The sequence below is a fragment of the Bubalus kerabau genome, chromosome 2, assembly GCF_029407905.1.
Source record: "Bubalus kerabau isolate K-KA32 ecotype Philippines breed swamp buffalo chromosome 2, PCC_UOA_SB_1v2, whole genome shotgun sequence".
NCBI classification, from domain to species: Eukaryota; Metazoa; Chordata; class Mammalia; order Artiodactyla; family Bovidae; genus Bubalus; species Bubalus kerabau.
This window is the reverse complement of record NC_073625.1, coordinates 163,673,322-163,745,410: the sequence shown is the minus strand read 5'-3', so window position 1 is coordinate 163,745,410 and position 72,089 is coordinate 163,673,322. Positions and strand designations below refer to the sequence as shown.

Sequence of the window (72,089 nt, the reverse complement as noted above, 5' to 3'; positions counted from 1 at the left end):
GGGAAGGATCATTGAGGGGAGGTGTCTGGGAGAGGGTGGGAGGAAGTGGGGTGAGTGATGTGACGGGAAATGGGCTGGAACGCTAGGTTGGGGGGAAGATGGTAGAGGGCATTGAGAGCTGAGGAATAATTGGTCTGCATTCTATGGATTAATAGCCAAGGAGGGGCTTTGTACAAGTGAGTAGTAGGATCCGATCTGGGTTTTGAGGTGATTTGGCTCTAGCGAGGGTGTGGGGCCTGGAGCAGAGGGGAGGCAGAGGCTCTAACAAAAATATTCTGGTATCCTCATAGCATCTCTTCAGATATCTTTGACCTCAGAGACAAACACACAGTGGTTTATGCAGTTACAACTCATTGTCAGTTTCTGTGGGCATAGTCCCTTTATATTCTGGAGTTTTCTTTTACTTCAGGGTTTAGATTCATGCTAAAATTTACATTCCCTTAGAATTATCCTCCTTAAATAGAAAGTCTCATGTTTACAACATAATTTTTAATCCTTTGGTATCATTTAAGTTTCTTTTTGTATCTATTTTCTGCTCATTGGCTAAGGAGCCTGCCTTGCCCAGAGTGCATGAAATTCATTGTAATTAAAAGTATCTGGAGTTTTAGTGTAATTATTCTTGTGGGTTTTTTTGGCTGCACCATGCAGCTTTGCTAGATCTTAGTTCCCCAATCAGGGATCAAACCCATTCCCTTTGCAGTGGAATGGTGGAGTCCCAACCACTGGACTGCCAGGGAAGTAAGTCCCTCTTGTTTTTTGTTTTTGAGAATCCATCCTTGCCCTTTGTGACCCATTTAAGGACATAATCGTGACTTTAGTCTCTGGGGACATTACTCTGTATCCTATGAATATTGATTTCAGGAATGATACAGCTAGATACTTATGTAGGGAATTAATTTTTCTTACTCTAAGGAAAATCATATGATGGATATTAAACTGACTACTCTCTTGGACTGAACGAGAACTCAGTACAAGTATGCTGCTGCTGCTGCTAAAACACTTCAGTTGTGTCCGACTCTGTGTAACCCCATAGACGGCAGCCCACCAGGCTCCCCCATCCCTGGGATTCTCCAGGCAAGAACACTGGAGTGGGTTGCCATTTCCTTCTCCAGTGCATGAAAGGGAAGTATGAGTAGGACCCAAAAGCCTTGTCCTCCTGAAATCTGAAATCTTGATTAGCCTATACTGAGCTGCCAGATATATTGATGTATAGATTCCCCTCTCCCATAGCGGTCAGGATGGCATAATACACTTGCTTTTCTCAGGAGAATAATGGGCAGTGACTAAAGGCTTCTCAGTGGTCCCTCAGGATGGGGTTGTACCTCTCCATCTCTTACTATCCCAGAAATTTCTGAAGATCATTTGGTTAGAAGACAAAAAACAATGTTACAAGGGAATTCATGCTTTCTGGCCATGATGGAGTAACAGATCTAACTAAACTTCCTGAATAGATAATTAAAAGTAGATGAAATTTGTGAAACAACTACTTTGAGAAACTGGACAACAGGCAGTACAGGACTGATCCCCAAGAGAAAGAACATAGCAATGACATTCAGACTTTATCCTGGGAGTGTATCTTAGTCAGCTCAGGCTGCCCTGACAAAATCCCTCAGACTGGGTGGCTTGAGCAACAGGAATTTAGGTTCTCAAAATTCTGGAGACTATAAAGTAATCAAGGTGCTATCAGGGTTGGTTTCTGGTGAGGCCTCTCTTCCTGGCTTGTAGACAACTGTCTTCTCACTATGTCCTCCCATGACATTTCTTCTGTGCCCGTGTGGAGGGAGACAGAGATCTTTGGTATGTCTTCTTAAAAGGACACCAACCTTATCGGATTAGAGCTGTACAATTATGACCTTATTTAACTTTATCTCCGTAGAGGCCCTGTCTCTGATATATAGTCACATTGAGGGTTAGGGCTTCAACATATGAATTTGGGGGAACACAGTTCATAATGGTCACTTTCTGTGCTAAGATGCAGAGAAGGGGGGAATCCCAGTCAAAGCACAGTCCTAAGTTGAGGTGGGAGTTCACGGAGGGGGCTAGAATTTGTAGGGCAGAAAACTGAGGAAAGAGTTATGCAAAGGAACAGCCACAAAAGTCTCCACAGGTGTTTTCTTGAGTGTACTGCTGAAACTTCTTAAGGCTGGGCAAAGAATGGGGAGTTGGAAGCTGAACAGTTAGCAGAGCGCAGAAGGGCTGGGAAACATTCATGTTCTGAGCTGCCAGAATGGAGAGAGAAATTTAGGGCATTCAGTAGACACCACAGAAGGATCGCATCTTGGCAGAAGAGCTAAACTAGCCCAGAGTAAAGATCACCTTAAACTCCCACCCATAAGCTTAATAACAAGCCTTGAAAGCAGCATGATCCAGAAGTAACCTGTCACATTGAAAAGTCTTACACCCTGAAGGAACTAACAAAATTAAACCCTTCACAATGTAGAGTTTGCAATGTCAACCCATTAAAAAAGTTACTACTCATTGAAGGAATTAGGAAAATATGAATCATAGCAGAAACACTGATAAATAGACAGCAATCAGAAATGACGGACAATAGGATTAGCAAAGATTTTTAAATAGTTTTTATCCATCTACTCAAATACTTAAGGAAAAACATGGATATGGTGATGAGAGGATTTGGAGATACAAAAAAAGAACCAAATGGAAATTGTAGCAGTGAAACAATACAATATCTTAGATGAATAGTTCACTGGAGGGGCTTAAAAGATTGGACACTGATTAAAAGATCTATGAACTTAAGGACATTGCAAAAGAAACGAAAGAAAGAAAAATCCAAAGTGGCTACACCATTTTGCATTCTCAACAACATTGCTCCAGTTTGTCAACATCTTCACCAACACCTATTATTTGACTTTTTGATTATAGCCATCCTAGTGGTTTGTGAAGTGGTATTTCATGGTGGTTTTATCTGAAATTTTGATAGCTAATGGTATTGAGCATATTGTCATGTGCTTTTTGCCATTTGTATATCTTCTTTGAAGAAATGTCTATAAGTTATAAGGGTTCTTCATATATCCTGCATATTAAATTTTATCAGATATATGATTTGCAAATGTCTCATTTTGTGGATTATCTTTTTACATTCTTAATTTTTTTCTTTTTTTAGGCAACTTCAAATTTTATTGGCGTATAGTTGATTTACAATGTTGTGTTTCAAGTGTACAGCAAAGTGAATTATTTATATATTACATTGCAGGTGTATAGCAAAGTGAATCATTTATACATTACATATATCCACTCTTTTTTAGATTCTTTTCCCATATAGGTCATTTCAGAGTACTGAGAAGAGTTCCCTGTGCTACACTGTAGATCCTTATTAGTTTTCTGTTTTGTATATAGTAATGTGTATATGTCAATCTCAATCTCCATAGTTATCCATCCCTGCTTCTCCTTTACTAAACATAAATTTATTTTCTATATCTGTGAGTCTGTTTCTGTCTTGTAAATAAGTTTTTTTGTACTAGGTTTTAGATTCCATGTATAAGTGATCTCATGATATTTTATCTCTCTCTAGCTTACTTCAATCAGTATGACAATCTCTAGGCCCATCCATGTTGCTGCAAATGGCATTATTTCATTCTTTTTATATCTTAATATTCCATTGTATATATGTGCCACGTCCTCTTTACCCATTTCTCCGTCAGTGGACATTTAGGTTGCTTCCATGTCCTGACTGTTATAAATAGCACTGCAATGAACATTGGGATGCATATATCATTTCAAATTGCACTTTTTCTGGATATATGCCTAGAAATGGAAGTGCTGTATCATATTGTAACTCTATATTTAGTTTTTTAAGGAACCTCCATACTGTTCTTCGGGAGAAGGCAATGGCACCCCACTCCAGTACTGTTGCCCGGAAAATCCCATGGATGGAGGAGCCTGGTAGGCTGCAGTCCATGGGGTCACTAAGAGTTGGACATGACTGAGTGACTTCACTTTCACTTTCCACTTTCATGCATTGGAGAAGGAAATGGCAACCCACTCCAGTGTTCTTGCCTGGAGAATCCCATGGATGGAAAAGCCTGGTAGGCTGCAGTCCATGGGGTTGTACAGAGTCAGACACGACTGAAGTGACTTAGTAGTAGTAGTAGTATACTGTTCTTCATAGTGGCTGTACCAATTTACATTTCCACTAGCAAGTGAGGAGGGTTCCCTTTTCTCCACACCCTCTCCAGCACTTATTGCTTGTAGACTTTTTGTTGTTGTTGGCTGCACTAGGCAGCTTGTGGGATCTTAATTCCCTGACCAGGGATCAAACCTGAACCCTCAGCATTTAAAGCGTGGAGTCCTAACCACTGGCTGCCAGAGAATTCCTTGTTTGTAGATTTTCTTGATGGTGGCCACTCTGACCACTGTGAGGTGATACCTCATTGTAGTTTTGGTTTGCACTTCTCTAATAATCAGTGATGTTGATAACCTTTTCATGTGCTTTTTGATCAAAAGGAGTACGTCAAGGCTGTATATTGTGACCCTGCTTATTTAACTTATATGCAGAGTACATCATGAGAAACGCTGGGCTGGAAGAAGCACAAGCTGGAATCAAGATTGCCAGGAGAAATATCAATAACCTCAGATATGCAGATGACAGCACCCTTATGGCAGAAAGTGAAGAGGAATTAAAAAGCCTCTTGATGAAAGTGAAAGAGGAGAGTGAAAAAGTTGGCTTAAAGCTCAAAATTCAGAAAATGAAGATCATGGCATCTGGTCCCATCACTTCATGGGAAATAGATGGGGAAACAGTGGAAACAGTGTCAGACTTTATTTTTCTGGGCTCCAAAATCACTGCAGATGGTGACTGCAGCCATGAAATTAAAAGATGCTTCCTTCTTGGAAGGAAAGTTATGACCCCCCAACCTAGATAGCATATTAAAAAGCAGAGACATTACTTTGCCAACAAAGGTCCGTCTAGTCAAGGCTATGGGTTTTCCAGTGGTCAGTATGGATGTGAGAGTTGGACTGTGAAGAAGGCTGAGCACCGAAGAATCGATGCTTTTGAACTGTGGTGTTGGAGAAGACTCTTGAGAGTCCCTTGGACTGCAAGGAGATCCAACCAGTCCATTCTAAAGGAGATTAGTCCTGGGTGTTCTTTGGAAGGAATGATGCTAAAGCTGAAACTCCAGTACTTTGGCCACCTCATGAGAAGAGTTGACTCACTGGAAAAGACTCTGATGCTGGGAGGGATTGAGGGCAGGAGGAGAAGGGGAAGACAGAGGATGAGATGGCTGGATGGCATCACCGACTTGGATGTGAGTCTGAGTGAACTCCGGGAGTTGGTGATGGACAGGCAGGCCTGGCGTGCTGCAATTCATGGGGTCACAAAGAGTCGGAGATGACTGAGCAACTGAAATGAACTGATGTCTTTGGAGAAATGTCTATTCATTTTGAATTGTGTTTTTTTTTTTTTTTTTTTTTTTCATATTGAGCTAAATGAGCTGTTTGTTTATTTTGGAGAATCCCTTGTTGGCCACTTCATTTGCAAAAATTTTCTCCCATTCTTTGGGGTTGTCTTTTTGTTGTGTTTATGGTTTCCTTTGCTGTTCATAATCTTTTAAGTTTAATTAGGTTCCATTTGTTTATTTTTGGTTTTATTTTCATTACTTTAGGGGGTGGATCAAAAATTGTGCTGCAATTTACATCATAGAGTGTTCTGCCGGTGTTTTCCTCCAGGATTTTTATAGTATCTGGCCTTACATTTAGATCTTTAATCCATTTTGAATTTATTTCTGTGTGTAGTGTTAGGAAGTGTTCTTGTAAGTGTTCATGTAAAAGTATTCTTTTACATGTAGCTGTCCAGTTTTCCCAGCACCACTTATTGAAGAGATGGTATTTTCTCCATTTTATATTCTTGCCTCCTTTGACATAGATTAGGTGTCATAGATGGGTGCTTAGATTTATCTCTGGACTTTGTATCCAGTTTCATTCCACTTATTGAAGAGATGGTATTTTCTCCATTTTATATTCTTGCCTCCTTTGACATAGATTAGGGGTCATAGATGGGTGCTTAGATTTATCTCTGGACTTTGTATCCAGTTTCATTCCACTTATTGAAGAGATGGTATTTTCTCCATTTTATATTCTTGCCTCCTTTGACATAGATTAGGGGTCATAGATGGGTGCTTAGATTTATCTCTGGACTTTGTATGCAGTTTCATTGTGTCAGTACCATACTGTTTTGATTACTGAATCTTTGTAGTATAGACTGTAGTCAGGGACCCTGATTCCTCCAGCTTCATTTTTTTCCCTCAAGGTTGCTTTGACTCTTAATGATGTCCTTCAAAGCAGAAATTTTTTTTTTTTTACTATTGGTGAAATCCAATTTTTCTTTTTTGTTGTTGTTACTTTTCCTATTGGTATCATATCTGAAAAGACATTGCCTGATTCCAGGTCATCAAGATTTATGCCTATGTTTTCTTAGAAGAGTTTTATAGTTCTTACAATTGGGTCTTTGATCCATTTTGGATTAATTCTTGTAAATGGCTTAAGGAGGCTTCCAAGTTCATTTTTTGCATGTGAAGTTCAGTTGCCTCAACACTGTTTGTTAAAAAGACTGTTTTTTTCCTCACTAAATTGTGTTGTCACCTTGTCAAAGGTCTACTGACGATAAGTGTAAGGGCTTATATCTGTATTCTCATTTTTGTTTTTTTTGCCATGTCACACGGCTTGTGGTATCTTAGTTCCCTAACCACACTCCAGCAGTGAAAGCGCTGAGTGCTAACCACCAGACAGCTAGGGAATTCCCTGGATTTTCAATTCTATTCTGTTCTAGCCTTATGCCAGCTTGTTCTCATCTTCTATTGCTGATGATCTCTTTGCTTATATTTTCCATTTGTTCGTCTATCAGTTTTAGTATTTTGTGTTTGCCTGGTAATCTGTCCATTTCATTTATCTGTTTTGTTAGCATACAGTTGTTCATAGTATTCCCTTATAATCCTTTTCATTTCTTTAAGTTTTGTAAATGTCTCTTTTGTTTCTTTTTTAGATAATTTGAGTCTCTTTTCTTTTCCTTGGACTGTCTGGCTAAAGACTTGCCAATTTTGTTGATTTTCTCAAGGAAACAACTTCCGGTTTATTGATTTTTTTTTTTTTTTTTTTTCTGTTGTTTTTCTATCTGCTGAAAAAGCAGCCAGAGGAAAACAAGACTTGCTTGCTTTCAACAGAAGACTTGCTTGCTTATAGAGGAAGGACACCTACTAATACAGAACCTAAGGATACTACACTTAAAATGGCTGCATTGAATTTCTTTTAAAAATTTTGTTTTTTAAAAAAAAGCATGTTTCCTTTGAGTCTAAATACTACATTTGACCTTTGCAGGAGACAGTACACTTTCCCTGTCCCCAAATTCTCAGATAATACCATGTCCCAGAGTTCATGGTAGAGGTGATGGTTTTTCCTTCCAGCAAAAAAGGAGAAAACTAAGCAAAGCATAGTGCGCTGTGGTCCCAGTGTAAGCAGGAGTCTGCACTGATTATGACGCTTTTATGGAATTTTTTTCCTCCTTCCTTTTAGCCTTAATCCAGTCATTATCAACCTCAACTGTGCTTTAGAATCAGCTGGGGAGTTTTTAAAAAACCACTGAAGCCCATTTCTAGCCTGCTGCTGTTGCTGTTTAGTCGCCAAGTCATGTCCAACTCTTTGTGGCCCCATGGACCATAGCCCACCAGGCTCCTCTGTCCATGGGATTCTCCAGGCAAGAATACTGGGGTGGGTTGCCATTTCCTTCTCCAGGGGATCTTCCCGACCCAGGGATCAAACCCATGTCTCCTGCTTGTCAGTGTGTTTGTGTATGTGCGTAAATATATATGTATGTGTGTATGTGTATATATATAAATGTAAACTATGTGTATTGTATATGTATGTATGTATGCATGTTGTGTTTTTTTCACTATTATGTGAAAATTTTAAAATATATTCTGAAGTGGTGAGAACAGTGATCTTTAAACTGGGTGTATGAAGACCCCTGGGGGTGGAAGACTTCTCCAGGGAATCAGCTTTAGCTGAATATCCAGGGTAGAGTTGACATTCCAAATATACTTTGTCCAGTTTCCCTATCACATGAGGTGCAAAATTGAGGTGATTCTTGGTCATGAAACAGATACTGTTACACACACACACACACAAATACACACACATATAAACACTGTTGGGAGAAAAAATTTTCCCGTTGCCTTACGTCCTAGTGGTTGGGGCCTGGGTGTTAACTGACAATTGCCAGTTTGAAGATCATGTCAAGGGGTTTGCAGTTCTTTGCTTTCAATAAAATTTTGAAAGGGTAAGTCATAAATGTCCACTAAAATTTTACTTTCAATTATCAAAATTTGTCATTTTAATCAACCATGTGCTACTAGTAATTGTAATGTTAACTCAGTCAAAATGTTATTTTGAACACTTAGAGCCTTAAGATCATAGGAAGTTAAGTTTAAACATTTTTAAAGTAAATATATACTTTGGTAGTCAAGAAATATGAGGAGATGATCAGTAATAGATCTTTAAGCATAAAAATGTATCACAGTCCAATAAACAGCTTTGAAAGAAGTAGGGCTGAAAGTGTAAGTTCAAGGTGGGAGGTGGGAGGGAGGTTCAAGAGGGAGGGGACATAGGTATACCTATGGTCGATTCATGTTGATGTATGGCAGAAAACAATACAATATAAAGCAATTACCCTCTAATCAAACAAATTTTTAAAAAACAGTGTAAGTTCAAAAAGAAAAGAATGTTGTTAAGAGTGAGTTCATATATTTTTTAATGGAAAATGACAGGTCATATCGCTGTGGCCTTTAGGTTCAATTGGATTCATTTCAGAAAGTAATGTTTTACTTCAAAATGTCAAGATTCATAGTATATTGGAAATTAGGTCCTTCTCAACTGCTTAAACTTATGATGAATCATTATAGATGTCAACTGAAAAATGTAGAAGGGAGACCGTGCATTAAAAAAAATTTTTTTAAGGGCTCAAGAAGGGAAAAGTGAAAATCACTGGTCTAGATTCCTGTTTCCTTCTGGAGGGCCAAGGAGCACTCACTACAAGGTATTTTTATTTTAAACTTTGTCTTCATAGTTAATGAAGCAGAAATTGATTCATACTTTACACCTTCACCTGTTTTAGGACTGATAACTAATAAACGCAAAAAAAAAAAAAAAAAAGTATGTTTAGGGAAATTGTGTGGGTGTGTTTTGTATATTCACTTTCTATCCATTCTGTGTCCTTGAAGGAGAAACAAATATGTCTGTGTAGTACAAAGTTACTTTTGCTGTCATTAATACTTATCAATAGTTTATTTCATAGGAATAATGAAATCATTCCATTCTGACGTCAGCCTTCATTTCCTGTCAATTTTTAGTCTAATTTACCTAACCTAACTTTATTACTAATTCTATGAATTCTAAGATGAAAGGTGGGTTCATTCTTTGGTTTGGTCAGAGGGACTGTGGGAATGTGGGGCTCTGCACAAGCTTTGCAAGGTTCCTGTAACAGATGAGGGTTCCCATCACTGAGCACAACCTACTCCAGGATATGCCCTGTATGTTTATCCTCTCTAATGGCCACCACAGCCATGGCAAGTTGATTCTGTCTTTTTCAGTTTACATCTGAGAGAACTGAGGCTGACAGAGGTAAGTAGCCCAAAGGCACACAGCTAGTTGGTGGAGAGCTAGGATGTATCCCTGGGATGGTCTGTCAGTCAACTACCACTTCAGCATATTGCCCTCTGGGCTCTAAGAGCAAAGAAGAGCACTCAGGTGAGGAACAGAGGGAAGAACATTGGATGGAATCTGAAGACCTGGGCTCACTTTCCAGACCTGGGCTCAACTTCCTGGCTAGTTGTGACATCATAAGAAGTCACCATCTTCCTGTCTTAGTGTCATTGGAACTTTGCAGGATTATATGAGATTTAAACTGCAAGCAATACAGGAGTATGTAGAAGCATTATTTCGCACTGTCTCCTAGCTCTTACTTTGTTATAGAATTAATGAGAAACCATCATATCACCTTTTGGTCACACAGTGTTCATAAAACGTCATTCAGTTTTGTGGGATTGGGGACTGGGTTATGTTTTTCTGCCTTTGTTAAATCCTACAGTGATTGTATTGTCAAAGCTTGGAAGTGTGTAGAAGTGTGGAGTATTCCTCCCTGATTTTGGCATTGGGAAAAGAACCCAGGTAGTGGATGGATATTAGGAAAATATTTGCACATCTTTTTAAGATAAATATTACCTGTGTGCATTCTAGATGTTGATCTAAAATAAATAGACTGCCAGATATTTCTCTAACTAAAATGGTTGGGCCATGTGCAGGTTTCCACCCAATAAAAGGTAAAGAGAACTTTTACAGATGGGGAAAGGATCCTGGGAGGGTATAGGAAATAAAAGAGTCCATGGCTTTTCAGTGGGTCTTTGCCAGGAAACAAATCTTCTAGTTGGGCTCCGCTACCTTGTAGGATGTGAGAGCTGCCCCTTCTGGTCTCCTAGTTTTATTCCACTGAGGTTTCTGTTTAACGTTTTGTACAGATGATCCATGAATTGAATGAACTTGGGTAGAGAACATCTGCGTTGTTCATGTTGAGCTCTGAATCTGGTCTCTAGAATTATGTAAGGGTACACTTGCCTGGAAAATCCAGGAGCCTGGTAGGCTGCAGTCCATGGGGTCGCCAAGAGTCGGACACAACTGAGTGACTTCACTTTTGCTTTTCACTTTCATGCACTGGAGAAGGAAATGGCAACCCACTCCAGTGTTCTTGCCTGGAGAATCCCAGGGATGGTGGAGCCTGGTGGGCTGCCATCTATGGGGTTGCACAGAGTTGGACACGACTGAAGCGACTTAGCAGCAGCAGCAGCAGCAGAGTTACAAAGCAAGAATACAATGTGTATTAAAGGAATATCACTTGTTCCTTAAGGAGAAAAGAAATTTCTAGGTTCCAGCCTGGTTCCCCACTCTACTTTCAAGAATTCAGTTAAAGCTTTTGCTGACTCATAGAATTGTTGTTTCTCCCCAATAACTGCTTCAACTGTCTTTTCTATGTTTGTTTGCCTGCTTCTGGCTAGTCTTTTTTTTTTTAAGAACAATTTCAGATATTAAAAACATAAAAATAATTAATGAGGGTCCATAAACTTAGCACCTTGCTTAAGCAATAGTCAAAGGCCCTGCAGTCCTCTCCCCATACATACAGCTCCAGTGGTGAGCACCAGCCTGAAATTTGACATCTGTAATTCCCATGCCTTTCTTTATACTTTACCTGCATGGATATGTCTAACTAAATGATATAAATGGTTGCTTTTGCATGCTTTAAAACTTTATATAAATAGAATAATACTAAACATATCCATCTGCCCTCTTGATCTTTTCATTCAAAGTGAAGAGTTTTTGAGGGTTGTTCATATTAATTTCGGAGAAGGCAATGGCACCCCACTCCAGTACTCTTGCCTGGAAAATCCCATGGATGGAGGAGCCTGGTGAGCTGCAGTCCATGGGGTCGCTGGAGTTGGACACGACTGAAGTGACTTAGCAGCAGTAGCAGCATATTGATTTAGGTGGGTCTAGTTCGTTCATTTCACTGCTGTATGGAATTCCATTATATGGAATATGTCAGTTGAGGTTGCTTAACTAAGTGCCACAGACTGGATAGCTTACAAACACAATTTTATTTCTCACAGCTCTGGAGACTGGAAATGTGAGATCAGGGTTCCTGCATGGTCACACTTTGGTAAGAGCCCTTTTCCAGCTTACAGACTACTCTTCTCTTTGGATTGAAGCCCCTCTACCCTCAATGCCTGGAGTAAAACCTGTGACCCTCCACCCATCTCTGCATGTTTCTGCAAATCATTGTGGCTTCTGTAAGTGCTTGGTCAAGGGTAGGGTTTGCTCAAGTCATCTCTGGCCGTCTCCTGCCAACCTGATGGGGTGGAAAATTCCTCAAAGGCCACTGAGCACATTTCACTTACTCATCATCTGGACACAGTGACTCTATGGGCATCATTTGAATTACCTGTGATTTCTGCAGTCACCCTACTTAAGGATTACTAGTTGCCTTCGGTGGGGGAAATTCTGTGATTATTCTGAGACTGGTCAGCTGACCCGCTCACCTTTGTGCCTCCCTCTTCAACCCTACATGACATTTAGTTCCTGGGCTGGGACAGGTGATCTGTTTTTGGTGCTCCCTATAATTCTACCTCTGCACTTACCTCATTGTTTTGTCCTGGTCTCTTTTCCCCTGAGAATAGAGAAATGTGATTTTTAGCTTTGTATCACTAGTGGATGTCACAAAGTAGGCATGTAATAAATGCTTATTAAACAGGTAAAGAAATGAATGCGTGGTATGACCTCTAGATCTGGAATGAAAATCTGGTTTATTAGCAATTGAATCTGAAGAGAGACAGTGTGTGTGCCAGGTGTTTCTGGTAGAAATTTAATCAGTGGCTATTCACTCTTGAGAAAACCAGATTTTCCACAGACTGGTAGATTGAACTACACTTGGGGCAGAGTCAATTTTAGTGTATTCTCAAACTCCACCATTAAGCACAAATAAAGCAGTGAAGAGACACCCAGAATTTTGCTCCCTGGCCATGTCCATCCCAGGTAGAGACTTTATTCATTCAGCATTCATCAGGTGTAAATATGTTTTCACATAAACAAGAGAGAAAGAGGCTGATTTTTTCCCCTAGTGTGTTGTCACTTTGCTTACTAGTTTCCCCACAAAAAGCCTGTGTTATTTGGAAAATGACTCAATGGGGCATCGTCTCTGAGGGGTCTGGATGGATGTTACATAGTCATTTTCATCTCCCAAGACAAGGATGTAAAAAGTGGACACAGATAGTAGAGTCGTCCCCCGCCCCCCACAGGACTGACTCCTCTATGCATTGGTCAATGCTGGGTCACCACAGGTGTGACAGAGAAATGTACGTGATTCTCTTCCTAGCTGTGGACACAAGTAAGTCTTTTTATCACCTGAGTTTAATTTCCCAGTTTGGCTCAAATCAAGGTTTTCCTAATTCTTGGATTTTACTGTGTCATAGGGGAAAAACTGACACAGACACTCCCTCCAAGGAAGCATATAATTTGAGGAGTTCCCACTAGCTCATTGCCTGGAAAATCCCATGGACGGAGGAGCCTGGTGGGCTACAGTCCATGGAGTCGCGAAGAGTAAGACACGACTGAGCAACCTCACTTTCACTTTTCATTTTCATGTATCGGAGAAGGAAATGGCAACCCACTCCAGTGTTCTTGCCTGGAGAATCCCAGGGACGGCGGAGCCTGGTGGGCTGCCGTCTATGGGGTCGCACAGAGTCGGACACGACTGAAGCGACTTAGCAGCAGCACTAGCTCATTGGCTATCTTTGCATTATAGGTTGTCTTGGGCCAACTTTAACAAAGGCTTGGGCCAGCCTTTAACTTAGGCTTTGTCAAAGAGATGCATTTAAAATAAATTATTATGTATTTATATATTTGGCTGTCCTGTGCCCTTAGTTGCAGCATATGGGATCTAGTTCCCTGATTAGGGATTGAACCTGGGCCCCCTGCATTGGGAGCACAGAGTCTTAGCCACTGGACCACCAAGGAAGTCCCAAAGGGATGCATTTTGGAAATAATTTTACTCCTCATACTATTTTCTTATTACCTGAATTATATTCACCTATTTAAGAATTATTTTTCTATATTGAGTATATTCTGAAAATATTTCTTATATTGTTTCTGGAATAAGGTAGAGTATACACAAAATATACATATAAGATCTTTGTTGTCTTACAGGAAAATGAAACAATAGAATGATCATGATAAATTACTTGGATTAAGCAAAATCTTAATTACCCTTTGGGTATTTTCTAACATAGCTTTAAAAAAGGACTCTGCAGTTTCTATGTTTATAAAAAATTATCATTAAAGTATAATATTTGCTTCTTCAAAATATAACATTGGCATCCAAAATGTTACCAATTTTGTTTAGATACATCTATTGAAACAACTTAGACTCTGAAAGCTTTTGCTTTATTCATTCACTCATTTTTCATAAAGTGGTAGTACATTTACCAGTGAAAATGGAAATACTAAAGTTTCACAAGATATTTGTTTCCAGTTCACTAAGAAATAGTGTGCATTTAATTTTTTGACTTATTTTGTGGCTCTCTATTTAATAGAGTTTAACTTTCTACAGCTTTTCTTGGGAAGCTGAAATCCAGTTTTCTTCCTCTTTCAAAACTCTTATTGGGAATGACTAAATTCCCTTGTTTGAGAGGCTTCTGTTTTCGTTTTCCAAAAACACACCCATACACAAATACAGGAAAAGGACTGGAAAGAAAGCACATTAGAGATGGATATCTCCATCTAGTGTGACTGCTTTCAAAATCTTTATGCTTTAGTGGTGATCACTTTGTAATGTATAGAAACATCCAATCACTATGCTGTGCACCTGGAACTAACATAGTATTGCAGGGCAAATATATGTCAATAAAATACATAAAATCTTTATACGGTTGACCCTTTTACAACAGGTGTTCGAACTACTCAGGTCCACTTGTGTGGGGAATTTTTTCAGTAGTACCACCACAAACTCCTCTGTTCCCAAGTGTGTTGAATCCACAGATGCAGAACTGCCGATCTAGAGGAACTGTGGCTCCTGAGGCACGCTGGATGCAGAGAAACTGAAGGTATGGAGGGGTGACTAAAAATAATACTCTCCCTCTCTCCTTTTTTTTTTTTCTTCAGCATGTGAAGGGTTGGTGCCCCTTACTCCAGCTGTTCAGGGGTCAGCTATATTTTTCTGTAATCTTGCATCATTTCTACAGTGAGTTGATATGACTTTTGGGTTTTTGCCCGCCCCTTGTGGCTTATGGAATCTTAAGTTTTCTGATGTATGGAATCCACACTCTCCACAGTGAAAGTGCAGATTCCCAACCACTGGACTTCTACGAAATTCCCTGGTATGACAAGGAATTGCACTCTGGAATATACTGCTCACTCACCATTAGAGCTGCATGGATGCCAATACACTGGACATGTCTCTTATGTTTCAATCCCCTAGGGCTTTGCTGATGCTGCTGCCAGCTTTACCTGAAGCAAAAGTTTTCATTTCTTCTTTTTTTTAATAATTTTTTTTTTTTTTTTTTGGCTGGGCTGGGTCTTCACTGTTGCAGGTGGGCTTTCTCTAGTTGCTGCGAGCAGGAATTATGGTGCATCCGCTTCTCACTGTGGTGGCTTCTCCTGTTGCAGAGCACAGGTTCTAGCATGCTGGAGCTTCAGTAGTTGTGGGTCTCCGGCTCTAGAGCACAGGCTCAGTAGTTGTGGCACATGGGTTTAGTTACTTCTGGGCATGTGGGATAGAACTCGTGTCCCCTGCACTGGCAGACAGATTCTTATCCACTGCACCACCAGGGAAGTCCAAAAGTTTTCATTTCTTTCCTCATGTGTTACACTGATGTGCATATATGTATCGTCTCAAAGATGATAGTTTTATCTGTTCAAAACTGTACACATAAAATGTAAAATATGCATAAGCAAAATAAAATGATAATCCTGAGATCAGGAATAAAAGAATACAAGGATTTGTAGTACTACCGTAAGCTTTAAGTATATCAATAATTCCTTTGAAATTTACAAATGGGCAGACCTACAGATTTATAGAGCGTTTTCTTCTCCCTCAATTTATGCAGCATTACTATATGACAACTTTATGGCTAGAAGAGTTTAATTTTTTCTTATGTCAAACTGTAATTGATTTGTAATATTTTATTATTTTCAGATACAAAGTGATTTGGTTATATATAATCTATGCGTTTATGTATATTCTTTTTAAAAATTATTTTCCATTATAGGTTATTACAAGATATTGACTATAGTTCTTTGTAAAAGTGAAAGAAAGTGAAAGTGAAGTCACTCAGTCGTGTCCAACTCTTTGCAACCCTATGGACTATAGCCTACCACGCTCCTCTGTCCATGGGATTTTCCAGGTGAGAGTACTGGAGTGGGTTGCCATTTCCTTTTCCAGAGGATCTTCCCAACCCAAGGATCAAACCTGGGTCTCCCACATTGTAGGCAGATGCTTTACCATCTGAGCCACCAAGGAAGTCAATAAATCCTTGTTTAGCTATTTTACATATGGCAATGTGTATCTGTTAATCCTATACTCCTTATTTTCCCCTACTTCCCCTTCTCCTTTGGTAATCATAAATTTGTTTATTTCTGGTTTGAAATTTCTGGTTTGAAAATAAGTTGATTTGTACTATTTTTTTAGATTCCACATATAAGTGATATTGTATGATATGTGTCTTTCTCTGATTTGCTTCACTTAGGGTGATAATCTCTAGGTCCATCCACGTTGCTTGCTGCAAATGGCATTTATTGCATTCCTTTTTGTGGCTGAGTAATATTCCATTGTATATATGTACCATATCTTCTAGGTTGCTTCCTTGTCTTGGTTATTGCAAATAGTGCTGCTGTGAACATTGGGGTGTATGATCTTTGAATTAGAGTTTTCATCTTTTCCGGATATATGCCCAGGAGTGGGACTGCTAGATCATATGGTACCTCTATTTTTAGTTTTGTGTTTATTTTTTTAAAGAATCTCCATGCTGTTCTCCAGCATGAAGTGACTGCACCAATTTACATTCCCACCAACAGTATAAGATGGTTCCCTTTTCTCCACACTCTCTCCAGCATTTATTATTTGTGACTGGAGTGGGGTGACACCTCATTGTAGTCTCAATTTGCATTTCTCTAATAATTTGTGATGTTGAGAATCTTTTCATGTGTTTGTCGGCCATCTGTATATCTTCTTTGGTGAAATGTCTATTTAGGTTTTCTGCCCTTTTTTTTTAAATTGGGTTGTTTGTTTTTTTATATTGAGTTGTATGAGCTGTTTGTATATTTTGGAAATTAAGCTCTTGTTAGTTGCACTGTTAGCAAATATTTTCTCCCAGTTAGTAGGTTGTCATTTTATTTATGGTTTCCTAGAAAAGTTTAATTTTTTTGAAGAGGTTTTTATTGTGAAAAATGAGAAAAAAATAGCCTATGAATTAACAGAGTAGATTATTAAAAAAAACCCACCAAGTTTACTTTAAACAGCCATGTGAAAAAACAGGCATTGATAAATAAAATCTATGGCATATCTCAATATACTTTGGGATGCAGATATCCAAAGTAAAATTTATCACTGTTGTTTTTAACAACTGAAACCCTTAAATAACAACTGCCTTTAAAAAAATTTTTTATAGAAGTTAATTTACAATGTTGTGTTAGTTAATGGGGTATAGTAAAGTGATTTGGTTATACACATGTGTTTTCTTTTTCATATTCTTTTCCATTATGGTTTATTACAGGATATTGAATAGTTCTCTATACTATACAGTGAGACCTTCTTGTTCATCTGTTTTATATATAATACTTTGTATCTGCTAATCCCAAACTCCTAATTCATCCCTCCCCCACCCCGCCTTCACCCTTTGGTAACATAAGTTTGTTAAAAAAAAAAAAAAAGGTGGTGAATGGATTAATACCAAGGCCAACCCTCAGTCTCCCAGTAGCTTACCCACTTCCTGCGGCCCAGCACTCAGCCCTCCCTGGGACACCTCATCCTTCCACTCCTGTGCCCTTCAGCCCTTCCCCATGCTTTTTCAGCAGCCTCTTAGTAGGAAAGCACTATGATTTAGTCCTAACACTAACTGATGAATAACTAGCAGCTAGATTTACTTCCTCTTGCTGCTGCTGCTAAGTTGCTTCAGTCGTGTCCAACTCTCTGCGACCCCAGAGACGGCAGCCCACCAGGCTCCCCCGTCCCTGGGATTCTCCAGGCAAGAACACTGGAGTGGGTTGCCATTTCCTTCTCCAATGCATGAAAGTGAAAAGTGAAAGTGAAGTCGCTCAGTTGTGTCCGACTCTTGGCGACCCCATGGACTGCAGCCTACCAGGCTCCTCCGTCCGTGGGATTTTCTAGGCAAGAGTCCTGGAGTGGGTTGCCATTGCCTTCTCCTCTTGCTACACACACTTAAACACCAAATCTGTTATCACTATAAGGAATGGCCCCCTCCTACGAGATTCCTCCCTCTCCCAAGAAGAGAGAACTGAGAAGTCAGGAAGTTCAGGAGAGGGCAGGCTGGGCATTCCAGTCTTTAGGGCTCTCCACCTAAAGACTCTCACCTCTGCTTTCTGCTCTTAAGTAATTTTATCACTGAGCAGAGGCTGCTGTGCTGTGCTGTGCTATCCCTGTGGATCCAGCAAATCCCTCCTCCCTCCCCTCAGAAGGGGAAAGACACGTGGTCCCATAATCCTTTGCCAGTGGGATCCCACTATGGTTCCCCAGGGAGACGCACCTGCCTGAGGTGTGGGAAGTGGGAGAGGAGCAGCGGCCGTTGCTCACTTCTGGCAGGAGGGTGGCCTTTGCAGGATGGCAGTTGCTTGCCATTCCTGCATTGGAGTGTGAGTAACTCCTGCCACTCTCTCCCTTGGTGCTGTTGGCTTTGTGACTTCCTGCTGCTGCTGCTGCTAAGTCACTTCAGTTGTGTCCGACTCTGTGTGACCCCGTAGACGGCTTCCTGAGATTCCCTCATTTTCCCAAATAGCAGAGCTGTTCCTTGACCTTCACTTTCCCAGCTTTTCAGGAGGTTGTGAAAGCACCTGCTCCCTCCCTGCTTTCTGTTTTCCTGATGGAACTCTGACTGAAAAATAAGGCCTTTGGCTGACTTACTCATTCTCTGTTGTCCACAAAGTCAGTGGTTTAGTTTTCTGACCAAGAGTGCAAACCAGGGATGACTCAGGATGTGCTCCAAATTTGTAATAAAGCCCATTTCTTGGTATTTCCTAGTCATTGTATACACTTTTCTTGAGATCTCCCACACTGCCTCCCAGAAAAACACAGCAGAACAAATGAAAGCACCATCATCATTTGTTAAATGTTTTCATTTATCATAGCTGCTATTGTTGTTATTATGTCTTGCTTCATACCAGAATTGTGACAAAGGGCAATTAGTTTTAGAGAAAGTGAAGAAAGGTAGGAAGGTTGCTTTAATTTTTCCCAAACCTGGCTGGAGGGGAAATTCACACATCCTTCCAGTTTATGAAACAGGCGTCGGATCTTTATTAAACTGGCCAGCAGAAGAAGGTCATCCCCGTTCAGGTATCGGAGTGCTGGAATCTCCTTAGAATTTAGCAGCTTTTCAGCAAAGAGAAAGAGAAAGGAAGCTCAGGGTTCCGTGTGGAAATAGTGACTGCAGAAGCAGGAGGTGGGAGGAGGCAAGAGGCAACACTAGTTAGGGGCTGGAGTCTCCTGTGAGTCTGCTGCTGCTGCTGCTACATCGCTTCAGTCGTGTCCGACTCTGTGTGACCCCATAGGCAACCCACCAGGCTCCCCCGTCCCTGTGATTCTCCAGGCAAGAACACTGGAGTGGGTTGCCATTTCCTTCTCCAATGCATGAAAGTGAAAACTGAGAGTGAAGTTGCTCAGTCATGTCCTACTCTTAGTGACCCCATGGACTGCAGCCCACCAGGCTCCTTCATCCATGGGATTCTCCAGGCAAGAGTACTGGAGTGGGGTGCCATTGTTATCTATAAATAGGGGCAGTGGTATTAATTCTGATCTGAACAGGAATGATCTCTGGAGATTTGAGAGACTAGAGCAGACCAGACCAAACAGAATTTGCATATTTTCTTTCAAATGCTTACTACGCATTCAAGTCATTATAATAGCATATACTATTTCACCAGCATCTATTGAGGGGAGCACAGAAATGCTATAGTTATCCTGTCCCTGGGACACACCCAGTGTGGAGTGAGTGCTGGCTTGGAGGCTGGGAAGGTGGTGGGGAGCACCTGAGCTGGGCTTTCCAGAAGGCCCCAGGATGACCGACACTCCTTTTCTTCTCCCGAATGTGCCCCCACCTCCAGGAGCTGCTGCACATGAACATCCCCAAGACCCTTCCTTGCCTTCTGTGCTGCCCATGTCCTCTCAGCCTTGGGTGACCCAGGCTGATGCTGTCTCCTAGAGCTGCAGGAAGGTCAAGGGTCCCCAGCCTTGCCTGGAATGTTTCCAAGGCTGAGCTTTAGGACCAGCCAGGAGGGGCATGTAGCCTCAGTGGGGTGGGCTAAAGAAGCCAATCTGCTACCTCCTGCAGGCAGAGTGGCCACTTATTCACCTGCCAGAGATGTGAGATCACAGTATTCTGCATTTTCACCCCTCCCCACGTTGGAAGGAAGGGAGGGAGAAAGGAAAAAGGGATGGGGGAAGGAGGTTGAGATAGCTGAGAAATGAAGGGTGAATCACCATTTTTAGTTTTCCTTCAATCCCAAATCCCGTAAAATGGGAAACATTTTCAGAGAGTAAATCAATAGGAAATAGGAAAGATTTTCATCAGCAGGAATAATCTTAAGGAATTCCTGAAAATTGAGAAGCAGCTGGGACCATATCTACTGAGAGATAAATGATCAAATGAATGCACTGGTCCAGAGCACACATATTCTGAGCTCAAAGGCAAGTGAATATTAGGATGGCATTTCAGGCAAAGACCTTAAGACGGAAACATATTGATGATGTTAAATTTTTTTGTCAAAATAGAAACAAAAACCCTCAGTGATACTCTGAGTCACACAATGGACGCAAAGCTGAAGGGCCAATAGGTGAGCTGGCCCAGGGGTGAACGGTGTAACTCACCATGAAAACAACACCTTGAATTTCCTAACCACAGAACTTCAAGACAGACAAAGTGAAACCTGATAGAAATTACAGAAAAAATGGACAAATTCACAGTTCTACTGGGATATTTTCATGCATCTCTCAGAAATAAACCAACAATATAAGAAGAAAAGGATATAGAGAGAAGTATGAAGAGAACAATTAAACATACATTATACAATTTGTGACAATAAACATTCAACCATTTGGGGAGTCAAATATACATGGAACAGTCATAAATTATGTCATCAAGTACAAAGAAAATATCCCTGCATTTAAATAGCAAGAAAAAATGCAAGCCATATTCCTTGCCCATTTAGAAGTTAATGAGAAAAGGTAGCAAATTTAAAAAACCTTATTTGAAAGTTAAGTAGCTACTGAGTTGAAGAAATCAAAATAGAACTCATAGACTATATAGAAGTGAAAGAAAACAAGAGCACTATATGAGTCCCACGGTAGGGGTGGGGTGGGGTGCTGGGAGTTTACACAGGGTGGTCAGGAAAGGACTCTGAGAGCAGAACCTGAGGGAAGTGCTAAGTGGGGTATGGGGCATTTTAGGTTGAGGGAACAGCAAGTGCAAAAGCCCTGTGGCAGCGATGTGCATGGCATTGTCCACAACAGCAAAAAGGCCATGGTGGCTAGAGCAAAGTGGGTAAGAAAAGAGGACCACAGAGAAATATTAAAAAAGGAAGTCCAGATCATGTATAGTAATGTAGGTGTTTTATAGGATCTTGGCTTTTACTCTGAGTACTGTTAGAAGTCACAGTTAGACCATTTTCATTAGTTGCTAGGTGTTTTTTGATTTCCTCTGATTTCTTCAGTGATCCAATGGTTGTTTAGTAGCAGATTGTTTAGCTTCCATGTGTTTGGGTTCTTTACAGTTTTTTTCTTGTGGTTTATTTCTAATCTTATGGCTTTGTGATTGGAAAAGATGTTTGATATGATTTCGATTTTCTTAAATTTACCGAGGCTGGCTTTGTGGCCCAGCATGTGGTCAATCCTGGAGAATGCTCCATGTGCACTTGTGAAGAATGTGTATTCTGCTGCTTTTGGATGGAATGCCCTATAAATATCAATTGTGCTTTCAAAGTATCACCCTTACTATCATGATAGAATTGACTTTGGGAAGAGTGGAAGCTGAGATACTCGGGCGGAGGCTATTGTAATAATTTAAACAAGATGGATTAAGTAGATACATGAGGCAGACGGGGTGAAATTAATGAAGGATGCAAGGAGTGTTGGAATCTGGTGACATGTTGGTGGTGGCATTTAGAGGACTTGCAGATGAAAGACTTGGGGTTGCAAAACAGAGAAGAGAGGACCAACCCCAAAGTTTTGGGTCTGAGCAACTGAAAGAAAGGTGTTGCCATTTCCTGAGATGGAGAAGACCGAAGGTAAATGCCTTCCCATGTCATTTTGCTCTGTGAAGTTCCTAATACCCTTTAGATGCCAGATGGAGATGCAGGGTTGGAATCAGAGATATGCAAATTTAAAGTTCCTGAGAGATCCACCTGGAGATCAAAGGAGGGGTTATCAGCAAGCAGTTGGTATTTCAGGACAGAAACCTAATGAGATCACCTAGGGAGTTAGTACAGAGAGAGAAGAGGTGAGCCCGATGACAGGCCCTGGAGCCTTTCAGTATTTAAAAGAGGGGAGGTGAAGGAAATATGCAAAGAAAAATGAGGAGTAGCCCTTGAGGTGGAAGTAAAATCAAGGCACAGTAACTCCTGGAAGCAAGAGAGGAAATGCTTCCAGGGGGAGGGGATGAGAAACTATAGGGCATTAGATTTAGCATTCATGGGAAATAGATGGGGAAACAGTGTCAGAATTTATTTTTTGGGGCTCCAAAATCACTGCAGATGGTGACTGCAGCCATGAAATTAAAAGACGCTTACTCCTTGGAAGGAAAGTTACGACCAACCTAGATAGCATATTGAAAAGCAGAGACATTACTTTGCCAACAAAGGTCCGTCTAGTCAGGGCTATGGTTTTTCCAGTGGTCATGTATGGATGTGAGAGTTGGACTGTGAAGAAAGCTGAGCACCGAAGAATTGATGCTTTTGAACTGTGGTGTTGGAGAAGACTCTTGAGAGTCCTCGGACTGCAAGGAGATCCAACCAGTCCATTCTGAAGGAGATCAGCCCTGGGATTTCCTTGGAAGGAAGGATGCTAAAGCTGAAACTCCAGTACTTTGGCCACCTCATGCGAAGAGCTGACTCACTGGAAAAGACTCTGATGCTGGGAGGGATTGGGGGCAGGAGGAGAAGGGGACGACGGAGGATGAGATGGCTGGATGGCATCACTGATTCGATGGAGGTGAGCCTGAGTGAACTCCACAAGTTGGTGATGGACAGGGAGGCCTGGCGTGCTGCAATTCATGGGGTTGCAAAGAGTCGGACACGACTGAGCAACTGAACTGAACTGAACCACAGTAAACGTGTAACACTATGCAACAACCAAAGAGACAAATTTACTTGGATATGTAGACATGAAAGATACTCCATTTAACTTGTGGAAAACAAAAACAAATAGAACAAGTCTAACAGTACAATCAGTGTGCTGCTGCTGTTGCTAGTAAGTCGCTTCAGTCGTGTCCGACTCTGTGTGATCCCATAGACGGCAGCCCACTAGGCTCCTCTGTCCCTGGGATTCTCCAGGCAAGAACACTGGAGTGGGTTGTCATTTCCTTCTCCAATGCATGAAAGTGAAAAGTGAAAGTGAAGTCACTCAGTCGTGTCCGACTCTTAGCAACCCCATGGACTGCAGCCTACCAGGCTCCTCCATCCATGGGATTTTCCAGGCAAGAGTACTGGAGTGGGTTGCCATTGCCTTCTCCGACAGTGTAGTCAGATGCAATTTTTATTTTAAAAAGATGTATATGAATAATTTCTAAACATATAGAAAAGAGAAATACACACCAAATTTTCAATGTGATTACCTTTGAGAAGAAGATTAGAATAGAAGAAAGGATGGAAGGGAGGAATATCGTTTTTACCTCTTTTATGTCTATACTATTTGAATCTTCAAATATAACAGTGTATTCACGTGTCACTTTTGCAATTTTAAAAAACTGAAAGGGTAATTATGAGGATGATGAGAAAAGAAAACGTTTTTAACATCAGATTCTTTCTTTTGCACCAACTCTTTTTCAAAACTCATTTCGAAGAAGAGAGGTGAGGGGAAAGAGAGAGCATTTTTTACATTTTTGGTAAGGATGCATTTATCATGAATGTATTGAACCAAAAAGAGGCTATACTGTAGATTTCTAACCAAGGAAGAAACTTGTTTGGACTTGCCAGCTGACTGCAGTAGCTAGATCGACTGGAAGCCACTTGAATATTGCTTAGCACAGCGTGGACCCTCGCTCTCTGTTGACTGAATCTGAAGTCTCCCTTTTGTTTGGTGTTTATGAAATATCCCTGCCTATGGGGAATCCTGAAGTCATATTTCCACTTACTTAAATGTATAGATGTTTTAGAAACTGAAGATGTCTTTGAAATCTGGGGCCATCTCTTCCTTGAATAACTGATGAAACAAGGTTCTCAGAGTTTAGGATACTTATTCAAAGTCACATATTATGTATGTTCTATATATAGTCACTCGGTCGTGTCTGACTTTGTGACCCCATGGACTGCAGCACGCCAGGCTTCCCTGTCCTTCACCAACTCTTGGGGCTTGCTCAAACTCATGTCCATCGAGTGAGTGATGCCATCCAACCATCTCATCCTCTGTTGTCCCCTTCTTCTCCAGCCTTCAATCCTTCCCAGCATCAGGGTCTTTTCAAATGAGTCAGTTCTTCCCATCAGGTGGCCAAAGTATTGGAGTTTCAGCTTCAACATCAGTCCTTCCAATGAATATTAAGGGTTGACTTCCTTTAGGATTGACTGGTTTGATCTCATTGCACTCCAAGGGGACTCTCAAGAGTCTTCTCCAGCAACCCAGTTTGAAAGCATCAGTTCTTCAGTGCTCACCCTTCTTTATGGTCCAGTTCTCACATCCATACATGACTACTGGAAAAACCACAGCTTTAGCAAGATGGACCTTTGTCAGCAAAGTAATGTCTCTGCTTTTTAACACACTAAGTTGGTCATAGCTTTTCTTCCAAGGAGCAAGTGTCTTTTAATTTCATGACTGCAGTCACCATCTTCAGTGATTTTGGAGCCCCCCAAAATAAAGTCTTTCACTGTTTCCATTGTTTTCCCATCTATTTGTCATGAAGTGATGGGACCGGATGCCATCTTAGTTTTCTGAATGTTGAGTTTTAAGGCAAGTTTTTCACTCTCCTCTTTCACTTTCACCAAGAGGCTCTTTAGTTCTTCTTCACTTTCTGCCATAAGGGTGGTGTCATCTGTGTGTCTGAGGTTATTGATATTTCTCCTGGCAATCTTAATTCCAGCTTGTACTTCATCCAGCCCAGCATTTCACATGATGTACTCTGCATATAATTAAATAAGCAGGGTGACAATATACAGCCTTGAAGTACTTCTTTCCTGATTCGGAACCAGTTTGTTGTTCCATGTCCAGTTCTAACTGTTGCTTCTTGACCGGCATACAGATTTCTCAGGAGGCAGGTAAGGTGGTCTGGTATTCCCATCTCTTTCAGAATTTTCCACAGTTTGTTGTGATCCACAGTCAAAGGCTTTGGCCACAGTCAATAAAGCAGAAGTAAATGTTTTTCTGGAACTCTCTTACTTTTTCGATGATCCAACGGATGTTGGCAATTTGATCTCTGATTCCTCGGCCTTGTCTAAAATCCAGCTTGAATATCTGGAAGTCACGGTTCATGTACTGTTGAAGCCTGACTTAGAGAATTTTGAGCATTACTTTGCTAGCATGTGTTGAATTGTATGGCTCAGATGGTAAAGCGTCTGCCTGCAATGACCTGATTGACCCTGGGTTCAATCCTTGGGTCAGGAAGACCCCCTGGAGAAGGAAATGGCAACCCACTCCAGTACTCTTGCCTGGAAAATCCCATGGATGGAGGAGCCTGGTAGGCTACATCCATGGTGTAGCAGAGTCAGACACGACTGAGCAACTTCACACTTTACTAGTGTGTGAAATGAGTGCAATTGTGCAGTAGTTTGAACATTCTTTGGCATTGCCCTTCTTTGGGATTGGAATGAAAACTGACCTTTTCCAGTTCTGTGGCCACTGCTGAGTTTTCCAAATTTGCTGGCATACTGAGTGCAGGACTTTCACAGTATCATCTTTTAAGATTTGAAATAGCTCAACTGGAATTCCATCACACCTCCACTAGCTTTTTTTGTAATGATGCTTCCTAAGGCCCACTTGACTTTGCATTCCAGGATGTCTGGCTCGAGGTGCGTGATCACACCATCGTGGTTATCTGGGCTCTGAAGATCTTTTTTGTAGAGTTCTGTGCATTCCTGCGACCTCTTCTTAATATCTTCTGCTTCTGTTGCTGCTGCTGCTGCTACTAAGTCACGTCAGTCGTGTCCGACTCTGTGCGACCCCATAGATGGCAGCCCACCAGGCTCCTCCATCCCTGGGATTCTCCAGGCAAGAACACTGGAGTGGGTTGCCATTTTCTTCTCTTTTGCTTCTGTTAGGGTCCTACCATTTCTGTCCTTTATTGAGCCCATCTTTGCATGAAATGTTCCCTTGGTATCTCTAATTTTCTTGAAGAGATCTCTAGTCTTTCCCATTCTATTGTTTTCCTCTATTTCTTTGCAGTGATTACTGAGGAAGGCTTTCTTATCACTCCTTGCTGTTCTTAGAAACTCTGCATTCAAATGGGTATATCTTTCCTTTTTTCCTTTGCCTTTCACTTCTCTTCTTTTCTCAGCTATTTGTAAGGCCTCCTCAGACAACCATTTTGCCTTTTTGCATTTCTTGGGGATGGTCTTGATCACTGTCTCTTGTCCAATGTCACGAACCTCCATCCATAATTCTTCAGGCACTCTGTCTATCAGAGATTTAATCCCTTGTATCTGTGTATATACATGTAATCCCTTTTATATACATGTAATCTATTTATATACATGTAATTTTTATACATCTAATCCCTTGAATCTATACATATACATGCATATATACATATTTCAGCTTTACTGAGATGTAATTGACAAATTCTACATCTCTATTGGGGCTTACTTGGGAAATTCCATGGACAGAGACACTTGGTGGGCTACATCCATAGGATTGCAAAAGAGCTGGACAGGACTTAGCGACTAAACGACAACAACAAACATCTCTATGGAGCTATCATTTAGTAAGTAGTTGGTGCCAAGAAACATGCTAAGCACTTTATATTCTCATTGAATCATCACAGCAATCAATAATATAATGGAGGAATCATCCCCATTTTATAGAGGAGGGCACTGAAGTTCAAGTTCACCAGCTTAGCTAAGTGGCAGAGTTGAGGTTTGAAACTATGTCCTATAACCTGAAGTCTGTGTTCTTAACCATCGTGCAGCATTGCTGGTCACTGAGAGTGTTCTTTGGGCCATGCCCTGGGTGGTGTAGAGAAATCAGTAAGAAAGAGATTCTATCCTGCAGGAGCTCACCATCCAGTAGGAAAGGCAGCCCCGAAGGCAAGTAAGGCGCATAGTTCAGCAAGCACGCACATGGACAGAGACGAGTACATGGACAACCTCGAGAAGGACACGATTGACCTTGTTTGGACAAAGGGCAAGGAGGTCTGGGAAGTGTCTCTAAGGAAACAGGGCTTGTGTTGGGTCTTGAACATGGTCAGAACCCAGGTCTCCTGACAGCCAAAGGCTTTCAGCTAGAACACAGAGAAAAACAATACAAACTACTAAAACTAAAACCTCAAAGCTGCACTACTCATAGAGTAGACACTGAGTAAACGTTATTTGGAATCAAGTTTCAAATAAAAAGGAATTTGAGGAAGAAGAAACAATAAGACTGTCTCAATCCCATATGAATTCAATTCCATATAAAACTTTCACTGTTTTTTCCTTGAATTTCAAAATTCACAGTGGTGCACAGTAGATTACACACGAGTATAATTTTTCAGTAATAACACTAATATTATTTTACTCCTATTATTCTAAATGTTTTAAAATGTTTATAAAAATGGACCTACCTTCACTTTGGTTCCGACATTGATTCTTGCCTGTTGGCCCATTGCTAGAAAAGTGATTGAAATCTTGTCTTGTTCTAAGATGCGGATTCCAACATAATGGTTCAAAGCCAGAAACACAGGTTTAAATGAAACAAAGGGTGAGGAAGTGACGGAACTTGACCAATTCCAAGCCCTTACTCTGTTGCCAGCTTGATCTGAATATTGACCACCCAAGATATTGATGTATACCCTGAGGAGAAAGGAAATTAAAAATCATAAACATGAGCATTATAATTCAACCTTGAAATTAGCTCTGCCACTTGCTAACCAAAGAGAGTAGCAGTTCATACTAGCCAATAGCTTATGACTTTCCTGATGGCTCGAGCGGTAAAGAATCCACCTGCAGTGCAGGGGACACAGGAGACATGAGTTCAATCCCTGGGTCAGGAAGATTCCCTGGAGTAGGAAATGGCAGCCTTCTCACTATTCTTGCCTGGAAAATCCCATGAACAGAGGAGCCTGCTGGGTTACAGTCCATGGGGTCACAAAGAGTTCAACACAACTACACACACACACACACGATGTGCACAATAGCGTATGAATAATGGAAAACCTCATATAATCATAGGAGCCATAATACTGGGACAGAATCCTATACTAATTTGAAGTACTGGGTATAGTTTAAGACCTAGTGATAAATCAAAATGCATCCAAAGGTGGAACCAGGATGATAAAGAGATCTGGAAAATGATGTGCTGGGGAGGATTAAGAGGGAGCAGGGAAGATTTAGTCTGGACATGAGAAAACACAAGAAGGCAGGCTCTGCCTGGAAGATGGGCGAGGACTGGTGCTTAGACGTTTCCTGTGCCAGTATGGATATCAGTGAGTGTAAGTTCTAGGAAAGGCTGTACTGGCCTCAGTACTGAGACTTGTTTTCTAACAGCAACTGGGGGGCTAGGACTTCTAGGATATCAAGGCTGGTGTGGGTAGAAAGGGCTCAGGGAACATCTTTGAGATCACTGTGGTTGAGAAGATCCCAGTAATGGAGTAGAAGGGGGAACTGACACCAGCCAGGTGTCCCAATCTCTTGGAGTTGCTAATGCCACATTTTACTACATTACCAACAGAAGCAGCCCTGTACCGTCTGAGATCTGGTGTCACTGGTGACTGCTATTGTATTCCATGAGCTCCTCTGCACTCTCTGTCACATTCTTCCATCTCGGCTCACCATGTGTTTCTCAGGGAGAGAGGATAGGTATGTGCTAGGAGCCAGCGTGAGGCACTCTGCCTGTGGCAAAGGTCATGAGGAAGGAGGCTCGGCATACGCAAAGGCGGGATCGAGCCTCAGGAGTCCCCCTGGAAATTCTCGAGCATCTACCCCCAAAACCAGAGTCTGCCTACTTTCTGCTTTGTGCTCTCACCTACACCTCTGACTTTATGGGGGGCTGTCTCCCACTACCTCTCTCTGAAAAAAAGAGTTAACTTACAGCTCCAGTTAATAAACTTCCTGGGTGTGATAGTGTTTCAACCTACAAACTCCTTTGGAAGTCCTCTAGCCTGCCTGAATAGGTTTTTCCGGCCACATGTGATTGCTCAGAGCCTCCCAACTGTGAGAGGCATGAGATATTCTAAACTGTCTAAATACAGATTCCTTTGCGCAGTTAAAAGATTGATTAGAAATTGTATTGGTGAAGGGATTTTCACTTGTTGGGCCAATGTTTGCTGCTAAGTTTCCATATCCCTTACCTGCTGTGTCCCTGGCAGTGTATGGATTAATATAATTGGTGTAAGTAGTAGCTTTAATGTTTGTAACCTTGGACCCTTGAGTTAATTCTTTTTCTTGTTATAGCCCACCACACCTTTGCCCTGTAGGAATGCAACTTTATCTAATGCTTCTGGAGGGTGGTGCCTGACTAATCACCTTTAGAGAAAAATAAGTTTTCTTGAAGAAAGGGTCTTTAAATGTTAACAGGCCTCCGGGCCAGAAGATGATGCAAATCACTTAAACTTTTGCATATGATAAGTTTGCAGGAAGAAAGCCTGGCTTACTGCATGACTCTACCCTTTCCCCCATTATCCTCTATGCATAACTTAAGGTATAAAATCTACTTTGGAAAATAAAGTGCGGGCCTTGTTCACCGAAGCTTGGTCTCCCCATGTCGTTCTTTCTCTCACCTTCTGGCTGAATTATTCAGCCTCTTTTCTCCACTGAATTTTCCTGCTGAGCTATCCTTATTCTATTACTCTTTATATCCTTAATTAACGTTTAATTAAGCAATTGTTTCCTGATCCTCACCGTCGCCATCCCCACTTCGAATTCCCTGGATCCACCGGGGCTGGACCGCGGCAGGTAGGGTTCTAGGTACTTAGAAAGTTGGCTTAATTTGATAATAAGTTATTTTTTTAAATCAGATGAACCAGCTATGAGGGCCCCCTAGAGTAAGATAACTCACGTCTTATTTTCCCAATTTTGAGTAGTAGCAGTAATCTAATAGCAAAAATACAAATGAGAAATTGAGGTGGTTATCTTATTGTTTCTGGGAAGGAGATTTAGTTTTATCATGCTATGTAGGCAAAGAAAACATTTGGTTAAAATTATCTATATAAATTGTTTATTAAATAAACTTTGAGTCTGTGCCATTTACATAGCATGTAGTAGCAAAGATTCAGGGTGTGCCTTCAAGGAACTTCAATCCTACAGGAGAGGTGGGCTTGCTACACAAGAGGTTATGAGGGTGTTAGGGAGCCATGTCAGGGGGCCCAGAGTTCATTTGGTGGGTAGGAAGGGTTCATTGGTTCAGAAAAGTCCTAGAAGCCAGTGAATATTTGGTGACAATTAATATTGTGCCTTAGCAAATAAATGTAATACAGAATTACTGCTGTTATTGTTCAGTTGTCAACTCGTGTCTGACTCTTTTGCCACCCCACAGACTAAGGCCTGCCAGGCTCCTCTGTCCATGGAGTTTTCCAGGCAAGAATACTGGAGTGGGTTGCCATTTCCTTCTCCAGGGGATCTTCCCAACCCAGGGATCAAACCCAGGTCTCCTGCATTGGCAGGCAGATTGTTTACCACTCAGACACCAAGGAAGCCCCACAGAATTGCTACTGAACCCTGAAGGACAAGTAGAAATCCTCCAATATAATTGGGGAGAATGGTTTGACTACTCCTTTGAACTATGAGTGCAATATTAATAGGTCCCTGTGTCCTAACTTTCTCAAGTACCAGCAAAGTGTTCAAACTTTCGTCAATTTATTGGCAGAGTTTCTCAAGATGAGATTGTTATACTTGTAAATAGTTTAAAGGCAGAGAATATCTCTTTCTGAAAAACTTAAAAAGTTGAAATTGTATTTGAAGTTAGAACCCAAATTTCACTTTCTCAGGCTAAATGAAATAATACAAGGTCACAGAGCATATAAATAGTAGATCAAAGGCATCAGGACCTTAATCGCTAGAGATTTTGTTTGTATGTTGTTGTTAAGAATTAATTGTTAAAGAATTATATAGTTGCTCATAGGAAAAGTGCTGTTCACTGTGGCTGCGGGGTGCCTTGTTGTTTAGTCGCTAAGTTGTATCTGACTCTTTTTGTGACCCCATGGACTGTAATCCACCAGGCCCCTCTGTTCATGGCATTTCCCAGACAAGAATACTGGAGTGGGTTGCCATTTTCTTCTCCAATGGGATGCCTACTTGTTAGGACTATATCTCAAACAACAACAGAGTATGACAGCTGTCCGTTGCGAATTATTTCCACTGATGAGGCCAGCATTTAGGCTAAAGAGAGACTGCTGGGTTTATATCTCACATCCCTAGAGTGGCCATATAATTTATCTAGAGGGTTTTTTTCCTACTACTAAAATTGTACAGCTATATTTTCTTGTTGCTTATAGAAAAAATATGATGAGCTTTGTTTTATGTAACTGCCTGGGATTTTTCCACTACATATGGGATGACATAAATAAAAAACTTCTCTGAATTGAACATTCCTATCCTACAACCACTAATTTAAATAAATCTTCTTAAATTCATTTTTGTCTTTCTAGTTATAAGATGAATAAAATCTGGCGATCTAATGTATAGCACAGTGATTTTCATTAACACTGCAGTTATGTAGTTGAAAGTTGCTAAGACAGTGGATCTTAAATGTCTTAAAAAGAAATGGTAATTATGTGACATGATGCAGTTGTTAGTTAGCTAATGCTACAGAGGTAATCATTTTGCACCATATAAGTGTATCAAATCAACAACCATTGTACACTTGTAACTTACCTAGTATATGTCAGTTATATTTCAAAAAAGTTGAAAAAATAAAAGGAAAAATAAAATTTCATGAAACTTGAGAAACAAAATGCCTGCAGGAGGAATCTAGAAGCCTACCAGACATTTCCATTGGGATGATAGCAGGAACTTCTACCAGAAGAATCTAGCAATGCCAGGATTGCAGGGTTAGTGGGCATATCTTCTTGGACTATACAAGTGAAGCCATTTATCTTGTTGGGCACTCGGATGATGGCTAGGTTTCCAGATGGGTAACTGAGATCAGTTAAGGTCATTTGAGTTATTCTAATGGTCTTTGACTAGCCTGAGAATAAATTTAATTTATAAGAGAGTCCTTTGAAGCTATAAAGCATTCTGAAACTGAATGGGAAGCACCGTTAATTACTAAAAAATTTTATGCTTTGTGTGTGCATCAAAATATATTTATGAGACACAAAAATTCTCACCAAAAATACCCACAAATGGAATCTAGCAAAATATAAAAAGGATTATATGTACAACGACAAACCAGAGTCCGTCCCAGGAATGCCAGGTTGGATTACCATCTAAAAATAAATTAATGGAAACATACTACATTGATAGAGAAAAGAGCAAAAATAGAGATGATCATTGCAACAGACACAGAAAAAGCATCTGACAAAATCCAATACCTTATGGTGATAAATGACTCAATGAACTAGGAATAGAAAGGAACCTCCTCAACCAAATAAGGCATGTCTAACAAAAACCCACAGTTAACGTCACACTTACTGATGGCAGACTAGGTGTTTCCCCCCTAAGGTCAGGAAGCAAACAAAAATGTCCACTCTCCCCACTTCCATTCAACCTCATGCTGGAGGTTCCAATCAGGAAAATATTATGGAAGAAAAAGAAATGAAGGCATCTATATTGGAAATAGAAGAAGTAAACTATCTCTAAGTGCAGATAACATGCTCTTGTATAAAAGAAAATCCTAAGGAATCTACAAAACAATGTCATAGAACTAACAAAAGAGTTCAGTAGGATTGTAAACTAAAAGGTCAATATATATGAAAAAAATTGTATTTCTAAGCAGTGAACATTTTGAAGATGAAATTAAGAAAATAATTCCATTTACAATAGCATCAAAGAATGAAATATACTGAGGATAATTCACGAACTGTTACTATTCAGTCCTATCTAAATGGATTGGAAGTCCAGCAGTGAAGTAAACACAAAATTGATTCTGAGTCATTTTGAAAATCAGCCTTAGTCTTCAAAGGAGTGAAAAAGAATTAAAGCCAGGGCAGGAAACAATAAGTAATGCTACAAGTTGGAAAGTTATTTTAAAATTTTTTGATATAATGAAAGAAAAACCTACTCTCTTTCTCATAGGGCTTGGGGAACTAAAACTTCCTTACACTTCTTATGCCATAAAGTCATTTTTCTGGGTTCTTGATGGGGTTTGACTAAACACGTAGGCAACTATGGCTAAAAATGACTTTCTCCTACAAAGTGAGGCTCTTAGTTCACCAAAAACTCCTCCTAATTTCATAGCTTTGTTTTACTTTCCCAGAGATATTAAATGGCCTTTGTGTCCAAATAGCAAATGGCCTGGCCATCAGGCAGTTCAAGTGATCAATAACCTAGTGTTCCATAAAATGGATATTGAATTTTTGTATTAAAAAACAACATATTACTCATGGGTGTGTAGACTGGTACACATTTTCTGGGAGACAAAATCTATTAAAGCTTTTTTCTTACCCAGAATTTTTATCTCTAGGTATTTAATTCAAGGAAGTAAGTGATAAGTATGCAGCAGAGTATGCACAAAGCTGTTCATTTAGCCATTGTATAAAACAGCCCCAAACTGTGAAACTATCTTTGATCAGTAATAGCAGATAGATTAAAGGAATTATAGTTCCTCCCTATGATGGAATACCATATTCATATAAAGATGGTGTAGTAGCTCTGTATTTATTGCATATTATATACTCACAATGTTTATGAGTATTTATTGTCTAATATTATTATGTAAAGGGAGCAAGTTATAAAATAATGAAGAACTTGTTAGAATTAATTTTTAAAGAATTATATAATTGCTCCTAGGAAAAAATAAGGAACGATGTATAAACAGATATTAATAGCTTTGCTCTGTGTGATAGGATTTGGTCATATCTATCTTTTTCCTTCATATTTTTTTATCTTTTTTCTTTAGCTTTGTTTTTTGTGAAGAAATAAGCTAATGAAAATAAGTTGTTGAAAGAAAGGATACAATATCTGCGTTGTCCCGTCTGGAAATGAAGTCAGAAACTTGCTCCCATGTTTGTAGTGCTTTTCAAAGAGCTCATTCGTCACGATCTACACACCACAGAAAACAAAAGGATGGTTATGTGATGACAACAGACATCCTGTGCTTGCTAGATAGTGATACAAACCATTTCTTAATTTAAATTTTTAGTCCTGCATCAGCAACAGGGGACAATTCTTAGGAATCATTAAAGGTTGTCCCTAAGCCGTGCAGATAACTTAATAAAATCTTTCTGGCAGGAATCTGACATTACTTATCTGTTTAAAGGGTCTGTGTTTTTTTGTCTCTTTTAATTTATTTAAAAGCTAAAAAAAATTTATTCAGTAGGACAAGATAGAGTGCTTAGGCTTTAGTCAGGATTATATTTTAAGTAACTGTTCTCATCAAAACAGCAAATACTTAAAAAGAGCTTATCACATGGTAGGTATTTTTTTTAATTGAAGTATAGTTGATGTACAATATTATATAAGCTTCAACAGAGTGGTTCACAATTTTAAAGGTTATATTTCGTTTATACTTATTATAAAATATGGGCTGTATTCTCTGTGCTGTATGGTATTATCCTTGTAGTTTATTTATTTTATACATAGTTGTTTGTACCTCTTAACCTCCTATCCCTATCTTGCTCTTCCCCACTTCCCTCTCCCCACTGAAAAATACTGGTTTGTTCTCTATGTCTGTGAGTCTGTTTTTCATTATATCCACTAGTTTATTTTCCTTTAGACTCTACATATTAGTGATACAATGCAGTATTTGTCTTTGACTTATTTCACTTAGTCAAATACCCTCCATCCGTGTTGCAACAAATGGCAAAGCTTCATTCTTTTTTTATGGCTGAGTACTATTCATATCTATGTGTGTTAGTCATTCAGTTGTGTCCAACTCTTTGCAACCCTGTGGACTGTAGCCTACCAGGCTCCTCTGTCCTTGGAATTCTCCAGGCAAGAATACAGGAGTGGGTTGCCATTCTCTTCCCCAGAGGATCTTCCCAATGCAGGGACTGAACCTCTGTCTCCTGTCTTTCAAGCAGATTCTTTACCATTGGAGCCACCAGGGCAGGCCATTCATATGTATATGTGTGTGTGTATGTGTGTATACGCCGCATCTTCTTTATCCATTCATCTGTTGATGGACACTTAGGTTGTTTCTATGTCTTGGCTATTGCACAATAAATAATGCTGCTATGAACACTGTGGTGCATGTCTCTTTGCGAATTAGCATTTTTATTTTTTCATGTATACGCTCAAGAGTGGAAGTGCTGAATCATATGGTAATTCTATTTTTAGGTTTTTGGGGAAACACCATACTGTTTTCTGTAGTGATTGCACCAATGTACATTCCCTCTAAAAGTGTATAAAGATTCCTGTTTCTCCACGTCCTTGCCAATACTTGTTATTTGTGTTCTTTTGGATGACGCCATTCTTGACAGCTGTGAGCTGATATCTTATTGTGGTTTTAATTTGCATTTCCTTGATGATTAGTGACGTTGAGCATCTTTTAATGTGCCTGTTGGCCACCTTTATGTCTTCTTTCAAAAAAATGTCTATTCTGGTCTTATGCCAGTTTTGCAACCAAGTTTATTTTTTATTTATCTACTTTTACTTTATACACATATTGCTATGAAAACAGAAGATTAAAAAAAAAAGCCCAGCTCTAGTACAATGGAGATATCCTATATCCTGATTGTAGAGGTGATTATATAACTATCAAAATTAATGGAGCTGTACATATAAAAAAGGTGAGTTTCATTATAAATTATACTTCAATAAAATGACTTTACACTCTAGTATAAGCTGTAGCATCTGGTGTCTCTTCAAGGTTGCTCTTGAAATTCATTTGAGCAAAATGCTAGTGAAATATGGGAAGATGAAGAAAGAAATACTGAGAGATATTCTGTATTATAGCTCTAAGCCTAACTATTTTATTATCTAGGTAATACTCAATAGGAAAATGAATTTGTACCCAACAATGTTTTATAATGAACTAAAAATTCAGTTTAATTCTATTTCTTCTTAATCTTGAATTATAATAAAATGGATATAAGAATTCCTAGGGCTAAACAATGAAATAATCTAAATTTTCATGTAAATGTTGCCATTTATTTTGAAAGATAATATGTTTCTCATTTTTATGAAATATAAAATACATTCAGAGAAGCACTAAAATATGCTATTTTGTTAATGGATAGTTATAACATGAACATCCATGTTATTACCATCTGGGACAAGAAATAGAACAGTGCTAAAACTCTAGAAGTCCCCTGTGTGCCAACCCAAAGTCAGTGTTCTACAATCTCTAAACAATATAGTTTCTTTCCCATTTTGAATTTTATGTAAATTGAATCATATAATGGGAATTTTTTATATTTTGTTTCGTTTAATCAACATTACATTTGTAAGATTCATATGTGCCCCAGTGTGTAGCCATAGTCCAATAGCTTCCATTTGTGTATAGTATTCTATTGTATGACTTCATCAGTTATTTATCCATTGTATTTTTAATGGGTATCTGGGTTGTTCCCAGTTTTTGGCTTATAGATAATGATACTCTGAACACTCTTATGCATGTATGCTGGTACCCAGTTCCTCTCAGATCTTATATCCAGAGGAAGAATTGTTGAATTCCACTTTACAAAAGGATATGTGTCTTTCACTTTACAAAAAACTGCCAAAATGATTTTCAAGCTGTTGTACCAATTTGCATTCCCACTACAGGCTAAACTGTAGTGACTGTTATTCTACATCCTTTCTAACATTCAGTAGTATCAGACTTTACAATTTATTTATTTAGCCAATATGATACGTATGTACATACATGTGTGATGTGTGTGCTTAGTCACTCCGTACTGTCTTGTCCAACTCTTTGCGACCCCATGGACTGTAGCCCACCAGGCTCCTCTGCTGGTGTACACTGATCTCTAATTGTGGTTTCAGTTTTCTTCTCCTAGGTTACTAATGAAGCTGAGCATCTTTTCATATGTTTATTGACCATTTGGATTTTTTCCTTGGAGAAGTGGTCAAGTTTTTTTTAGTTCATTTTTTTCTACTAGGGAGACTTTTTTTTCATGTTGATTTATAAAAATTCTTTATACATTTAGGATAAAAGCCCTTTGTATATCATATGTGCTATAAAACATCTCCCTTCTTGGCTTTTCTTTTAAATTTTATCAATTCCTTTATGGATACTGCTTTTTAGAATTAGTAAATCTTTCCCTAACCTGAAATAATAAAGCTATTCACCTATTTTTTAAAAAAATCATTGTAGCTTTACACTTCACATTTAAGTCTTTAATCCACTGGGAATGAAATATTATTTCAACTTCATTAAAAACTATGGATATCTAACTGTCCCAGCACCAGGTGTTGAGAACATTTTCCTTTCTCCATTACCTTGCAGTGTTACTGCTGGCACCTATCAGATGTCTGTGTGTGCATAAGTTTGATTCTGTATCATGGATTTTTTGCTTATCCTGCCCCCAAGCTACACCATCTTAATTACTATACTTTGTAATGTTGTTGTTGCTCAGTTGCTCAGTTGTGTCTGACTCTTTGTGACCCCATGGACTGCAGCATGCCAGACTTCCCTGTCAATCACCAACTCTCTCTGTCATTATCTGAGGTTGTTGATATTTCTCCCAGCCTTCTTGATTCCAGTTTGTGAGTCATCCAACCCAGCATTTTGCATAATATACTCTGCATATTGAAGAAGGGAATGGCAACCCATTCCAGTATTCTTATCTGGAGAATCCCATGGACAGAGAAGCCTGGCATGCTACAGTCCACAGAATTCTCCAGCTCAGAATACTAGAGTGGGTAGCTGTTTCCTTCTCAAGGGGATCTTCCCAACCCAGGGATCGAACCCAGGTCTTCCACATTGCAGACGGATTCTTTACCATCTGAGCCACTAGGGAAGCCCAAAAATACTGGAGTGGGCAGCCTATCCCTTCTCCAGCAGATCTCCCTGACCCAGGAATCAAATTGCATTGCAGGTGGATTCTATACTTATATAAAAATAAATTTATACAAAAGGATATTCAAAGCAACATTATTTAGTAAAACAAAAGAACTTTTAATAATCTTTATTTCCAATATCAGTAGAATGGTTAGATACTATATGAAAAGGCTCATAGATATTAAAATGATGTTAATGTAACCTATGGGCTTTCCTGGTGGCTCAGTGGTAAAGAATGCCCCTGCCAATGTGGGAAATGTAGGTTTGACCCCTGAGTTGGGAAGAGCCTTTGGAAAAGGAAATGGCAACCCACTCCAGTATTCTTGCCTGGGAAATCCCATGGACAGAGAAGCCTGGAGGGCTACAGTCCATGAGGTTGTAAAAGAATAGGATACAACTTATCAACTAAACAACAGCAATGTAAGCTATATAATATCATGGGAAAATTGTTGAAAATTAGGGCAACCCACTCCAGTACTGTTGCCTGGAGAATCCCATGGACAGAGGAGCCTGGTGGGTTACAGTCCATGGGGTCGCAAAGAGTCGGACACAACTGAGTGAGTAACACAATAACACAAAGTTAAAAGTAGAAAAAATTACATATGTAATATAATTACAGGTCTGTTAACAAAAACCTATGCTTAAAAACTCTGGAACAGTGCGGTCTAACTGAACTTTTATTGACCATAAAAGTTTTCTATAACTGCCTTGAAATATGGTTGCCATTAGTCACACACAGTTATTTAACACTTGAAATTTAGCTAGTGTGACTGAAGAATTAAATTCAAATTTTATTTTATTTTAATTCCTTTAAACTTGGATAGCCATGTGAAATATTTGTTACCACATTGGGCGGTGAAGATCTAGATAATATTGAAATATTAATCATGATTTTGGGGATGAGGCCGAGACTTCTGGTGATTCTCTGCCATTGATTTTAGGTTTCTAAAGGGTTCCAAATGTTCCTCACTATACAGTGATCACATTTTAAAGTAAAAAGGCTTTAACCAAAATAGCCCCTCATAAGACACACATAAGGTATTGTTATAAAGTCTGCATGCGTGCATGCTAAGTCACATTAGTCTTGTCTGACTGTTGTCCATGGGATTCTCTAGGCAAGAATACTGGAATGGGTTTCCACGTGCTACTTCAGGGAACTTCCCAACCCAAGGATCGAACCTGTATCTCCCACAGTTCCTACATTGCAGGTGGATTTTTTTCACCACTGAGCCACCAGGGAAGCCCAATATTCTAAAGTAGAAGTTAAAAGGCCAAGTCTGTACCAATTCTTTATGACTAATAGTTAAACGTGTCCTGTAACCAAGCCACCATCTTCATCGAGACAGCTTTTATAATTTTAGGTAAAACTGGTTTTTAAAGAGTAGCAAATAAAAAAATTACAAGCTAATTACCTTTCCACATGCTATCCTAGAATCACAGCAAACAATGGATATGTTTCTTTTGTCCAGTTGATAATCAGTTAGTTCTTCCTTAACTGACTCTATTTCTGGAATATCCACGGAAAGTTGATAAGAAATTGTCTTATAGTGTTTTGCATCTAATGGGACAAGAATCACATGAAAATACATATATGTTTAAAACTTTCCAAAATCTCTCTTCTAAAATGAAATTTCAAACTCTATTACAAATGCATTGATTCATTGGACACTTTTTTCCATTGGACATTTTTTTTAACGAAAGAAGAATCAGGAGCTTCATTAAATTAAATTGAGGGGCTCTCTTCTGTTAAAAAAAATGAGAACATTCTCATTTCATTGGAAGAACAAAAATAATGATTTTCATTATGTGGAATTTTTTGGCCGTAGGTTTAGTAGGAAAGAATTGAATCCCAAGGAACTTTATACTAGGGATTGAGTTGGGGGGAAAAAATGTTCTCAAAGTATCTTTTCAATAGGTCTGAGTTTCAGAGGAGCCTGATGCTCAGAAATATTAAAAATAAAAGTTAACTCCAATTGTGCAGCCTATAAGGAGAGAAGCAAGAATATAACTCTAGAACTTCCGATTCTAAAATCGATGCCCCTCCAGTTGTACTAGTATGGCAGCTCTACTGGCCAGCTGACCAGGGGGGCCCGTCTACAAGAAGGGAATCTGATTCATTTTTGACAGACTTTCCATATCCTAGCTTGAAACAAAATGGGATGTATGTTTTACTAAAAGAGAGACAATGAACTCAAAAGCTCATTCTAGCTCTCTGTAAAATGCGCTATGTGCTAAGTCGCTTCAGTCATGTCTGACTCTTTGCAACCCTATGGACCGTAGCCCACCAGGCTCCTCTGTCCATGGGTATTCTCTAGGCAAGAATACTGGAGTGGGTTTCCATTCCATCCTCCAGGGGATCTTCTGATCGCAAGGACTGAACCCACATCTCTATGTCTCCTGCATTGGCCGGCGGGTTCTTTACCATTAGTGCTACCTGGGAAGCTCCCAAGTGCTCTCTGGTGGTGGTGGTTTAGTCACTGAGTCCTGTACGACTCTTGCGACTCCACGGACAGTAGCCTGCCAGGCTCCTCAGTCCATGGGATTCTCTAGGCAAGAATTCTAGAGTGGGTTGCCATTTCCTTCTTCAGGTGATCTTCCCGACCAAGGGATTGAACCTGGGTCTCCTGCATTGAAGGCAGATTCTTTACCGACTGAGCTACGAGGAAAGCCAGTCAGTCAGTGCTCTATATATGCTGCTAAATTATTTCAGTCAATAACAGCAGTGAACTGAAGACTCAAAACTTCAAAAGCTAGGTGACAGAAAAGTGGGGTTTTCTGACTTTTTAGCCATTTTGACTGAGGCGTTGACCAAAATGAAAAAATTTAATACTATTTTTAAAATACATCAGTTTTTGCCCTCGGTCAAACACATGAGCTCTCTGATGTATAACTGGTCTATAACATCAGCTTTGAGGAACTTACCTTCTTCAGAGAAAGTAGGCTGTTCTTTTGCTAGTATTTCATAGTGTTTGGCCATTTGTCGCTCTTGTTTTCTACAAAATTAAAAACATGATGCACAAGTCTGAAATGTGTTCCCAGTTTAAAATAGTATACTATAGTGTGGTGGGAGAAGGAGGAGGTGGTGGTGAATCACTTACAGATGACTCCAGAGCAGGACCCAGAGCCTAAATTCCAGGAGGATAATGGTCTTTCATGACCAAGAAGGAAAGACCTGAGACATGGAATCAGCGGTTGTAGCTGTTCAATGTGCGTCAGCAGGCCCTGAGAAAGGGGAATACCTGCCACCAGGCCTTCATTCGACTGCAGCCACTCCAACCACTCCCTATGGTGAACCTAGAGGAAACTCTCAGAATGCAGGATTACAGGCCCCAGTTACCTAAGGGCTATAAGAAATCCAAGCCAGCCGCTTGGCTTTTCCCGCCCCCACCCTGACAAACCTCATATGTATTTCATTGGATAAAGCCTTCTCTAACTGTGAGATGCCCCGTGACCTGCAATCAGAGGATTATACATTCTGAAAAAGACATTATTCAAAGGACTATCTCCAACTTGGACAGAAGGACCCTTATCGGATGACACAGATTTACATCAAGATAAAGATGATATGCAGAGAAAAACACATGCCCCCAAAGAGATTACAGCCACTCCTCCAAACAGATCCAGCAGGAATAATCACAAAAGTCACCCCAGAGCCCCTTAATAGAACAGGGCGAGAACTCCATGACCCTACCGAGGTAGGGTCTACGAGTCCCGTGTCAGCATTAAAGAAGTTACAGAAGACTGACCATCTGTCCCTCATCACCCCAATAAAGATTTCTTGGGGTTCATGTCTCAAGGAAAATGTGAAGTAGGAGATAGATGGGTCTCTGCACTGAACAGCTGGTCATTTTCAAACAGAGCAAAACTGAAGTTTGTCCTCAGCCAGAAAAGAATGACATGTATTTCCCTTCCTCCACTGATATGGAGGGAATAAACTAACGGGGGAATCTGTAGCAGTGAAAAGGGAAAAAGACGAATGAGTTTTTCCTTTTCACTTCTCTGAGAGCAAAGAAGATAAAGAGAACAGTGAGCAGGCCTGAACATTCCGAGTTTATTTTACTTTAACTGCTGCTAATAAGTTTGCTTTTCTGCCCCCTAACTCTGCAGGAGCTACACTTCACTTGACTCTGCTAAATACATCCCCTGTCCAGTGTTTACCTTTACAACCTTTCCCTTGTAGTTACATGTCAGAAAGAAGGCCTCAGAGCCTCCAAGCTGCCAGATGCAGTTACTGGGTTACTGACGCCAGTTTATGACGGTCATTGAAACAAAGCAAAAGGAAGAAACCTAGACCCTGTTGTGTTTGTCTTCTCATCACCGACTCCTGACTGCAAGCGCTTGCCTTAGGGGCCCAGTTCTTGAGGCAGGAGCATAAGGTGTTCCCCTCTCCGCCAGTTGAGAATAAAAGCCACCATTCTATTTCTTTCAAAAAAAGAAGTATACTATAATTTTTACTGTTTACATGCCATTCCTTATTCTTTGTAATCTGTTATTACTTGTGAACCCAGTCATTTACTCAGTGCATGTGTGTTTTTACTGGACTTGGTGGACAAATTTCTCTAATATATAAATAGGAATTCCCAATTGCCCTGAGAATTTGGAATGGGTAAATTTTCTACTCCAAAAGTCAGTGAGCTCACTGAGTTTCTGACACCTTCTGACTCTCATAACGTCCACCAGGAACTGCACGAGGTTTGCTTTAGCCAATTTTTGTTTCTTCACTGGGAATGCATCTACAAAATTATCTGCTTGGAAAAAATGAGGTTTGTTTTTACAAAAGGCTTTCTAGGGCTTCCCTGGTGGTCCAGTGGTTGAGAATCCACCTGCCAATGCAGGGGACATGAGTTCGATCCCTGGTCTGGGAAGATCCCACATGCCACGAAGCCCTCAGACCACAACTACGGAGCCCACAGGACACAGTTACTGAAGTGCTTGCACCCCAGAGTCCACACTGTGCAACAAGAGAAGCCACCACAAACAGAAGCCTATGCACCACAGCAAGAGAGTAGCACCTGCTTGCTAAAACTAGAGAAAGCCTGCGCGTAGCAACGAAGACCCAGTACAGGCAAAAATAAATAAGTAAATAAATCTTAAAAAAAAAAAGGCTTTCTAATTAAGTGGGCCTATCTGAGTTCCAATATCAAAGCCTCACTGTTACCTCTGCAAAGCTTTTTCTTTCGCTTTGAGTCTGTCAACTTCACTGCCGTGGGCGGCATGAGGATTAATACTGATTAATTCAGTTTTAGAGCTCTGGATTTTTTGGTTTTCTTCACAGATGTAGTCGACCAGACTTTGGAAATGACCACAACAGGAGGCCTGAAAAACAAAGACGTTATTTTCTTCTCCTCAGCCCTAGATGAAGGTGATTACAGGAGGGGAACAAAATAAAACCCAAAATGGCTAATGGGGTTTTGGATAACAATCTATCATATTTTTTGGGGGGTGGCTAACAGCTTTATTGAGGTATAATTCCCATATCATACAATTCACCCATTTCAAGTGTACAATTCAATAATTTTTAGTATATTCACAGAAGTGTGCAATGATCACAGCAATCCATTTTAGAACATGAAACCTGTACCGAGTAACAGTTACTCCTTCTCCTCCTCCCCACATGGCTGCCACTAATCTATCTGCTGTCTCTGTAGATTTGCCTGTTCTGTATGTTAATATAAATGGAATGTGGTGCTTTGTAACTGGCTTTTTTCATCTAGTACAATATTTTAATTTATATTGAAGCATGTTTAAATGCTTCATGTCTTTTTATGGCTGCATAAGATTCCATAGTATGCGAGGAGGAACAAGATGGCAGAGGAGTAGGTGGATGTGGAGCATGTCTTTCTCCACACATACATCAGGAATACACCTTCAGACACAGAAGTGCATGAAGAACACAAGCTGAGAGCTGACAGGAGTACCTGACCTGCGGAAAAGAATATATAGAACCATGCGAAACTCAGTAGGATGAAGGAACTAGGGGGAAAAACAGGAGTGTTAGTAGGATGGACCTGCCCTTGGCGGGTGGGGGAACTGAAGCAGGGGTCCAATCCCCACAGCGGGGCAATTGTCTGAGTCAGAGGAGAAATATAAAGGCTGAGAGGGAAACAGCTGATCTGTGGCAGCCTAAATGGAATGAGAATCAGACAGTCCTTGCTGCAGCCATACGTACCCCGGACAGGGACACAGGTCCCCTAGATGGTGCAACAGCTGGGAGCTGGAGTTTAGGGATTGCGGAGCAATCCCAGGGCGAGGGCTGCTGTTGACTGTGGAGAGAACAATCAAGGGGATGTGAGGGAGGAGATTGTGATGGGAAACGCCTGTGGAGGAAAGCTGGGCGGCCATGGAAGCAAGGCGATAGTGCTGAGTCGTGCGTAGGGGGTGGAGCCATCGCCACAGCCTCTCTCCCGCCACACGCCAGCACTGGGAGCTGAAAACAGGGCGGCCGGCCCGTCAGACGCCTCACCACTGAACTCCAGATCACCACAGCCTCTCTCCCCCCACATGCCAGCACTGGGAGCTGAAAACAGGGCGGCCGGCCCGTCAGACGCCTCACCACTGAACTCCAGATCACCACAGCCTCTCTCCCCCCCCACATGCCAGCACTGGGAGCTGAAAACAGGGCGGCCGGCCCGTCAGACGCCTCACCACTGAACTCCAGAGTAGGACCCCAGCCAGGGGGGCCCCCTATGTGCCTGACATGCCTAACAGCAGAGAAGGACCCCAGGCAAGGGAACTAATTAAGCTTTTTTTTTTCTCATCACATTATTTATTGTTATAAACCTCTGCCTTTTTGTGGGGTTTTGCTGTTCTGGGGAGTTTTTCTTTTTTTCCTTTCTTCTTCCTTTTTTTTTTTCCCTTTTCTCTTTTTTAATTTTCTTAAACTTGTTATTATTTTTTTCTACATTTATTTCTTTGTTTGCTTTTCCTACTGTTCTTTACCCCTTGCAGTTAATCTTTAATATATATAAATCTTCTTTATCTACCTCTATTTATCTTTGCATATCTATTCTTTTTTTCTTTCCTTTACTCTCAACATATTTATTAGTCCTGTTTTCATTGCTTTATTCCCAACTTGGCACCTTGATTTAGTTATGTTTTCCAGTTTGTGCTTTAGTTTTGCTATTAACTGGTAGATATAATTCTTGATTTCCTTTGTTCACCAGATCACTCCATTGTACTTTATTTTTGTTGGACTGTTTTGATTTTGCTTATGGGTATATATTCCATTATTTTAATTATTACTTGCCTGATTTTGTAACTGCCATTTGTCTAGGGTTCATCTTTGGTTCCTCGTTTTTGGGTTTGTTGGGTTTGGGTTTGTTTTAATCCCACTTAATGCCATAACAAACCACTTGTGAAATCTTCCTTACTTACCAGAGATCAAGTCCTGAGCCTTTGGAGTGCGAGCACTGACTCCAAGACCCTAGACTACCAGAGAACTAACCCTCAGATCAGATCAGATCAGTCGCTCAGTTGTGTCCGACTCTTTGCTACCCCATGAATAGCAGCACGCCAGACCTCCCTGTCCATCACCAACTCCCGGAGTTCACTCAGACTCATGTCCATCGAGTCAGTGATGCCATCCAGCCATCTCATCCTCTGTCGTCCCCTTCTCCTCCTGCCCCCAATCCCTCCCAGCATCAGAGTCTTTTCCAATGAGTCAACTCTTCGCATGAGGTGGCCAAAGTACTCGAGTTTCAGCTTTAGCGTCATTCCTTCCAAAGAAATCCCAGGGCTGATCTCCTTCAGAATGGACTGGTGGATCTCCCTGCAGTCCAAGGGACTCTCAAGAGTCTTCTCCAACACCGCAGTTCAAAAGCATCAATTCTTCAGCGCTCAGCCTTCTTCACAGTCCAACTCTCACATCCATACACGACCACAGGAAAAACCACAGCCTTGACTAGACGAACCTTTGTTGGCAAAGTAATGTCTCTGCTTTTGAATATGCTATCTAGGTTGGTCATAACTTTCCTTCCAAGGAGTAAGCGTCTTTTAATTTCATGGCTGCAGTCACCATCTGCGGTGATTTTGGAGCCCAGAAAAATAAAGTCTGACACTGTTTCCACTGTTTCCCCATCTATTTCCCATGAAGTGATGGGACTGGATGCCACGATCTTCGTTTTCTGAATGTTGAGCTTTAAGCCAACTTTTTCACTCTCCTCTTTCACTTTCATCAAGAGGCTTTTGAGTTCCTCTTCACTTTCTGCCATAAGGGTGGTGTCATCTGCATATCTGACGTTATTGATATTTTTCCAGGCAATCTTGATTCCAGCTTGTGTTTCTTCCAGTCCAGCGTTTCTCATGATGTACTCTGCATAGAAGTTAAATAAACAGGGTGACAATATACAGCCTTGACGTACTCCTTTTCCTATTTGGAACCAGTCTGTTGTTCCATGTCATTCTAACTGTTGCTTCCTGACCTGCATACAGATTTCTCAAGAGGCAGGTCAGGTGGTCTGGTATTCCCATGTCTTTCAGAATTGTCCACAGTTTATTGTGATCCACACAGTCAAAGGCTTTGGCATAGTCAATAAAGCAGAAATAGATGTTTTTCTGGAACTCTCTTGCTTTTTCCATGATCCAGCGGATGTTGGCAATTTGATCTCTGGTTCCTCTGCCTTTTCTAAAACCAGCTTGAACATCAGGAAGTTCATGGTTCACATATTGCTGAAGCCTGGCTTGGAGAATTTTGAGCATTACTTTACTAGCATGTGAGATGAGTGCAATTGTGAGGTAGTTTGAGCATTCTTTGGCATTGCCTTTCTTTGGGATTGGAATGAAAACTGACTTTTTCCAGTCCTGTGGCCACTGCTGAGTTGTCCAAATTTGCTGGCATATTGAGTGCAGCACTTTCACAGCATCATCTTTTAGGATTTGAAAGAGCTCCATTGGAATTCCATCACTTCCACTACCTTTGTTCATAGTGATGCTTTCTAAGGCCCACTTGACTTCATATTCCAGGATGTCTGGCTCTAGGTCAGTGATCACACCATCGTGATTATCTGGGTCGTGAAGATCTTTTTTGTACAGTTCTTCTGTGTATTCTTGCCATCTCTTCTTAATATCTCTGCTTCTGTTAGGTCCATACCATTTCTGTCCTTTATTGAGCCCATCTTTGCATGAAATGTTCCTTTGGTATCTCTGATTTTCTTGAAGAGATCCCTAGTCTTTCCCATTCTGTTGTTTTCCTCTATTTCTTTGCATTGATCACTGAAGAAGGCTTTCTTATCTCTTCTTGCTATTCTTTGAAACTCTGCATTCAGATGTTTATATCTTTCCTTTTCTCCTTTGCTTTTCGCTTCTCTTCTTTTCACAGCTATTTGTAAGGCCTCCCCAGACAGCCATTTTGCTTTTTTGCATTTCTTTTCCATGGTGATAGTCTTGATCCCTGTCTCCTGTACAATGTCACAAACCTCATTCCATAGTTCATCAGGCACTCTATCTATCAGATCTAGGCCCTTAAATCTATTTCTCACTTCCACTGTATAATCATAAGGGATTTGATTTAGGTCATACCTGAATGGTCTAGTGGTTTTCCCTACTTTCTTCAATTTCAGTCTGAATTTGGCAATAAGGAGTTCATGGTCTGAACCACAGTCAGCTCCTGGTCTTGTTTTTGCTTACAGAATGTGGTCCACTGGAGAAGGGAATGGCAAACCACTTCAGTATTCTTGCCTTAAGAACCCCATGAACAGCATGAAAAGGCAAACTGATTGGATACTGAAAGAGAAACTCCCTAGGTCAGTAGGTGCCCACTATGCTACTGGAGATCAGTGGAGAAATAACTCCAGAAAGAATGAAGGGATGGAGCCAAAGCAAAAACAATACCCAGCTGTGGATGTGACTGGTGATAGAAGCAAGGTCCGATGCTGTAAAGAGCAATATTGCATAGGAACCTGGAATGTCAGGTCCATGAATCAAGGCAAATTGGAAGTGGTCAGACAAGAGATGGCAAGAGTAAATGTTGACATTCTAGGAATCGGTGAACTGAAATGGACTGGAAGGGGTGAATTTAACTCAGATGACCATTATATCTACTACTGCGGGCAGGAATCCCTCAGAATAAATGGAGTGGCCATCATGGTCAACAAAAGAGTCCGAAATGCAGTACTTGGATGCAATCTCAAAAATGACAGAATGATCTCTGTTCGTTTCCAAGGCAAACCATTCAATATCACAGTAATCCAAGTCTATGCCCCAACCAGTAATGCTGAAGAAGCTGAAGTTGAACGGTTCTATGAAGACCTACAAGACCTTTTACAACTAACACCCAAAAAAGATGTCCTTTTCATTATAGGGGACTGGAATGCAAAAGTAGGAAGTCAAGAAACACGTGGAGTAACAGGCAAATTTGGCCTTGGAATACGGAATGAAGCAGGGCAAAGACTAATAGAGTTTTGCCAAGAAAATGCACTGGTCATAACAAACACCCTCTTCCAACAACACAAGAGAACTAACCCTAGGGAGTATCAAATAGTGGAAACTCACACAAAGGAAACCACTTGAATATAAGACCTGGCATCACCCAACCACCAGTAGCACCCTGTGCAGGACAGCTCATCTAAACAACAAACAAAATGAAAATTCATCAGCAGACAGGATTAGCACCTCACTCAGCCTTACCCATCACAGGGAAAAACAAAGAAGCAAACAAAAAACTCAGCACAAATCTCACCCTATATGAAGTTTACACAGGCCACTGGACCAAGCTTAGGAGGGAAGAAACCAAAGGGAAGAAAGAATTCAGCCTTGAAGCCTGGGAAAAGGAGACCTCAAACACAGTAAGTTAAAAAAAATAATGAAAAGGCAGAGAAATACTACACAAATGAAGGAACAAACTAGAAACACAGGAGTCCAAATAAATGAAGAGGAAATAGGCAAACTACCTGAAAAAGAATTCAGAATAATGGTAGTAGAGATGATCAAAAACCTTGAAAACAAAATGGATAAAACGTAAGAATCAATTAACAACGATCTAGAAGAATGAAAGAATAAACATACAGAGACAAACAACACAATTACTGAAGTTAAAAATACTCTAGAAGGAATCAATAGGAGAATATCTGAGGCAGAAGAACAAATCAGAGAGCTGGAAGATAAAATGGTGGAAATAACTTCTGAAGAGCCGAATAAAGTAAAAAGAATGAAAAGAGCTGAGGACAGTCCCAGAGATCTTTGGGACCACATAAAATGCCCCAACATTCAAATTATAGGGGTCCCAGAAGAAGAAGAGAAAAAGAAAATTTTTGAAGAGATTATAGTTGAAAAGTTCCCCAACTGGAAAAGGAAATAGTCAATCAAGTCCAAGAGGCACAAAGAGTCCCATACAGGATAAATCCAAGGAGAAACATGCCAAGACACATACTCATCAAACTAACAAAGACTAAACACAAAGAAAGAATATTAAAAGCAGCAAAGGAGAAGCAACAAGTAACATACAAGGGAAACCCCATACACTTAACAGCTGATCTTTCAACGGAAACTCTGCAGGCCAGAAGGGAATGGCAGGATATATTTAAAGTACTGAAAGGGAAAAATCTACAACCAAGGTTACTTTACCTGGCAAGGATCTCATTCAAAATTGATGGAGAAATCAAGAGCTTTTCAGACAAGCAAAAGTTAAGAGAATTCAGTACCACCAAACCAGCTTTACAACAAGTGTTAAAGGGACTTTTATAGTCAAGAAATACAAGAGAAGAAAATATCTACAAAATATCTACAAATATCTACAAAATCAACCCCAAACAATTAATAAAATAGCAATTGGAACATACACATCAACAATTACTTTAAATGTAAATGGATTAAATGCTGTAACCAAAAGACAAAGACTGGTTGAATGGATAATAAAACAAGACCCATATATATGCTGTCTACAAGAAACCCACTTCAGACCTCAAGACTCATATAGACTGAAAGTGAGAGGATGGAAAAATATATTCCATGCAAATGGGAAGCAAAAGAAAGCTGGAGTAGCAATCCTCATATCAGACAAAATAGACATTAAAATAAAGAAGATTACAAGAGATAAGGAAGGTCACTACATAATGATCAAGGGATCAACCCAAGAGGAAGACATAACAATTGTAAATATCTATGCACCCAACATAGGAGCACCTCAATACATAAGACAAACACTAACAGACATAAAAGGAGAAATTGACAGTAACACAATAACAGTAGGAGACTTTAACAACCCACTCACACCAATGGACAGATCATCAACACAGAAAATAAGGAAATAAACCTTAAATAATACATTAGATGAGATGGATCTCATTGATATCTTCAGGACATTCCATCCAAATGCAGAAGAATACACCTTCTTCTCAAGTGTACATGGAACATTCTCCAGGATAGACAACATCTTGGGTTACAAATCAAACCTCAGTAAATTTAAGAAAACTGAAATTGTATCATGCATCTTCTCTGACCACAATGAGACTAGATATCAACTACAAGAAAAAAACTGTAAAAAACACAAACACATGGAGATTAACCAATACATTTCTAAATAACCAACATGTTACTTAAGAAATCAAAAGGGAAATCAAAAATTTCTAGGAACAAATGACAATGAAAACTTAACAACTCAAAACCTATGGGATACAGCAAAAGCAGTTCTAAGAGGGAAGTTTATAGCAATACAATCCTACCTTAAGAAACAAGAAAAACATCGAATAGACAACCTAACTTTGCACCTAAAACAACTGGAAAAAGAAGAACGAAAAATCCCAAAATTAGTAGAAGGAAAGAAATCATAAATATCAGAGCAGAAATAAGTGAAAAAGAAATGAAAGAAACAATAGTAAAGATTAATAAAACTAAAAGGTGGTTCTTTGAGAAGATAAACAAAATTTACAAACCTTTAGCCAGAATCATAAAGAAAAAAGAGAGAAGAATCAAATCAACAAAATTAGAAATGAAAAAGGAGAGGTTACAACAGACAGAAATACAAATGCAGAAATACAAAGGATTATAAGAGACTATTATGAACAACCATATGGCAATAAAATGGATAACCTGGAAGAAATGGACAGATGCTTAGTAAAGTTCAATCTTCCAAGACTGAACAAGGAAGAAACAAATTATGAAAAACCAAATTACAAGCACTGAAATTGAAGCTGTGATAAAAAATCTCCCAAAAAACAAAACCCCAGGACCAGATGGCTTCACAGGAGAATTCTATCAAACATTTAAAGAGCTAGTGCTATCCTTCTAAAACTCTTTCAAAAATTGCAGAGAAAGGAACACTTCCAAACTCATTCTATGGGGCCACCATCACCCTGATACCAAAACCAGACAAAGACAACACACAAAAAGAAAACTACAGGCCAATATCACTGATGAACATAGATGCAAACATCCTCAACAAAATTTTAGCAAACAGAATTCAGCAACACATCAAAAAGCTCATACACCGTGATCAAGTTGTGTCTATTCCATGGATGCAAGGATTCTTCAATACAAGCAAATCAATCAATGTGATACATGATATTAACAAATCAAAAGATAAAAACCATACGATAATCTCAGTAGATGCAGAAAAAGCCTTTGACAAAATTCAGCACCCATTTATAAAGAAAACTTCAAAAAAACCTCAACATAGTAAAGGCCATATATGATGAGCCTACAGCAAACATTATTCTCAATGGTGAAAAACTGAAAGCATTCCCCCTAAGATCAGGAACAAGACAAGGGTATCCATTTTCACCACTATTATTCAACATAGTTCTGGAAGTCCTAGCTACAACAATCAGAAAAGAAAAAGAAATAAAAGGAATCCAGATTGGAAAAGAAGAAGTCTGTTTGCAGATGACATGATGCTGTACATAGAAAACCCTAAAGATAGTATCAGGAAATTACTAGAGCTAATCAGTAAATTTAGCAAAGTTTCAGGATACAAAATCAATACACAGAAGTCACTTGCATTTCTATATACTAACAATGAAAAATCAGAGAGAAATTAAGGAATCAATCCCATTCACCATTGCAACAAAAATAATTAAATATCTAGGAATAAACTTACCTAAGGAGACAAAAGAACTGTACACAGAAAATTATAAGATACTGATGAAAGAAATCAAAGATGACAAAAACAGATGGAGAGATATTCCATATTCCTGGGTAGGAAGAATCAATATTGTGAAAATGACTATACTACCAAACACAACCTACAGATTCAATGCAATCCCTATCAAATTACCAATGGCATTTTTCACAGAACTAGAGCAAAAATTTTCACAATTCATATGGAAACACAAAAGACCCTGAATAGCCAAAGCAGTCTTGAGAAAGAAGCATGGAGCTAGAGGAATCAACCTTCCTAACTTCAGATTATACTACAAAGCTACAGTCATCAAGACAGTATGATAGTGGCACAAAAACAGAAATATAGACCAATAGAACAAAACAGAAAGCCCAGAAAAAAACCATGCACCTATGGGTACTTTATTTTTGACAAAGGAGTCAAGAATATACAATGGGGCAAAGACAGCCTCTTCGATAAATAGTGCTGGGAAAACTGGACAGCTACATGTAAAAGAATGAAATTAGAACACTTCTTAACACCATATACGAAGATAAACTCAAAATCGATTAAAGACCTAAACATAAGACCAGAAACTATAACACCCTTAGAGGAAAACACAGGCAGAACACTCAGTGACATATATTAAAGCAAGAGCCTCTATGACCCACCTCCTAGAGTAATGGAAATGAAAGCAAAATCAAACAAGTGGAACCTGATTAAACTTAAAAGCTTTTGGAAAGCAAAGGAAACTATCAGCAAGGTGAAAAGACAACCCTCAGAATGGGAGAAAATGATAGCAAATAAAACAACTGACAAAGGATTAATTTCCAAAATATACAAGCAGCTCATACAACTCAGTAATAGAAAAACAAACAACCCAATCAAAAACTGGGAACAAGACCTAAACAGACATTTCTCCAAAGAAGACACACAGATGGCTAACAAACACTTGAAAAGGTGCTCAACATTGCTCATTGTTCAGTTCAGTTCAGTTCAGTCACTCAGTCGTGTCCAACTCTTTGCGACCCCATGAATTGCAGCACGCCAGGCCTCCCTGTCCATCACCAACTCCCGGAGTTCACTCAGACTCACGTCCATCGAATCAGTGATGCCATCCAGCCATCTCATCCTCTGTCGTCCCCTTCTCCTCCTCGCCCCAATCCCTCCGAGCGTCAGAGTCTTTTTCAATGAGTCAACTTTTCACATGAGGTGGCCAAAGTACTGGAGTTTCAGCTTCAGCATCATTCCTTCCAAAGAAATCCCAGGGCTGATCTCCTTCAGAATGGACTGGTGGATCTCCCTGCAGTCCAAGGGACTCTCAAGAGTCCTCTCCAACACCACAGTTCAAAAGCATCAATTCTTCGCCACTCAGCCTTCTTCACAGTCCAACTCTCACATCCATACATGACCACAAGAAAAACCATAGCCTTGACTAGACGGACCTTTGTTGGCAAAGTAATGTCTCTGCTTTTCAATATGCTATCGAGGTTGGTCATAACTTTCCTTCCAAGGAGTAAGCGTCTTTTAATTTCATGGCTGCAGTCACCATCTGCAGTGATTTTGGAGCCCAGAAAAATAAAGTCTGACACTGTTTCCACTGTTTCCCCATCTATTTTCCATGAAGTGATGGGACTGGATGCCATGATCTTCGTTTTCTGAATTTTGAGCTTTAAGCCAACTTTTTCACTCTCCACTTTCACTTTCATCAAGAGGCTTTTGAGTTCCTCTTCACTTTCTGCCATAAGGGTGGTGTCATCTGCATATCTGAGGTTATTGATATTTCTCCCGGCAATCTTGATTCCAGCTTGTGTTTCTTCCAGTCCAGTGTTTCTCATGATGTACTCTGCATAGAAGTTAAATAAACAGGGTGACAATATACAGCCTTGACGTACTCCTTTTCCTATTTGGAACCAGTCTGTTGTTCCATGTCCAGTTCTAACTGTTGCTTCCTGACCTGCATACAAATTTCTCAAGAGGCAGGTCAGGTGGTCTGGTATTCCCATCTCTTTCAGAATTTTCCACAGTTTATTGTGATCCACACAGTCAAAGGCTTTGGCATAGTCAATGAAGCAGAAATAGATGTTTTTCTGGAACTCTCTTGCTTTTTCCATGATCCAGCGGATGTTGGCAATTTGATCTCTGGTTCCTCTTCCTTTTCTAAAACCAGCTTGAAAATCAGGAAGTTCATGGTTCACATATTGCTGAAGCCTGGCTTGGAGAATTTAGAGCATTACTTTACTAGCATGTGAGATGAGTGCAATTGTGAGGTAGTTTGAGCATTCTTTGGCATTCGCTTTCTTTGGGACTGGAATGAAAACAGACCTTTTCCAGTCCTGTGGCCACTGCTGAGTTGTCCAAATTTGCTGGCATATTGAGTGCAGCACTTTCACAGCATCATCTTTTAGGATTTGAAAGAGCTCCATTGGAATTTCATCACCTCCACTAGCTTTGTTCGTAGTGATGCTTTCTAAGGCCCACTTGACTTCACATTCCAGGATGTCTGGCCTAGGTCAGTGATCACACCATCGTGATTATCTGGGTCGTGAAGATCTTTTTTGTACAGTTCTTCTGTGTATTCTTGCCACCTCTTCTTAATATCTTCTGCTTCTGTTAGGTCCATACCATTTCTGTCCTTTATCGAGCCCATCTTTGCATGAAATGTTCCCTTGGTATCTCTAATTTTCTTGAAGAGATCTCTAGTCTTTCCCATTCTGTTGTTTTCCTCTATTTCTTTGCATTGATCGCTGAGGAAGGCTTTCTTATGTCTTCTTGCTATTCTTTGGAACTCTGCATTCATTTGCTTATATCTTTACTTTTCTCCTTTGCTTTTTGCTTTTCTTCTTTTCACAGCTATTTGTAAGGCCTCCCCAGACAGCCATTTTGCTTTTTTGCATTTCTTTTCCTTGGGGATGGTCTTGATCCCTGTCTCCTGTACAATGTCATGAACCTCATTCCATAGTTCATCAGGCACTCTATCTATCAGATCTAGGCCCTTAAATCTATTTCTCACTTCTGCTGTATAATCATAAGGGATTTGATTTAGGTCATACCTGAATGGTCTAGTGGTTTTCCCTACTTTCTTCAATTTCAGTCTGAATTTGGTAATAAGGAGTTCATGATCTGAGCCCCAGTCATCTCCAGGTCTTGTTTTTCTTGACTGTATAGAGAAAACGAAGATCATGGCATCCGATCCCATCACTTCATGGGTAATAGATGGGGAAACAGTGGAAACAGTGTCAGACTTTACTTTTTTGGGCTCCAAAATCACTGCAGATGGTGACTGCAGCCATGAAATTAAAAGACGCTTACTCCTTGGAAGGAAAGTTATGACCAACCTAGATAGCATATTCAAAAGCAGAGACATTACTTTGCCAACAAAGGTCCGTCTAGTCAAGGTTATGGGTTTTCCTGTGGTCATGTATGGATGTGAGAGTTGGACTGTGAAGAAGGCTGAGCGCCAAAGAATTGATGCTTTTGAACTGCGGTGTTGGAGAAGACTCTTGAGAGTCCCTTGGACTGCAAGGAGATCCAACCAGTCCATTCTGAAGGAGATCAGCCCTGGGATTTCTTTGGAGGGAATGATGCTGAAGCTGAAACTCCAGTACTTTGGCCACCTCATGCGAAAAGTTGACTCATTGGAAAAGACTCTGATGCTTGGAGGGATCAGGGGCAGGAGGAGAAGGGGACGATAGAGGATGAGATGGCTGGATGGCATCACTGATTCGATGGACGTGAATCTGAGTGAACTCTGGGAGTTGGTGATGGACAGGGAGGCCTGGCGTGCTGCGATTCATGGGGTCGCGAAGAGTCAGACACGACTGAGCGACTGAACTGAACTGAACTGAATAGAGCTTCTCCATCTTTGACTGCAAAGAATATAATCAATCTGATTTCGGTGTTGACCATCTGGTGATGTCCATGTCCATGTCCATGTCTCATTATTAAAGAAATGCAAATCAAAACTACAATGAGATATCACCTCACACTGGTTAGAATGAAAAAGAATCAAAAAGTCTGCAGACAATAAATGCTGGAGAGGGTGTGGAGAAAAGCAAACGCTCCTGCACTGTTGCTGGGAATGTAAACTGATACAGCCACTATGGAAGGTGGTATGGAGATTCCTTAAAAACTAGGAATAAAACCACCATATGACTCAGCAATCCCACTCCTAGGCATATACCCTGAGGAAAACAAAATTGAAAGAGACACATGTATCCTATTGTTCATTATAGCACTATTTACAATAGCTAGAACATGGAAGCAACCTAAATGTCCATCGACAGAGAATGGATAAAGAAGTTTTGGTACATATACACAATGGAATATTATTCAGCCATAAGAAGGAACATCTTTGAGTCAGTTCTAATGAGGTAGATGAACCTAGAGCCTATTATACAGAGTGAAGTAAGTCAGAAAGAGAAAGACAAATATTGTATTCTAACATATACGTATGCAATCTAGATCTAGAAAAATGGTACTGAAGAATTTATTTACAGGGCAGCAATGGAGAAACAGACATAGAGAATAGACTTATGGACATGGGGAGAGGGGAGGAGAGGGTGAGATGTATGGAAAGAGTAACATGGAAACTTATATTACCATATGTAAAATAGATAGCCAACAGGAATTTGCTGTATGGCTCAGGACACTCAAACAGGGGCTCTATATCAATCTAGAGGGATGGGATGGGGAGGGAGATGAGAGGGAGGTTCAAAAGGGAGGGGATATATGTACACCTATGGCTTATTCATGTTGAGGTTTGACAGAAAACAACAAAATTCTGTAAAGCAAATATCCTTCAATTAAAAAATAAATTTTAAAAATAAAATAAAATTAATGATCAGGAAAAAAAAAAGATTCCATAGTCTGGATGCTCCACATTTCTTTACACTATCTTGATGAGCATCTGGGTTGTTTTCACTTTCTAGCTGTCATGAATTATGCTGCTGTGAACATTTATATGTGTTTCTGGGTGGACATATGTTGTTAGTTTTAATGGGTTTATACCTAGGAATGGAATTATTTGTTGGGTTATGTGGTATCTGTATGTTTAACTTTTTGAGGAGCTACTGTTTAGACTTGTCCAAGGTGGCAGCATCATTTTATATTCCCCTTCAGCAATGTTTGAGAATTCCAGTTTCCCTACACCCTTGCCAACAGTTGTTATTATCTGTGTGGTGTGGGGTGTGAAATGGTATCCCATTGTGGTTATGATTTGCATTGCCCCAAGAAAATGGGGCAGAACCCTTTTAAGAATGGCAATTCATGGAATTCCCTGGCAATCTAGTGGTTAGAATTCCAGGTTTTCACTGCTGGGGGCTCAGGTTCAATCCCTGTTCAGGGAACTAGGGTCCTACAAGCCATGCAGTGTGGCAAAAAAACAAAACAAAACAAAAAAGGTGGGGGGTGATGTAGTGGGAAGATGCAGAAGAACATGCTGCTTATGTTTAAAGTAATGTCTAAAAATAACACTATTTCCTCGGTAAACCTGCTCTAGAACTTACATGTTCTGGCAGTTCAGAGCTGCTGTAATCAGAGGAAACATCCACACTGGAGAGAAATGTTCTTAGGTCGCTCCCACAGAATTCACACTTGGGTGATTCCTCCTCCTCTTCTTCCTTCAGAGAGGAGAGAAAAAATGAAGATATGCCCACATGGAGGCCCAGAGCCTCTCAGAGCAGGAGAAGCCAGAGCCCTGGGCAAGGCCAGCGAATCTACATTTCAAAGAGTGTGGCTGGAAAAGAGAGCTGGCCAATCAGCTGCCGCCACCCTGAACCTAAACTAGTGTCAAGGCCCGTCTCGGAAGACCTGAAAGGTCTGCCTGGGATTCAGGTGGAACCAGCCCTGCCCAGAGACCAGTGCAGGGACAGCTCTGTGGAAGGGAGCCCCCAAGGCCTTCCTCAAGCTCAGGCCCATCTCTGGGTGTCAGGGGAAGAAAGCTCAATACAAGCTCTTGTGCTTCAGAAAAACGAAGGTGCTGGGTTTGCAATGCAAGAGACCTGGTTCGATCCCTGGGTCAGCAATATCCCCTGTAGAAAGGAATGGCCACGCACTCCAGTATTCTTGCCTGGAGAATTCCATGGACAAAGGAACCTGGTGGGCTATATAGTCCATGGGGTTGCAAAGAGTTGGACATGACTGCACGATTAACACTTAAGTTTGAAGAAAGAATTTCTTTCTTCAAGAAAGAATTTACATTACATGTTTGCTTAGTTCAATGTGCTGCACAAAATAACAGTGAACACCAACCACGTTGCTGCATCCACAGGGCGTTCCTGTCAACTCCTGCACACATATCTGTGCTGCCCTGCCTCACTTGTTGGTGAATCTTATTTTCAGCAAATAAGGCTGTACCTTTAGTGTGCCCCAGATGAAGTAATCAAGGAGGTTCCAGTTTGGGGAGTGTGCAGCTCTCAGTACAAGTCCAAGTTTGGAAATAATCATACTGCCAGTCAGTCCCATACCTCTTTGGCCAAGCAAGGTGGTGTGCGTCCTGTCGGAATGACTAAGGTGACCTCTCCCTTGCCCGTTGAAAGCAGACATTAATTAGTCACTTAACACTATTAAATACAGCTAACGCTCACTGTGCTTCCAGGCTTATGGCCATTTTTATAGGTTGAACTGTGTTCCCCCAAAGGCTATGTTAATCCTAACCCCCGGTACCTGTGAATGTGGCCTGACTTAGAATGGGGTCTCTGAAGATGTAATGAAGTTAAGAGGAGGTCATTAGGGTGGGCAATAAAGAAATATGACTGGTATCCTTGGAGAAGTGGGACTTTTGGACACAGACACACGCTGTGACTGTCAAGGCAGAGGCTACAGTGATGTGGCCGCAAGCCAAGGAATGCCGATGACTGATGCCGTCACCAGAAGCTCGGAAGAGGCAAGAAGGGACTCTCCCAGGCTGGACTTGCTGACACCTTGATTTTGGACTTTTAGCCTTCAGAACTGCGAGACAATACTTTTCTGTTGCCATAAGCCACCTAGTTTCTGGCATTTTGTTACAGAAGCCCTAGGAAATGAACACAGCCACCCTAAGTGCTATTCCAAGTAAGTGAGCTCTTAGCCTGCTTTTTTTTTTAAAGTAAGTTCGGACTTCCCTGGCAGTCCAGTTGTTAAGACTTAGCCTTCTAACGCAGGGAGTGTGGATTTCAGCCCTGGTTGGGGAACTAAGATCCCACATGACTCTCGGCCAAAAAACGAAAATATAAAACAGAAACAATTCTGTAACAAACTGAATAACTTCAAAAATGGTCCATGTCAAAAAAAAAATCTTAAAAAAATTATGTTCAGTATCTTTTGTGCAAATCATCACGTGTCTTTTTACATCATTTATGACAGAAATAAAAAAAAATGTAAATGAAAATTACCTTGAACTTAATGCCTAAATTGGAACTCTCTTGTTTGAATGTCAGAATAGATGGTGGCCCGATGCTGGGTAATGTTCTCAGAGAGGGCTCAAAGAGTGTTATGAAGTCTTCCTTAAACTAAATTTTAAAAAGAGAGAAAGAAAAAAAAAAGGAAGATTGAATAAGTGATTTTTACCATGAGTATGGTGTACTAGTTGGGTTGATAAACATCTCTTACCTCCAGTTCACATAAAATACTTAGTTTTGGTTCTTCTGGGTTAATTATCCATTTTGCTGAAGAAAAAAGGGACAGATTTAGAAGGAAAGTTTAAAACTTTTATGCAGTGTAGTTTGAAAATCATTTTCTGTAAAGTCCTAGCCCATTACACACACACACACACACACAGAGTCTAAATGCCCAGAAACCCTACCTTCACCACCTTCTTGCATATATTCTTTTTTTACTGGAATATAATTGCTTTACAATGTTGTGTTAGTTTCTGCTGTATTCTTAGGGGAGCTCTTTTCTAAAGGGGTTGGATGCCATCCAAGTTAAGGCAGGCTCCCTAAGGGCAGTTTGTCTTTGTTGGAGGCGGGGGTTGATGCCAAACATCCAGTTACCTCTTAACTTAGATGCTAGATTTTCAGGTTCATTCTCCTTCTTTACAGAGGGCACTTTCTTCTCTGAAAAAAGAGTGTACATTTGTCAATCAGTCCTGACAAAGGAGAAAAGAAGTCTCATAGAAAAGAAAATACGCCTCTTAGGAAAATAAGTGCCCTTGTTGTGTTTATCTTTTAACGTTTTTCCTTTTCCCGAATAACATTTTATCAACAGTAAATAACAAACAGAGGAGGTGCACCACTAATGAAACATATTAAAAAATGTTTCCTGGGGCTTCCCAGGTGGCACTAGCGGTAAAGAACCCGCGGGCCAATGCAGGAGACTTAAAAGATGTTTCCTTGCTGCTTTTGAGTCTCAGAATACTACATGAATGCATATTTTACTTGATTATAATCATGGTTTGCAGACCCTTTTGTGTTCTGCCTTTTAAGCATACCATTCTGTCTAATTTATGACCATCATTCTGCAAAAGAGTCTTCAGCGGGAGGAGTGCTGGGCTGGGGTCAAGTAGTTCCCCATTCAAAACAGTGAATTAAACCACCATGATAATTCCCTCTGCAGATTCCAGGGCAATACTGGGAAAGGGAAAGACAGCCATCAGCACACAAGCCACTTGGAATAAATGTCTAGAAGGTTAAGCAAATGAGATTGGCATGATGAAAAACCAATCAGAACAATCCACAATGGGACAGAGGTAAAGGGGGAGGGTGGGCCCATTTTCCCAGTACAGCCAGAGCTGGTGCTGGAGAAAGAGATGGATGTCAGAGGATGAGACCCTTCCTCTGTGGTGGTGGTGGTTTAGTCGCTAAGTCGTGTCCGACTCTTGCGACCGCGTGGACTGTAGCCTGCCAGGCTCCTCTGTCAATGGAATTCTCCAAGCAAGAATACTGGAGTGGGTTGCCATTTCCTTCTCCAACTTCCTATGTGAAGGATCTGAATAATTATATATTTTTTTAAGTGGATCATTTTTCAAAGTCTTCATTGAATTTGTCACAGTATTACTTCTGCTGTTTATGTTCTGGTTTTTTGGTAGTGAGGCATGTGGGATCTTAACTCCCTAACTAGGGATCAAACCCATATCCCCTGCATTGGAAGGTGAAGTTTTAGCCCCTGGACTTCCAGGGAACCCCCTGAACAATTTAAAAATAAGTTTTAGGCATTTTGCCCAACAGAAATGCCAGAACAGATATTTTTTAAAAAAAGAGTGAACAAAGGTTTTCATTAAGGTATTTTTTGTTATAAGGAAGAGGTCAAAACACCAAACCAAACCAAATCAAATGACCTTGAAACATCTAACAATCAGATGTATTACATAAGTCACAGTAACTGTAGGTATATAAGGGAATGCTATGCACTCATTTCAAGAAAGTAGATCAGTTGTTCCTGACATAGGATGGTAAAAAATTTTTTTTAATTAAAAAAAAGATAAAACTGCTGTTAATCTAGGAAATATAATTGTCTAGTAGACTTTTAACTGATAAACTATTAGAATTAGAAAGTTCAGCAAGAGAATCAGATCCAAGATTAATACAATCAATAATTTTCTTCAGTTCAGTTCAGTTCATTCACTCAGTTGCGTCCAACTCTTTGCAACCCCATAGACTGCAGCACGCCAGGCCTCCCTGTCCATCACCAACTCCCGGAGTTTACTCAAACTCATGTTCATTGAGTCAGTGATGCCATCCAACCATCTCATCCTCTGTTGTCCCCTTCTCCTCCCGCCTTCAATCTTTCCCAGCATCAGGGTCTTTTCAAACAAGTCTATACATGGACAATAACCAATTAGAAGATATAATAGAAAAAAAATCCCAATTGTTATATCAATAAAAGACAACTGCAAAACACTTCAGAATAAATTAATTAGAGCTGCAAATAAGTTCTCTATTAAAAGGAACTATAAAAGAAGATATGAAAAAAGTTGAAAATGTACATTTGGCTCCTGTTGTTAAAGTAATCAAACAAGGAAACTATCCAATGAGGTGGCTCTAATAATGCCTTGGTAGCCAACTGTTAGCAAAAGGGAAACCTAAGCCAGAGCCAAGGTTAATGCCTCAAGGTTAAGAACAGCTAACTGCAAACATCCAACTGGGCTTTCCCAAATAATGCAACCTTAAGCAATAGCCAATCAAATAACTTCCTTGGTTTGCTCCTTCAACTTCTCTATAAAAACCTCTCCAGAGCTCTCCTCTGTCGGGTGCTCCTAAACTATATCCGGTTTGGCGCTGGCCAATTCCAATCCATATCTGCTCAAATAAACTTTAAATAAACTCTAAAAAAAAAGGAAAATGTCTCAGTTTATCTTTTAATTAAAGCTACAAAGTAAGATCAAAGAGTCAACTTATCAAATTCCGCTGAAAAACCTCATTGCAATTACTTGGACTATATAGATTAATTTGGGAATAATTAACAAGTTTTCTGCTGCTGCTGCTGCTAAGTCGCTTCAGTTGTGTCCAACTCTGTGCTACCCCACAGGCGGCAGCCCAATAGGCTCCCCCGTCCCTGGGATTCTCCAGGCAAGAACACTGGAGTGGGTTGCCATTTCCTTCTCCAATGCATGAAAGTGAAAAGTGAAAGTGAAGTCACTCAGTTGTGTCTGACCCTCAGCGACCCCATGGACTGCAGCCTACCAGGCTCTTCCGTCCATGGGATTTTCCACGCAAGAGTACTGGAGTGGGTTGCCATTTCCTTCTCCAATGCATGAAAGTGAAAAGTGAAAGTGAAGTCGCTCAGTTGTGTCCGACCCTCAGCAACCCCATGGACTGCAGCCTACCAGGCTCCGCCGTCCATGGGATTTTCCAGGCAGGAGTACTGGAGTGGGGTGCCATTGACTTCTCCAACAAGTTTTCTAATAGTAGGTTTAATATTATGTTAACATATGATATTAATTCTACATCTGATTTTTATGTTAGATTGTGTCACTTCTCTGGGCAGGCCCTCCAGTGACTTTGGACTTCATTCTCATTGAATAAGATCTGGTCCTCACCATCTCTCTGACCTTATTACCTAGAATTCACTTCCTTCCTCACTCCACTGCAGCCACTCTGGCTGCCTCCATCATTTTAGAGGGAAGCGCTTGCTCTTCCCTATGCCTGTAACACTCTTTCCCCAGAGATCATCATCACTCTCACACTTCGAGGTCTGTACTCAAATACTTCAGTTTCTCAGTGAAGATTTCCCTGAGCATCCTGTGTAAACTTTGACCCACTTGTCCAGCACTTCCCACCCCTCTGCCTGCTCTATTTTTCTCCTTAGCACTTACATCATCTAAGCCATTGTGCATTTCCTTGCTTTGTGTATTATTTATGTCACTATCACCGTCACCTCCATCCCCCACACTTTAATAGAAGACCACTGAGACAGGGGTTTGTCTGCTTTATTCATTGCTGTGACGCTAGAATAGGAAACTGACCTATGACAGGTACTTGACCTATTACAGGTATGTGTTCTGTAAACATCTGATGAACATATGATCCAACATACAACAAATAATCAAGTTTAAAGGAAAGGCTATTCATAATGATCACTTCTGAGGAATATACTGAGTAAGTTAAAAACTTAATGTTCCCATTATATTTTTCTTAATGGTTTGATGTTTAAAAAACAGCATGCATATGTTACTTCTATAATAAAAAATAGAGATATGTATCAAAATATGATGGCAGACTATCTCTTGATGTGAACACAGGTGCTACCATTTACTAAAGACTCAGTGCCAAGGATTTTCAATGTTGAATCTCACTTTGATCTTCATAATGGTCCTATGAGACAAGGATTATTATGGCCAATAGAGGAAGAAGGAGAGTCAGTGAGGTTAACTGACTTGCCTCGTTGTCACAGTGTTGGTTTGTGTTGGTGCTGGGGTTTAATTCTACCTCCCCTGGTCGCCTACCCCCATGCTCTTTCCAGCATGCAGTCCCACCTCCCAGCAAAAGCTTCAGAACCAAACCACTCACTGGGCTTCTCCATGCCAGCCAATTCTTGAAGCCAACTTTCTTCTGTTTGTATTGATACTGGAACTTTTGGATGCAGACTGTGATAGATAGCCCTGAAATTTAGACAAAACGCTTGTTTTCAGTATACCTAGAGAGTTGTTAGCAGTCCTTTTAAATCTGGTACATTTAACAATCAAATAACAAATGTCCCTAGAAGACCCTGATTTCTTGGAAATATTTTCTTCCATTCTTATGTCTTCAGTAAAGTCAGGCACACTGTGCTAGTGTCGTATCTGTTTTTTGCAAAGTACTCCTTTCTAAATCTTAGAGGCTCCCAATACCATATTATTTCTCTCAGAGAGTAAATTACCACCCCTCTCTCTGTGCATGTGTGTCATTATTGTCAGCGTTGGCAATGATATTATGTGTGTTTAAACATTTATTTGAATTTAAATTAGAACATACTGTTCGTTTTAAAATAGCTGTAAAATAATCCAGTCTTTTTAAAGGGCTGAAGTTAAATGCATTGTAATTAAGCATTCTGTATTCATCCCACAAGTATTGTGGAGCTTTATCAGTCAGTTAACATTGACATAACCAGAAGCAGGAATTTACTGACTAGCTAAAATGACTGTTACTGGTAACAAGTAAATAGTAACTATTGCTTTTCAAGTTCCTTTGCCTCTTTGAGTTTCAGGGGTTTTTTTTTGTTTGTTTGTTTTGCAGTAATTTGCTGGGTCTTCTAAAAATATCAGACAAAAATTTCCCAAAGAGTTTAGTCAACGTTAGGACTGTTACTTTTTCACCTTTCTCAGTTCTCTTATGTCTCCACCTTCCTTTTTTGAAGCTTTGTTTCTGGTACATTGTGTGTTTTAATTCTGAAATGACTATACTGTAATGGCTGGAGAACTGCTCTGTTGAAGCCACTCCATCTGGGGGAGTCCTGTTTGTCTAACTTCCCAGGGAAACAAGTTATGAGACCAAGAGTAAAGGAACACTGAATAAATTTTAAGACAGGCAAGAACTCAGAAATTTGACTATCCATGAGATCAATACAAAATAATTACCTGAGGAATTTTCTCCAGCAAAAAGAAGAGGAATAAAAAGAAAAAAAGCAAAATGGAAATCAAGAAAGTATGGCCATTAGCCCAATTCAGAAAAATTGAAGACAACTAAAAACAACCAAGGGTTCAGCAGTTCTCCTTTTAGGAGCCAAGATTTATGGACATAGGCTTTCATTTTCGTGTACATGCGTGCGGTCACAGTATTGGTTTCTCAGCAAGAAATTATGAGTATTGGTTATTGGTTTCCAACTTTTAGAATCAACTTGCACCCAAAGCACTAAGAACTAATAATAATTACAAGACACACAATCACAATAAAACTTAGTAAAGTAATATGACTTTATATGACTATATGATATACTTTAATAAAATCTGTTAATTTGTTGTTTATTGGGAAAAGAAAGGGTAAGAGGAGAGAAGGAAGTAGCAGTTCATTAAGGTGTTAATTTTTTAAAAGAGTTAATAGTCACTAAAATTGATAAACCGAGAAGTAGAGATTTAAATATTTTAAAGTCCTAAAGGTTAGAAAAATTAAAAATAATATAACTACTGAAAATGGAGAGGAGGGAAGTGGTGTGAGTTACATTCCTCAGCTTTCATGATGGGAGGTCAGTAGCTATGTTAAAAATTAATAAATCAAGTAATGAAAATCTGCTATTTAAATTTTACTGGAAACAAAACAAACTGTTAATAGTATGTTAACTCTGGTGAGTGGAAGAGGGAACAGAGAGGGGTACAGAAATCTACAGGTAGATAATAGACCAGAGATGGGCAAGGACCCTGTCTCTATCTGCTCCAAAGTGTCTAACAGTGTAGATTAAAAATTTAAATATATATATATTAGTTGCAAATGCCCTGGATGATCTTACTCTACCTTCCTGACACATTCATCCCCAAAGTAAACATCATTTTCAAAAAATAATAAGATGAAAACTGAAAACAATTTCTTACCTATCAAAATTCATTTCAGACATGTCTTTCCTAAATGTCTGAAATATTTTTGGAAAACCTGTTGAATAAAACACGAAACAATTTAGCCATTCCATTTGAATCAATGGTTCTCAAAAGGTCACTTTTGCCCCCTAGGAAACATTTAGCAATATCTAAAGACATTTTGACAATTTTTGATTGTCACAAAGCCTAGTAGGGGCCAACTGGCCGAGTCAGATGTAGACAGGGATGCTGTTAAACATACCATAAAGCCGAGTACAGTCCCTCCTCCTGCCCTGAACACGCTCAGCCCCAGCAAAGAGTGATCCAGACCAAAATGTCAATACTGGGGGATGGACGAAATCTACTCTAAGGAACTGCTCTGCTTCCAAGTGGCTGGAGTGCTTTCAGTACAGGAGGTTAGGCACAAATGTGAACTGTTTATTTGCGGGGGGGCGGGGGGGGTGGGGAGGGGAGGCAGGGCTGTTTCAATAGCAGAGCATCCTTAAAGCACCAGTCCTTCCTCTTCCTCGTGGTATGAGAGAGAGAGAGAGAGAGAGAGAAAGAGGCGGGAGGACAGAATGAATATGAGACAGAGGACACGATCACTGAATGCACTCGTACAAGTTATAAAGCGAGCACTCGGTACAGTACTGCCTTTTTCCTGTTTTAGGAGGATGCTTCCCCTTCATTCGAAACTGTGAACTATCACAGCCGCTCAGCCAAGATTTCAGGGTCTTTGATAGAAAAGACTGAGATACGGGTGTATGGGAAGTGGTGAGTGTATTTGGAAACTGACACCCCGTCGACGAAGGTTCTAGAGTAGTTGGACCAGCTCTCCCCTAGGGATCGGGAAGCCTTAGAGGAAAGGGCTCGGCGTCGGGCGAGGGGCGAGGAGGCGGTACTTTTTTGGGAGGAGATCCTGGAGGGGGCGCTCTCGCTGGGCACAGACGTCTGGCTCCACCACGACAGGCTCGGCGTCCTGAGCGTCAGCGTTGAGCTCAGGCTGGGGCTGACGACGCTGACTAAGCGGGGGCGAGGCCAGCCTTCCTCATTGGCATCTCCGAAGTCCCAAAACTTGGAGAAGTACTCCTCGCTGAACCTCCCAAAGGCCTCCAGCTCCTTTTCCAGCTCCGCCACCGCCTGCTGGTCCTCCTCCTCCTCCTCCTCTTCCTCCTCCACCGCCTCCTCTTCTTCCTCCTCCTCCTCTTCCTCCGCGTTCACCTCCTGCTCCTCTTCCTCCTCTTCCTGGCCCTGCTCCTTCTCGGGCTTTCCGAAGCTGCGTTGCGAGTGCATGTTGGCCGTGGCAGGCGGGAAGCAGGATCCCCGCTAGCCCAAAGGACACCGGCGGGTCCAGGCCCGGGGGGCGCGCCGCCTTCTGTGCGTCCGTCTCCCTGGGCAACCTTCGGCCCGCGAGCCTGGAGATTAAAGTCGCAGGACCCCTTAACCGGGAGGACTGGCGCTGGGAGGAGAGGGGCCGACGGGGACGGTAGCCAGGACCCCTGCAGGTTCCTTTGGCATCTGCGTTCTGGACTCCAGCGGGAAATTTTAATGGCCTGCTGCGAACTGATCCTCCTTTCTAATTTCTCAGCTTATTTGGAGCCAGTCTTTAAAAATTTTTTTAATTAAAAGAAAAAGGAGGTATAGTTGACTTAAAATATTGTATTAATTTCTAGTGTACAACACGATTCGATATTTTTGTAGAACTTCAGATCAGATCAGATCAGTCGCTCAGTCGTGTCCGACTCTTTGCGACCCCATGAATCGCAGCATGCCAGGCCTCCCTGTCCATCACCAACTCCCGGAGTTCACTCAGACTCACGTCCATCGAGTCAGTGATGTCATCCAGCCATCTCATCCTCTGTCGTCCCCTTCTCCTCTTGCCCCCAATCCCTCCCAGCATCAGTCTTTTCCAATGAGTCAACTCTTCGCATGAGGTGGCCAAAGTACTGGAGTTTCAGCTGTAGCATCATTCCTTCCAAAGAAATCCCAGGGCTGATCTCCTTCAGAATGGACTGGTTGGATCTCTTTGCAGTCCAAGGGACTCTCAAGAGTCTTCTCCAACACCACAGTTCAAAAGCATCAATTCTTCAGCACTCAGCCTTCTTCACAGTCCAACTCTCACATCCATACATGACCAGAGGAAAAACCATAGCCTTGACTAGATGGACCTTTGTTGGCAAAGTAATGTCTCTGCTTTTCAATATGCTATCGAGGTTGGTCATAACTTTCCTTCCAAGGAGTAAGCGTCTTTTAATTTCATGGCTGCAGTCACCATCTGCAGTGATTTTGGAGCCCCCCCCAAATAAAGTCTGACACTGTTTCCACTGTTTCCCCATCTATTTCCCATGAAGTGATGGGACTGGATGCCATGATCTTCGTTTTCTGAATGTTGAGCTTTAAGCCAACTTTTTCACTCTCCACTTTCACTTTCATCAAGAGGCTTTTGAGTTCCTCTTCACTTTCTGCCATAAGGGTGGTGTCATCTGCATATCTGAGGTTATTGATATTTCTCCCGGCAATCTTGATTCCAGCTTGTGTTTCTTCCAGTCCAGCGTTTCTCACGATGTACTCTGCATAGAAGTTAAATAAACAGGGTGACAACATACAGCCTCGATGTACTCCTTTTCCTATTTGGAACCAGTCTGTTGTTCCATGTCCAGTTCTAACCGTTGCTTCCTGACCTGCATACAGATTTCTCAAGAGGCAGATCAGGTGGTCTGGTATTCCCATGTCTTTCAGAATTTTCCACAGTTTATTGTGATCCACACAGTCAAAGGCTTTGGCATAGTCAATAAAGCAGAAATAGATGTTTTTCTGGAACTCTCTTGCTTTTTCCATGATCCAGCGGATGTTGGCAATTTGATCTCTGGTTCCTCTGCCTTTTCTAAAATCAGCTTGAACATCAGGAAGTTCACGGTTCACATATTGCTGAAGCCTGGCTTGGAGAATTTTGAGCATTACTTTACTAGCGTGTGAGATGAGTGCAATTGTGCAGTAGTTTGAGCATTGTTTGGCATTGCCTTTCTTTGGGACTGGAATGAAAACAGACCTTTTCCAGTCCTGTGGCCACTGCTGAGTTTTCCAAATTTGCTGGCATATTGAGTGCAGCATTTTAATTTATTATAAAATATTGGGAAGCTAGTTTTTGGAGCTGGGGAAGGGGAATGGCTACTAGCGATGGACACCCATAAGGCCACTTGGTATTGCTGATGCCAGGGTTTGGTTTTGGAGTGGACAGGTGCTTGTTGGAGCTTATGATAAAACTTTATTTACAAAATCTGGCACCGGTCCACCGTGGTAGTTTGCTGGTTTGATTTTTTTAAAAGACTGCCTTAAATGTGGGCTTCTCAGATGGTGCTAGTGGTAAAGAACCTCCTGCCAATGCAAGAGACATAAGAGAGTTTCCATCCCTGGGTGGGGAAGATCCCCTGAAGGAGGTCATGGCAACCCTCTCCAGTATTCTTGTCTGGAGAATCCCATAGACAGAGGAACCTGGTAGGCTACAGTATATAGGGCACAAAGAGTCGGACACAACTGAAACGACTGAGCATGCACACTTTAAATATTGTTTATTCCAATTAGTGAGATTTTTGATGCCACTGAGGTGAGTGCCTTGCTGTAGTCCGGGGCCTGATTAATGCTTGTTCTATCCATCCATACAGTGGGTGGACAAGGCCTGAGTCATTTGGCCACGAAGGCATCTCCCATGGCTTTGTTTTCAGTTCATTGTACTTTTTACCACAGGGCTGGAAACCAACTCAGGTTTGGTTGCTCATTGCTCCAAAGTTAGTGCTCAATAAGCAAGGGCTGGTGGAAAAAGAAAGGTGCTTTGCTTGGGAAGCTGGCAATCTGGGGAGGTGGTGAACTAATGTCCTCCAAACCATCTCCCAATGAGCAGATCAGGGGGCAAGAACTTTAGAGGAAAGCTTTAAGGATGTGCAGACAGGGGCTGTGCAGAGCAGCACAGTCAGCTCTTGACTACCATCTTGAAACTGGTCATGCTGTGGTTTGGTCTTGATTGTTTTAAGCATAATAATTCTCACTTTCAGGGTAGTTTGTTGCCATTTTCTTGAAGCCAGCTCCTGGAATTATGCTAGCCATAGATGCAGTACTGCTCAGGGGCAGCAGCTTATATCATGGTTACAGTCTGGTCATTATGCAATTTAGCTTTTCCCCTTTGGTAGTGGTTATAGTGTCTGCAAAATAACTCAGGAATGTGTCTCAGATACCATTATCTATGTCCTTCAGGGCGGAACTAAAGATTCTGTGACTGCCCTATGGGTGATTTCCTGCTTAAATTGTTACCAGTTCTCTAGGCCTAATTGCTATTTTTGTCACTACATGTCTATATCCTTTCAATCATTAATTCTTGAGCCAGGCTTTTGTGACTCGGGGGAGGCTCCTAGCAGACTAAAGCCTTTTTCTACAAACAAGAAATAGGGCACATGGAAGGGCGTTTGTACCTGGGAGAATCCCGTAGGATCCTGCTTGGGTTTGTTAGGGGAAGCACTGACTGAAACCGCCCACCCTGGCCAGGCACCATAGTAACTATTTGCATCAGTTGTTTTATGACAGGAGGTCCTGGTAAGGAACATGGAACTAACACGCCACCACCAACCAGGAGAGTTCAGAAAAGGTCAAAAAGTGACACCACGTGTCCAGCCACCTCCCAGAATCCTTCTCTCTGGCATCCATCTTGGCTGAACAAGGCGTGCACCACCAGGAAGGATTCTGAGTCAGAACGATTGGCTAAAGACAACCCAGAAACTAATCCCATCACCATAAAACCCAAGACTGGCAGAGCATTTCTCCTGGGTTCCCTTACCCTGCTGCTCTCTGCCCGGCTGCCCTTTCCCAATAAAATCTCTTGCTTTGTCAGCACGTGTGTCTCCTTGGACAATTCATTTCCGAGTGTTAGACAAGAGCCCACTTTCGGGCCCTGGAAGGGGCCCCCTTCCTGCAACAGTTTCATACTTACTAAAATTTGTGTAAAATATTTTTGTACATATAAAGTGTACAGAATAATATAATGGACATCTGTTTACCTACTGCTCAGACTCAAAGTTATAACTTCACCATAAAGTTCAACTTCCTTTTAAAAGCCTGTTAAGACTGACAAGGGTTCCTGATGGGAGGGATTGTGTTCTTGCTGTTTAACTTCACCCCTAATAAAGGAAGCCAACTGAGACTCTATGTGGCTGAGGACATTTAGGTGTTGTGAAAAGGGTCTGGATTGACCCTTATATTAAGTAATCAGGGTTAGGCTTAGAGTCCCCTTCTGTGTTCTCTGCTAAATAACCTTATATCTTTCAGCCTCAGTTTCCCTGGGAGTATATTGGGAATAATAATATTTACCCCTAAGGTGTATGTAGCTTCCCTGGTGGCTCAAATGGTAAAGAATCTGCCTGCAATGCAGGAGACCTGGATTCAACCCGTGGGTCAGAAAGATGCCCTGGAGAAGAGAATGGCTACCTGCTCCAGTATTCTTGCCTGGGAAGTCCTATGGACAGAGGCGCCTTTCGGGCTCCAGTCCATGGGGTCACAAAGGGCCAGACACCACTGAGCGACTAAGAAAGATGTATATGAAGACAATAACTGTGAAATGACTGCCTACAACTGTAAGGACATTTCAGCCAAAGACCACCAGGAATACATATATAGTTAAATAAGTTGGGTTTGTTACTGTTACAGCAAGATGTTTTAGTAAGAGGGTGTCAGAATGAATCTAATACAAGATTTTGTGTTTTGTTAGATGATTTGCGAGAGGTCTAAGGAAATGGGCTTTTACTCTGAAGTGGATATTGTCAGAAAGTAAAGTATTCTCCAACAAAGACCTAGTGTATAGCACAGGGAACTATACTCAATATTTTGCAATAACCTATAAAGGAAAAGAATATGAAAAAGAATATATATATAACTGTACACTTGAAACTAAAACACATTATAAA

General features: G+C 40.6%; 2 protein-coding genes across 2 annotated transcripts; one reads left to right on the top strand and one right to left on the bottom strand.

Moving 5' to 3' along the window:
• Window positions 1-18,886: 18,886 nt before the first annotated feature.
• ERICH6 (glutamate rich 6) lies at window positions 18,887-67,434 on the bottom strand. Its single transcript, XM_055570112.1, has 14 exons — window positions 67,044-67,434; window positions 66,160-66,217; window positions 64,166-64,257; window positions 60,212-60,274; window positions 59,829-59,884; window positions 59,612-59,728; window positions 57,746-57,859; window positions 43,368-43,525; window positions 41,132-41,202; window positions 39,622-39,767; window positions 34,223-34,308; window positions 32,089-32,244; window positions 27,735-27,963; window positions 18,887-19,150 (listed from the first exon to the last, which is right to left on the bottom strand). The coding sequence occupies exons 1-14, from the start codon at window positions 67,432-67,434 to the stop codon at window positions 18,887-18,889; spliced, it is 2,001 nt and encodes a 666-aa protein (XP_055426087.1).
• LOC129644035 (craniofacial development protein 2-like) lies at window positions 44,802-49,896 on the top strand. Its single transcript, XM_055569364.1, has 2 exons — window positions 44,802-44,933; window positions 47,836-49,896. The coding sequence occupies exons 1-2, from the start codon at window positions 44,803-44,805 to the stop codon at window positions 48,713-48,715; spliced, it is 1,011 nt and encodes a 336-aa protein (XP_055425339.1). The 5' UTR covers window position 44,802; the 3' UTR covers window positions 48,716-49,896.
• Window positions 67,435-72,089: the final 4,655 nt, after the last annotated feature.

What these genes read in the sequence shown, in the direction of transcription:
- LOC129644035 (XM_055569364.1), top strand. Translation starts at nt 44,803, where the DNA reads ATGCCAGCACTGGGAGCTGAAAACAGGGCGGCCGGCCCGTCAGACGCC. An exon ending in ACAGCAGAGAAGGACCCCAG is followed by an intron (nt 44,934 to 47,835) that starts GCAAGGGAACTA and finishes TTTTGCTTACAG; the next exon opens with AATGTGGTCCACTGGAGAAG.
- ERICH6 (XM_055570112.1), bottom strand. Translation starts at nt 67,434, where the DNA reads ATGCACTCGCAACGCAGCTTCGGAAAGCCCGAGAAGGAGCAGGGCCAG. An exon ending in GCCTACTTTCTCTGAAGAAG is followed by an intron (nt 39,768 to 41,131) that starts GTAAGTTCCTCA and finishes TTGTCCCATTAG; the next exon opens with ATGCAAAACACTATAAGACA. An exon ending in GACGGGACAACGCAGATATT is followed by an intron (nt 32,245 to 34,222) that starts GTATCCTTTCTT and finishes AACTGATCTCAG; the next exon opens with TTACCCATCTGGAAACCTAG.